At 37.3% G+C, this 72,089-nt stretch overlaps 4 protein-coding genes and 1 long non-coding RNA gene across 11 annotated transcripts in view; 2 read left to right on the top strand and 3 right to left on the bottom strand.

Annotated features, from left to right (window-relative positions):
• Positions 1 to 143, bottom strand: part of LOC126779545 (phenoloxidase-activating factor 2-like) — a 10,497-nt gene extending 10,354 nt beyond the window's left edge. For both annotated transcript variants that reach the window (XM_050503641.1, XM_050503642.1), the window contains exon 1: positions 38 to 143. In XM_050503641.1, the coding sequence (XP_050359598.1) occupies positions 38 to 48 (11 nt within the window). In that variant the 5' untranslated portion in view covers positions 49 to 143. The remainder of the gene's footprint in view (positions 1 to 37) is intronic.
• Positions 144 to 13,268: 13,125 nt separating this feature from the next.
• On the bottom strand, positions 13,269 to 35,262 carry LOC126779538 (serine protease persephone-like). Of its 6 annotated transcripts, none has more exons than XM_050503609.1 (12): positions 34,984 to 35,262; positions 28,183 to 28,284; positions 26,703 to 26,826; positions 25,987 to 26,093; positions 25,551 to 25,642; positions 25,194 to 25,339; positions 24,363 to 24,514; positions 23,751 to 23,860; positions 22,677 to 22,829; positions 19,052 to 19,184; positions 15,837 to 15,974; positions 13,269 to 14,531 (listed from the first exon to the last, which is right to left on the bottom strand). In XM_050503609.1, the coding sequence occupies exons 2-12, from the start codon at positions 28,240 to 28,242 to the stop codon at positions 14,361 to 14,363; spliced, it is 1,386 nt and encodes a 461-aa protein (XP_050359566.1). In that variant the 5' UTR covers positions 28,243 to 28,284; positions 34,984 to 35,262; the 3' UTR covers positions 13,269 to 14,360. The 6 variants fall into 6 exon arrangements, with proteins under 6 accessions (XP_050359566.1, XP_050359567.1, XP_050359565.1 ...); XM_050503610.1 differs by lacking the exon at positions 34,984 to 35,262 and adding an exon at positions 34,596 to 34,815 and having other exon boundaries at positions 15,842 to 15,974; XM_050503608.1 differs by lacking the exon at positions 34,984 to 35,262 and adding an exon at positions 34,596 to 34,814.
• A 9,985-nt stretch (positions 35,263 to 45,247) lies between these two features.
• Positions 45,248 to 54,163, top strand: LOC126779572 (phenoloxidase-activating factor 2-like). Its single transcript, XM_050503681.1, has 9 exons — positions 45,248 to 45,315; positions 48,606 to 48,751; positions 49,276 to 49,381; positions 49,753 to 49,950; positions 50,729 to 50,846; positions 51,983 to 52,088; positions 52,471 to 52,652; positions 53,610 to 53,774; positions 53,966 to 54,163. Exons 1-9 carry the CDS (start codon positions 45,311 to 45,313, stop codon positions 54,128 to 54,130), a joined length of 1,191 nt encoding a protein of 396 aa, XP_050359638.1. The 5' UTR covers positions 45,248 to 45,310; the 3' UTR covers positions 54,131 to 54,163.
• Positions 54,164 to 56,951: 2,788 nt separating this feature from the next.
• LOC126779575 (phenoloxidase-activating factor 2-like) lies at positions 56,952 to 65,683 on the bottom strand. Its single transcript, XM_050503688.1, has 9 exons — positions 65,536 to 65,683; positions 63,796 to 63,935; positions 63,486 to 63,591; positions 62,678 to 62,878; positions 61,555 to 61,669; positions 60,682 to 60,787; positions 59,420 to 59,601; positions 58,320 to 58,484; positions 56,952 to 57,745 (listed from the first exon to the last, which is right to left on the bottom strand). Exons 1-9 carry the CDS (start codon positions 65,538 to 65,540, stop codon positions 57,581 to 57,583), a joined length of 1,185 nt encoding a protein of 394 aa, XP_050359645.1. The 5' UTR covers positions 65,541 to 65,683; the 3' UTR covers positions 56,952 to 57,580.
• Positions 65,684 to 66,524: 841 nt separating this feature from the next.
• On the top strand, positions 66,525 to 68,038 carry LOC126779722 (uncharacterized). Its single transcript, XR_007670390.1, has 2 exons — positions 66,525 to 67,761; positions 67,854 to 68,038. It is a non-coding gene; the product is annotated as an uncharacterized LOC126779722 (long non-coding RNA).
• Positions 68,039 to 72,089: the final 4,051 nt, after the last annotated feature.

Here is a 72,089-nt window from a genome sequence, read left to right as displayed (position 1 = left end):
TCCTGTTACAAATAATCCACAACAATGTATTGCCTACCTCGAAAACATTGAAGCGCTTTAAGTGCTTAAAAATATTCAACACAGGTGCGCGTGCGCCGACGTCCGACACTAAACTGGCGAGACTTGTATTGCATAAGCATAATTATTCAGACATATAACATATCATGTAAGCTTAAAGGTTAACAAAATAGATGTACATTTTAATAAGGAAATAACTCGTATATATATATATATATATATATATATATATATATATATTTCTCTTCAAAACAATCGAACTACTGTGGGTATGTATGTCTGTCAATCTGTTCCCGTATAACTTTTAAACTGATTAGAATTTAACAAATTAGATATCGTTAGTAGTGTCGTGATCCACTGCTGGTGACGTCATATGACGTCACTCTAACGTCCCGTTTTTATATAAGTATAAAAACGGGACGTTAGTATTTTAAATATGCCGTGTTGGGCATCAAATGAACGGGTTTAAACGGCACATTTAAATTATAAACTATTTATAAGATGACGTCATACTTTTAAGAGCCATTTTTACGTTGTCGGGCTGTGGTGTTATGCTTTTACTTGTTTATATTTATTTATTTACAACAAATTTTTTTTCTCTTGCTTACATTCGTCTTTGAAGGTTAAATCTGTATATCTGTAATACGTCTAGCTTTAAATATACAATCTTGACATAGTTATTCAGATAACATACGTATTAATCATAATTATATATATATATATATATATATATATATATATATATAATATAAAATTCTCAGTAGCAGCCCGGAGTCTGGAAGTTGGAAGTGTATACTCCCGCGCCTCGGATAGCACTTAAAGCCGTTGGTATTACGCCTGAAGTTTTTCCGGTCATGTCGGATTGCCGTCCCATCGGATTATGAGGGTTAGGGAATAGAGAGTGCACCTGTGTTTGCGCACACTTGTGCACTATCATATGTCCTGCTTAGTTGACTTATCTCTCTTGCGATTGGCCGTCACCGTTCAGATGGACATAATCATCATTTTTATTTAACGACGAGGATATAGAACACGAGTAAGAGAGAGGAGAGTAGTTGAGGAGTTTCTATCGCCCTCACGACCGTATTATGAGACCACCTCCATCTTACCATACCATTACATTACCCTTGAAGTACAAATATCATGTCATCAGGTGAAAATGATATAAAACTGGTGGTAGGGCTTTGTGCAAGCTTGTCTGGGTAGGTACCACCCACTCATCAGATATTCTACCGCAAAACTATATTCCAAAGGGTATGTGAACTACGCTGGTGAAATCACAGGCAAAATGCTAGTAATATTATAATCGCGAAAGTGAGTTCGTTTATTACGCTTCTACTTCTAAACTACTCTAGCGATCATCATGAAATGTCGCGTACTCGTTGTTTGATGTACAGAAAAGGACATATGGTATCTAACACCAGCACCCCCCCCCCCCCCCCCCACACACACAAAAAGTAAACTAATATACAACTAATCTATTGGATCCTTACCAATTAAATAAACATACAAAAGTAGACTAATTTTATTATATATTTCTTATATATCTCATTATATATATTTCATTCAGTTGTTTTGTTCCCAGTATATGGATTAGAAGTTACGTCTGTACGTTCAATAATGACTTTAATGTTGTCCTGTAACTTCTCTTTATCTGCAAAGAGATTATTTTTTCTTATAAAGTACTAAGTAAGTAATTGTACTCTGTTACTCATAGTATTATGGCTATTCTACTACTATTTACTTGGTGGTAGGGCTATGTGCAAGCCCGTCTGGGTGGGTACCACCCACTCATTATATATTCAACCGCTAAACAGCAATATTTAGTATTGTTGTGTTCCGATTTGAAGGGTGAGTGAGATAACTACAGGCACAAGGGACATAACATCTTAGTTCCCAATGTTGGTGGCGCGTTGGCGTTGTAAGCGATGGTTAATATATTTCATCCGTGCAGTGACGGAGAAAGAATACATTTCACTGCCCCTCTCTTTCCCATGGGTGTCGTAAGAGGCGACTAAGGGATATCTGAGCGACCATCTGCTCATCTGGTGGTAGGATGCTAACATCCGCCTGGCTTGTTACCACCGTACGCATGGTGAAAAACTCGTGAAGTGGCTTGCAGCCGCGTTTCGAGGTCAGCCAGCGTACAGCCAGAGCCCGAGCGAGTATTGCCGCGATGGGTGTTGGTCCGGTTGGAGACGGCTGTTGAACCAATGCCGGGGGAAACTGTATTGACCTGCCGGTCAGGGAGACCCGAAGAAACGGCTGTTCCGCTGGCCGCCCGTGGCATAGTACAGGGGCCCGAGCGTGCCTAACCAGCTCGTGAGGCTGCCCCACCAGGCCACGCATAATCTCGGGGTGGACCGTCGTGCCAGTTGGTGACCGGTAGGTGGGGTCCAGGCGGCCACTTCCGGGGGGGTTCGGGGGCCCTTCCGTCCGGCGGGTCAGTGTATTTTTCCTTTTGGCAACCACTTGGGGAAACACGCCTCCACACTTTGCCCATCCCTATCGTGGCAATACATCGCTCGCTTCACGTCTCTTTTCCATTTAATTTCTCCCAAACGGCGCAACAAAAAAGAAATAACGGTCGTACAGCGGTGCTCACCCCCACCATACCCTCGCTGTTTGAGGTCGAGTTCTCTAACATCCGAGGACTCCACACTAACCTCAACGCTGTCCACCACCATCTCGAGACAGCACGGCCAGCAATGTTGTTTCTCACGGAGACACAAATACTCCGTCCTGCCGATACCAGCTACCTTAATTATCCCGGCTACACGCTTGAAGAATCCTTCAAAGCGAAAGCCGGAGTATGCTTGTTCGTCAGGACGGATGTTTGCTGTCACCGACTGCGCTGCTTGGAGGACCCCTCCTTCTCCATGTTGGTGGTACGTGTGGACCTGGTTCGTCAGAGCCGAGTCTACGTGTGCCTCTACAGATCCCACAATGGTGACTTGGAGACAAGCCGACTATTTGACCATCTTAGTCGGGTGGCAGATGCTGCGCAAGAGCAATTTCCTAACGCGGAATTGGTGTTTTTGGGGGACTTTAATGCTCACCACGAATCCTGGTTGAAATCCCTCAAAACTGACCATGCTGGAAGGACTGCTCATGCTTTTGCTCTCACACATGACTTGACCCAACTGGTTGATCAGCCCACCAGGATCCCAGACATTGATGGGCAAGCACCTTCTCTACTGGACCTTCTGCTGACTTCTCACCCGGTGGAATATCAGGTTGTGGTTCAGGCTCCTCTTGGCTCTTCGGATCACATCCTTATTTCTACCAGAGTGCCACAGGCCAAGCTGCCGCCACTAGCGGTATGCAAACGTCGCGTTTGGCACTATAAGTCGGCGGATTGGGACGGTATGCGCGATTACTATGCGTCGGTCCCTTGGAAGGAACGTTGCTTCAGTGGGAATGACCCGACAGCTAGTGCCGCTGCTGTTGCTGGCGAGATCATGCTGGGAATGGAATACTACATTCCTAGCTCAGATCTCGTCAGTGGGAGTACGCGTAACCGTTGGTTCACTCGTGAATGTGCCGATGCTGTATCAGCTAAGCAGGCGGCATATCGCAAGTGGATCAACGGCTGCATTAGCGGGGCATCTAACATTGACTCACTGAAAGCAAACTATAATAAAAATTCCAAGTCCTGTAGAAAGGCATACACGAGAGCGGATGCACAGCGCATTGTACAGATTGGTCATGACCTTGTTTCACATCCTAGGGGCTCCCGTAGCTTCTGGCGTCTGACCAAGTCTGTGAAAAACAATTTCTGCCAACCTTCGCTGCCACCGCTCAGAAATCCGGACGGATCGCTAGCTCACAGTCCGCAAGAGCAAGCTGATCTCCTGGCTAAACTCTTTGCCGACAATTCCGTCATCGATGATTGTAGTGCACTGCCACCTACAATACCTGCATGTGGCCATACGATGCCTGACATTGAAATCAGGCAACGTGATGTGCGTGCGGAGCTGCAATCACTTGATGTACGGAAAGCTAGCGGTCCCGATGGAATACCAGCCATAGTGCTGAAGAATTGCGCAGCGGAGCTGTCTCCTGTGTTAACGCGCCTGTTCCAACTTTCTCTCTCTTCGGGAAGTGTGCCGGAGGCTTGGAGAAGAGCTAATGTGCAAGCGGTTCCCAAAAAAGGGGATCGGTCTGACCCGGCAAATTATCGGCCAATAGCTATCACCTCAGTACTTTGTAAGGTGATGGAACGGATTTTAAACAACCAACTGATCCATTATCTAGAAGATCACTCTTTAATTAATGATCGTCAATACGGGTTTCGACCAAAGCGGTCCACAGGTGATCTTCTAGCGTATATAACGCACCTCTGGGGTGAAGCTATCGACAAGCATGGAGAATCGTTGGTTGTCAGCCTCGATATCTCCAAGGCTTTCGACAGGGTCTGGCACAGAAGTCTTCTCTCCAAGCTGCCGGCATATGGTCTGCCTGCTCAGCTATGCACCTGGATTGCCAGCTTCCTACACAAGCGTAGCCTTCGTGTTTTAGTTGATGGTTGCGCTTCACAATTCTATGTAGTGAATGCTGGGGTCCCCCAGGGATCTGTGCTATCACCCACACTCTTTCTTTTGCATATCAATGATATGCTCTCTCTTGGGAACATACATTGCTATGCAGACGATAGTACAGTGCATGGTGGATACCACGGACGCGCAGTGGCTGGGCGGGCGGAAACTGAGGAGAGGCGGGAGAATCTTGTCATTGAACTCGATAGGACGTTAGATCTCATCGCCAAATGGGACTCTGATAATCTTGTTGAGTTTAATGCCAAGAAAACACAGGTATGCGCTCTCACGGCGAAAAAGTCAACATTTTCCCCTCTTCCCTCCCTCTGTGGTACTCCGCTGGTGATGCAAAGCAAAATCGCCATGCTGGGGATTGACGTTCGCTGCGACCTTAGTCCAAGGGATTACATCGAGGCTGTTATAAAAACAGCTTCACGGAAACTCGGAGTTCTGAACAAGGTGCGGCGCTTTTTCACGCCACAACAACTGTGCCTGCTGTACAAAACACAGGTACGGTCTTGCGTGGAATATTGCTCGCACCTTTGGGATGGCTCCGCTAAGTACCTACTTGAGGCCTTGGACCGGTTGCAGCGACGTGCCGTACGCATTATTGGCGACGTAAAGGTCACAAACACCCTTGAACCTTTACAATTGCGTCGTGAGATAGCAGCACTGAGCGCTTTCTATCGACTGTATCACGGCGAGTGCTCTGAGGAATTATTCTCTCTAATTCCTGCTTCCCCCTTCCTTCTTAAGTCCAAGCGAGCTGGTTCTCGATGTCACCGCCTAACTGTGACATCAATTCCATCGCGAACAAAGACATTTGGCAACTCCTTTCTTTGTCGCACTTCCAAAAAATGGAATTCCTTACCAGCTCACGTATTCCCCTCCTCTTACAACCCGGGTTCCTTCAAACGAGGCGTGAAGAGGCATCTTGCGGGCCGGCAAGGCGAAGGCGGCTAGTGCAGAACGTTTTTCCCGTCTGTACTGGCCGTCGTCGCGTTTGGACTCTACTACCGCTTACCATCAGGTGGAGTGGAGTCATTTGCCCTCCCGGCGATATAAAAAAAAAAAAAAAAAAATTTTACAGCGTAAAGGTCGTAAAGAAGTTGATGCAAGAAGCCCTGATAAATACCTGGTAAGCAATTTGATGGGCAGGGGCAGATGGAGGAAATGTCGGGGCTCGTGATGCGGATGTTGGCATAGGAGTGCTTCAGAACGAACTTCTCACTATCACAGCCACATTTCCCACAGGATTTCTTTCGTTTCACCTCCTCTTTTGTACTACTGAATCCTAGCATATATATTATATTACTAGATTGAGCCTGCGGCTTCGCCAGCGGTCTAGAGGTGCTTGCTCCGTACAAAATGTCATCTAAATCGGTTCAGAGGTTTAGCCGTGAAAACGTATTAGATAGACATAATTACTTTCCCATTTATAAATAGGGTATGTTTATATGCATATATGTATGTATATAATGCCTCGTTGGTCTAGTGGCTTGATATAAGGCCGCAGACCCGAAGGTCCTGGGTTTAAATCCCAAGTCGGGCCAGTAAAAAGTTATTGGGTTTTTCTGTCAGAAAATTCTCAATAGCAGCCCGGAGTCTGGAAGGTGGATTTGTGTTCACACCCGTGCCTCGGAAAGCACGTAAAGCCGTTGGTCCCGCGCCTAAACTCTTTTCGGTCGTGTCGCATTGAGAGTGCACCTGTGTTTGCGCGCACACTTGTGCACTATAAAATCTCTTGCGTAGTTGGCTAATCTCTCTTGAGATTGGATGCTGTGGCCGAAATCGGTGTGGAGGACATTATTTTTATTATTATTATTATTATTATATACAGTTATGTATATCACATATGATAGCACCATCAGTAATACTTAGTATTGTTATGTGCCGATTTGAAGTGTGAGCGAATCATTGGAGACGAAAGGCACAAACGTCAAAACAACTTAGTTCCCAAGGTTGGTGGAGCAATGGGGATGTAATATTATTGTGCTATTTATTTGATACGCTTTTACATTCAGCCGATCATGAGTTGTTAAGAGTACAGAAAAAGATACACCCTCCCCCCCCTCAAACACGGGCGGATACTCATACCAAGTTTTGAGTTAGATATTAACATTCTTACCAGCCTTATCGAAACTTATTGGAACATTCTCGCTTTTATTTTTAACAATCTTATTTCCAATGGATTTGACGGCCTTCTTGAACGATTCTGCGAAACCTTTTTTATCTGGTGATGGGAATAGGGGCACAGGCACTGGTCCACTGGTCCCTTCCCTTCTTGTAACCGCCGTCGCGACGTCTCGTCGATTTTAATAAGCTTCCTTTCAAAGTCCGACATTTTAGCGCAAACACCGCTTAAGGATCAGGATATATGTATACAATATTATTATCATTATTTATATTATCTGTAATACAAATTGATTCTCGTCAGAATCTACATTTAGAACCGGTAAATTTTCATTTAATATTCTTTAATATGACAATTCTAAAGATTGATTTCTGTATTGAGTTTAATGATGTTTGTCTGTCTACAACATATAAGTAACTCGTGACTTGAGTTAAAATATAGACATATATTACGGAATCTTATGGAAAAATAAAATAAAAATAGGAGATAAATATATATATAAGATAAATATATATATATGGTTATAATTCATCTCGTGCTTGACGGTGAAGGAAAACATCGTGAGGAAACCTGCATGTGGCTAATTTCACTGAAACGCTATCCCATGTGTATTCCACCAATCCGTATTGGAACAGCGTGGTGGAATAAGCTCCAAACCTTCTCCTCAAAAGAAGAGAGGAGGCCTTAGCCCAGCAGTGGGACATTAACAGCCTGTTACTGTAGTACTGTATTTCAATAGCAGGAGTAAAGTACACAACTTGGTCGAGATATTCGAATAATATGTGATATTAGTTAAATTGATTTCTGAATTTGAGAAGTAAAATTAAAGTGTATATAAGTAGTTAAGTGTAACAGTGTTGTGTTACATATAGAGATATATTAATCGAGAACTGTTCTATAATACAGCATATATAATCAATCAACAGCCAATCGTTGTCCACTGCTGAACATAGGCTTCTCCCAAGGTGCGCCAAAGCTCCCTGTCCTCCGCCTTCCGCATCCAGTCGGTGCCCGCCACCTTCTTAAGGTCGTCGGTCCACCTGGCTGGAGGGCGCCCTACGCTGCGCTTGCCGATTCGCGGTCTCCACTCTAGGACACGTCTGCTCCAACGGCCATCGGTCCTACGACATACGTGACCAGCCCACTGCCACTTCAGCCTGCTAATTTTGCAAGCTATGTCGGGGACTCCGGTTCTTTTCCGGATAATCTCATTTCTGATCTTATCCTTCAAAGATACGCCGAGCATAGCTCGCTCCATAGCACGATATATAATATGCAAGTCTAATCCCTCCTGCTATTGAAATAGTCTATATGTCAAAATATATCTATAAACTACTGTAAAATGAGACATTGTTTTAAATTATTTTTACTTACAAACTTATTGCTTTTTTGTGTTGTTATTTTAGATATATAAGCCATGTTTCATATTTATTGTTTTATTTGCACATTTTATATTGTCCTATACATTGTAAATTTAAAAATTTCTGTTATTTCATTGTGTAATGTTTTTAAATATTAACGAACGGTCATTATCAGGTGTGACGGGTGATTTTTTTTTCTCTCTTTTCTGGCGTGCATGTACGCTATTTGAGCGCAAAATATTCTGCCAATGTCACGTATAAAATAGATGACACACTTGATATGAGATTATTCGGTAATTATATTATCTATAACCACTATAATGGTGAAATAATATCATTTGGCGTTTTATGTTTTTGACAATTTGGCTTTGACAGTATTTTTTTAATGATATCACACAAAGATTATACGTAAAAGTCCTAATATGGCGATAGCTTAATACAATTATAAAGATATGCCAGAAATTTTGGTTAATTTATATTTCTGTTCGGATTGTTAAGAACGAATTCGTGTATATAAAAACATTTACGAATTCGGTTTATCATAACGCTCTCTGCGTTATGCCGTTTGCCGTCCGTCACGGCACGGTAGGTCTTACCCCGAGGGGCGTCGTCATAGTAAGCCAGCTGATGTTTTTAACGAGTTTCTCGTACCAGACTTGGGCATTTCGATAACAATATGTAATCATTAATCAAGATTACAGTTTTACGAAAGGAATCTAAAAAGTAGTGAGCGATTGAATCAAGTGCACAATATCATCCCAACGCGCCCTATCAGAATCAAAATTAATCTGTAATCGCGATTGAGTGTAATGAACACTAACGGTAATCATTAATCTGATGACACAGTGCCCAAGTCTGTCGCTACTGTAGCGGTGGTAAGCTGTTGTGAAAGTGGTAAATAAATAGTAAAGTTAATAATATACCTACTATACACATATTGATTGTTTTATTTTTCTTTTTATTTTTCATTTCTTTTTTATAAATATTTTTCTTTTTTTTACTAAGCCTTTAAAAGTATCTAGGAATCTAATCTAGTGTGCAATGAATTAGGAAGATACGCTTATTTGTTTTCTATCTTAAAAAATCATATTTGAAATATAAAAAATACTGGCGAAAGAATTTTTACGATATCTGCAAAAATGCTTTTTTTACATTTTTTTAAAGTTACGAGTTCTTAAATTCTTTTCTGTACCGACCGATCGACGCGTGACTCCGCCAGTATTTTCGCATTATTTTTGATTTTATTTATATTTCGGGTAATATATAAAAAAAACTTTTATATATTTATTATGCAGTACCAAAGCATACTAATTCAATAAATAGAACTCAGAAAAAATACTTTTTTCATATATTTATATATTATCAAAAAAACAAGTAGATGTTTTCGTGATGAGCATTTTAATGTGAGTACCTTAGTAGTAAAATTTTTCGTATTTATAAGACTTTAGTTTAAGGATCAAACATTTAATTTTTACAGGCTAGTTATAGGTATTCGTTTAATATAAACATAATTCAGAATGTTCGTAATACGGCCTTGTTTCGTTGATTACCAATACTGCTGTCATAAGTTTGTATCGATAAAAATACATTTCAACATTAACCTTTAGTTTATTGTTAATCTTGAAGATTATTTGTGAACAACCCCCATCACCAATGGTGTAAGTTGAAAAAATCCTTAGTGACTGTGACCCATTGAAATTGATTTTTACCATATTATATTTTTTTGAAAGTCAAACACGTAGTCTAATATACTACATATACTATATTATACAAATAAAATCAAATAATTCTTCATTCAAATAGGCTTATAGGGGCACTTTTGAATCGCCATATTACAGTGTAGAATTAAACGTAAAGCTACCACCGGTAATCTTCTAGTTTACCTTACCGATGGGCTGAAGTAGTCGAGTCCAAGAGGCCACCTCTTGGTCTCAACTGCAACAAAATTAGCAGTTAGTCTGGACATAGAAATAGCCTTTGATTTGGTATGGCATAAAGTGCTTGTTTCGAAGCTTTCTTTCTATGGGCTTCCGAGGAAATAATGCAACTGGATCACCAGTTTTACCAGACCAGACATCAGGTCGTCGGTGCATGCTCTGACTTAAAATTCATCAATTCTAGTGTTCCGCAAGGATGCGTGTAATCAGCTATTGTGCTTCTTCTGCATTTTAATAACATGTGCAAATTAGCAACATTCAATGTTACCAGACGACAGTACACCGTAGACGCCTTATATACCGGCCGCGCTAATATTTGTCGCGAACAAGTCGATTAGTATAAGCTTGTGTCTCAAATAACAAGTGTTTTATAACTAAATCCTGAGATTGGGGCCAACCCAACTTGTTACAACTCAACCCTAACACAACGCAAGTTAGTGCAATGACTTCTAAAATGACACCTTTTGTTTTAACGAGGGGATAATTTTGTTAATCATTTAAAGGAATCATTTAAAGATTATTTTAGTACAAACATACATTTTACATACATTACATTACATATATTTTTACGATTATTTTTACGTACATTTTCTTTTAATTTACATCTGCCTGATTGTCGAGGAATCGCTGACTCTGATAGTACAATTTATATTAGTTTCCGAGTCAGAGGTCCACCACCAGTGTTGCCAATATAAAAATCCTAGATTTAGATAATACTGCAAACAAATTGTGTACATCATTCTTTTGGATGTAAATAAAAATTTATTATTATTTATTTATTATATATATTGGTTTAATTCTTCCAGGACTTATGGCCCGATTTCCACCAAAGCGCCGCCGCGCTCAATTGACACTCTGAGACAAAACCGCTCTGCTCTACGCAGCTGTTATCTAAGTTTGTGATGTGTATTTCTTATTGGTGCTCCTATAAAGTAAAATAAAGAACTCGATTCGATAGATCATTTTACTAGACGAATAAATTATAGTCATATATTTATTTGATAGAATTAACTTCATCGCTGTGTCACATTATTGTTAAAAAATAACCAAAATGTTATTTTAACATTATTTCCCTTCCACTAATAACATTTATAAATATAAATAAATAAATACGCAAATACATTCAGATATATAAGTGGAGTAATTAACTGAAATGAGTTAGAGCTTAGCAAGCGATATTGTTAACCGCAAAATTGTTTACGAAATGTTTCAAGTAGAAATCATTTATTTTACACATTGTTATTATATTATTATTTAATCCGTAATATTATGTTAATTTATTAATATAGTGTGGGTTTTTATAGACAAAACTCCGTAATCCGTGTTTTTTTTTATTTTTTCATGTTTAACCGCCACCGATGAACATCTGCAACATCGAAGGGCTTGCAGGGGTTTGCCGGTCTCTTTTCTTGAAGGTTTCTATGTTATAACGGTTCGGAGAAGTCACCAGCGAAAGCTGGTTCCACAGAGCAGGAATTGCCTTAAAAATCGCGCTGTCCTGGATCCAGACATCGAGGTGATAAGGAATTCAATTTACGACGTTAGGTGTGTTACAAGGGCATGTATGCAAATACATCTCTAAATACGACACCAGCGAACTGATCTACGTCTAGAATTTTCAAGAAGAATTTCAATTACCATAGAAGCTATCAAAGCAGGTGGGGAAGGACTATTAAGCCATTTTTTTTCATCCTTATGAAGCGATACAATAACGATTGTTTGAATAAATATTTTATGAGGACACTACGTTAGCTCGATTTAAAATACAACTAGCGCCATCTATTGACTATCGAATGGATTATCTAATCTACTATGAACTGTTGATAACTTTTTTTTTTCTTTTCTTGCGTGTTAATGTATTTGAACGCAAAATATGCTGCCAATGTCACTTATAAAACAGTTTAAAGTGACGCTAAAATTATAGTAATATATTGTGTATACGGTGTAATTTATAATATTTACGTCCTTGGTGGTAGGACTTTGTAATATAAATAAATGTATTCTATATCTGTATATCTAAAAACCAAAATGTTAATGGCAATTTGAATTTAACGAAAATACTTTTAATAAATGATTATTTATTTTTATACTTCAGCCTTGGACATTTAAGTGAAAACGATCGTTGAAAAATTTAGCATCAAAATGACATTGACAGTTGTCAATATTTTAATCTAAAATAATCAACTGTCCGTTCGACTTTCAACTTGAACATTAACCGTTCGGTGTTTGAATTACTTTATTTTGCGAAATAATTGTTTGCGATTTGTCAGTCGGTGTCGGCTTCTGGTGGTGACCGGACGTACGTTGGCAAGGATTGACTCGATTAGATCTCTGGCGCGATACGAGAAACAGACAACTTTGGCAAAGTATATCCAACAATGTAAAACACGCAGAAAATTCAGTGAATATTAGTAAAATATTTATTCTTCTCCTTCAAACGCCGTTACTCCAAATATAAGTATCAAAACGAAAAAAAAAACGTATCGTTCGTTCTTCGACCATACTTCGTAATCCAATGCTCAAATGCCATAATTTCTCAGTGATGTATCAAATAGTATATTGTGTGTAATTAAAAACTCTAATATTATAATATTGGTGATAGATAGTCTTCTTGAGTGTCTCCATGGAATAATGAAAAAAGCTCAAAAACAAACTCCAGACCTCGAGGTCAGCGCCTTTGAACAACGACGCACATTAAGGTGAGAAACCCTATCCTATGTGTCTGTGCTTTGCACGCGTATTATATTTTTAAATTAAAATAATTACTCACACAAAGGACATGCTCAACAATGCTTAGTAGTTAAAATAAATGTGCACGAATATTACGTAGATTATATTTATATAGAAGATTATGTCCTGACCAATTTCGGCCACGGCGGTCAGCCAACTGCTCAGGACATATTATAGTGCACAAGTGTGTGCGCAAACAGATGATTCTCTATACTCACTCTCATAATTCGATGGAAACAGTTCAGGCACAGGACCAACGGCTTTAAATTTATAGTGGCCCATCCCTGGGGCTTGAATCCATGACTAGATTATATAGCAGAATAGGCTAACGAGGCATTCATTTTTTATAATATAGGTAGGTGGAATGGCTGATAGGCACTTTAAGGTTATTGACTTTACCATCCTTTTTACCTATATAATAATACATTACCAATATTCCACCAACTTAAGAACTAGTATGTTACGTCCCTTATCTTTGTTTTTTGAGTGATTAAAAAAACATGCTTTAATAGACAACGGGATACTACAGGATAAAAATAAAAAACACACAAAAAATCAACTCATATCTATCACAGTCATTCGTTTTACAAAAACAATAAAATAAGTCCTATTTATAAAAACATCGTGGAATGTAAAATAACACGGCGAGCTTTCAACAATCCTTTGGACATTGACTAGATTTTTTCTGTCCGGTTTAGTCAAAAACGTCAAAAAATGCCACGCCCCCCCCCCACAGATAATTTCACAATAAACATTTCAACAAATCCTTAAACTTAACCGCGTATAAAAATATAATATTACGTATTTATTTAATTATTGTATGTGTGTATATGTAACGAAAATACTGTAACTGAGACGGAATATTGTATAATTCATAAGTACTTTTAGTAAGTAGTTGAGCACTCGGGAGATCCACATACCCTCTAAAGTTGGAGGGATGCATAAATGCCTCTCATTTCGTTGGGAGATCAAAACACAGGTACAAATTGGACTATAGTTACAGGATTCTCGCTGTCACTGTCTTTCCTATTTGTAATCAATGCATTAAAGACGAAATTAAAAATAAAGAGTAAATCTCATACTGGCAACTTGTAAAAATTCTATAACATAAAAAATAAAAAAAATAAAAAATAAAAATTATCACACATAAAAATCTTCCCACTATGATTAGTTCAAATACTCAACAGCCAATAATAATATTTGAGCTAGGAACAGAAGTTTAACGTTTCTTACTGCCCCCCCCCCCTTTCCAATCAAAGGAGTAAAGATAAACAGACCTTAGATTGACATATCGATATATATCTCTATTTGTAATACCATCCATGTTAATACCATCGATCACCTGGACCAATGACACCGCGTCAATTCACGGTCAAGGTTGTTTGTTTGTCTTTACTTTATGATTGGAATATGGCAAGTCATAAAGAGAGCAACCGAGAGAGACGAGCAATCTCGTCATCTCTATCGCACCGGTCCAATCACGAAATGGGAAGCACCGTACACTCGCATACCTAATTCTAAACGATCCAATGTACACGATTGAAGCGATCGGAAAGTCTGAAATCCATTATCCATAACGAAGCTCGAGGTGGTATCGCGGATGTATCGAATCGTACAAACGGTTGGATTTTTTTTTGAATACTCAGTTACTCAGCCAGACTATCGATTCGATCCAATCAAGATATGGAGCGACTCGCGTGTAGATACCAGGTAAACCGGCATGGCCGAACTTCTTGCCGTGGCTCACTATAGCGGTTACCAAATACATGCACTTCAAATGATGACTTATCTGAGCTGGACCGCCGCTGTCGCCCTGGGGATTGCGTTTGAGTACATTAAACACAAAGACACTTTATCGAAGCTTATACGAGTACAACTAAACTAAACATTGTGTGACGCGGTAACAGAATGTTATATATTATAAGCCCTCCCACACTGGTGCAACTCTATGGTATGTAACCATCAGTTTGGTTCTGCCTATATATATATATATATATAACTGCCTCGTTGGCTTGATGTAAGGCCGCAAACCCGGAGGTCCTGGGTTCAATTCCCAGGTCGGGCCATTAAAAAGTTGGAAGTGTGTACACACCCGTGCCTCGGAAAGCACGTAAAGCCGTTGGTCCTGCGCCTGAACTCTTTCCGGTCGTGTCGGATTGCCGTCCCATCGGATTATGATAGTTAGGGTATAGAGAGTGCACCTGTGTTTGCGCACACACTTGTGGACTATAATATCTCCTACGTAGTTGGCTAATCTCTCATGAGATTGGCCGCTGTGGCCGAAATCGGTCTGGAGAACATTATTTATTTTTATGTATATGATATAAGTTATAATTTATTGCATCATCATACTCAATAACTGGCATTTTATATGGTAAAAAATTTATGTTCAGATTTGTAGTCATACATTTATTTTTCCCGGTAACGGTTCGGAATGCAGATTCTAACGAAACGAACCGACATTTTTAATAGTGCCCGATTGTTAGCACAAAGATATACCCTCTCAATAGTCCCACATGACAAACCATCACGGCTGGAAAGGGGCGAAGAGCATAGCAATGACTTTAAATTCTCTCCGAAGCACTTCTCCCAGCTGCTATCGAGAATTCCTTTTATTTAGCTGACCGAGGACCGCATTATACCAGCACAAGGGATGTAACATCTTAGTTCTCAATGTTTGGAGTGCATTGGTGGTGATCAAATTTCATTAAGTAGCACTCCTGCTCCTAGCTAACCTAACCTAACTATACAGAAAATGATTACTACCTGACTGAAACTACCCAAAAACTTACCTAATAAAATCTTCCCATTGTTATTATCTACGACAGATATATCATATAAATCATAATAAAATGTGGAATTAGTACTCGTTAATTTCCCTGCAGGATAAATAATAATCTGACAGTATTTAATTATCTGTATAAATTGATTGTCAAAAAATAAGTCTTACCGTTTCTTATTTGTAGAATCTACATTACGAACCGGAGGTAGCTTTGAGCTTTTTTTGTAAATAAATAAAAAAAAAATGGTTTAATAGCAAGAGCGTACTTCAGTTATACATATTTTGAGTTGATTTGATTAAATTATGTTACTTAAAAGATTTTCATTGTTTTCTTACTTTACTTGAATCTTTGCTGGTCCGCCTGTCGCCGTAACATATCTGCTTGTTGCTGTCGTATCCCCGTGGCATGTGCCGCACCAAATTCGGTTTGTATAACCCAGCGCATTCTTCATCAGAGAATTTCTCGAGCTTTACCTGAAAAAAATAAATAAATCGACTTTATTTCACTGTTCACCAACCCGCACTGGAGCAGCGTGGTGGAACAAGATCCAAACCTTCTCCTCAAAAAATGGGAGAGGAAGCCTTAGCCCAGCAGAGGGAGATTCACATGCTGTTACTGTATGTCATTGATAGTATTTACCAAATTTTTGACATCCATAAGAAGCTTTTACTTCAATCTCAAAAGCCCGTATCCCATCATCCCAACGATGTTGTTCATGACACATTTGACTTTAAACCAAGTTAAGGCTCGGTCCCACCAAAGCGGAGATGGGCGGAGGGAGAAAAGACAAGAGAAAAAGAGTCCCAACAGAAGCTAAGCGGAAAGGAGATTTGGGAATAGCAACATTCAATTGTTGTCCGACCATCTGCCGCTTTTAAATCTCAAATTCCATTGGAGTGTGCTCAATTTGAACCTGCATACCAGTTTTAATATTATTGTAGCTTCCAATATGATGAATAACATAAATAAACAAAATATATACATAAATTATATAATTAGTTACTAGAATCAAATAGCTTGAAAAATATTCTAATGTTTTTTTTTTCTGACGTTACTATCATTTAATCTTTTCAAGTTATTTCGAAATCCATTGTGTGTGAACATATTCCCGTAGCTATAATGGTTAAGCAAGCCTTGCTGTTCCACCTCAAAGTGCAACCTGATTTAAATTTGCTGCAGATGAAAATTTTCAAGGGAATGAAAAAATTTTTTTAAAAAAATGCTCATAATATTCTACAAAACTACTCTGCAAATGTACATACATAAGTACCTCTACCTCTAGCACATGCCTCTTGTATTTCTTGTATCCGAAAAGCTAATTAAAGTCAAACTAACGTAACTTTAATCCGATGACGTAATAAGCGCCGGCCAATTGGCGTTCATTGGTCGGCTATCACGTCTTAACCTGTCACCGACCAATCAGATTGAAGCCCGAGTTACGTTATCTGACTTTAAAAAGCTTCGGAAACTAGAATTAAAAATATAAATAAAATTACAAATATATATAAAAAATTATCGAAGTGAATTTCAAATATATTATATATGTCATGCTTGGTGATTACTCTAAATAATGCTTCATCTATATATAACCAAATACCGGTAGGAGCTACAAATTTTACTTACAAAATCCTATATCAACCGAATGGTACACCGTATTTCGCCATATTCGCGTCTTGGTAGCGCAATAACTCTTGCGGATTTCTTATATCCTGGTACTTTACGGAAACATTTAAATTAGAAAAGGAATTTTCACAGATTACTTTTAAATGATAACAATCGGAGTTATGTTTTGTCTAACACTATATTCTCTCTTTCTTTCATTATTGATTTGACATACGCAAGAAGAAGATAGCATTGTTTAACTAATTTCCTCTTCAACAACATTTATTTACGGCTTACGATTAAACTGGACTTGGACTCGTCCAGTTTAGCATTCCAACAACATTTTCATTCAGCGCCGCCATCATCTTGGTTAAGCGATTCAGGATTCATGACGCACATAACTCATGCACAAAATCTAGTGTCCGTTCTGATAACGATATTAACTAGATAAACTGTCGGTTTCGTTTCGGACGACTGACCCAGTCGGTGGTCGAAGGATAACTGAACTCCACACAATCCCCACTCTCGAATACTCTGTCCACGTGCCGCCGTTAAACAACAACTGACGTCACGGTGTTTACCACTCTCTTAGTACTACAAAAGTCAACAGTACAAATCAGTAACTTATTACTAAAACAATGTCGTTTTCCATGATACATATATAAAAACTTGGGATAGACCACAGTCGCAATTCCTTCCACCTTCCACCCCCTATTACTATCAAACGAAAGCGCCATAGGTACACAGTGGAACTTCCCCGCCTACGTACGAAGCGCTTTGAATCCACATTTATTATTCGCACTGCGAAACTGTGGAATGCTTTGCCTGAGTCCATATTTCCCGATAGGTACAATGTTGGTGTCTTTAAATCCAGGGTAAACGTTCCTTCTGAGCAGGCGCACTACATCCTAGACCGTGACTTTGCTTATGATCAGGCAAGACAACGGTCAAGCGCTTGTCTATTACGTGTAAAAAAAGTCGTGACTACTTTCTTGTATGAAAATTTTATTATTTATTTAAATTCCAAAACTAAAAAAATACAAATCTCTGCTCCATATGAGAGGCAGTGTGAGACAGGCAGTATGATTAGAAAAATAATTGGCTGTGATCAAAATTAATAATATATTCGAAAATTATTATATATTTACTTGATTGGGTAAAATTATTCGTTTTTCAATAAATATCGTTTTAAAATTATATTTAGTTACACATTTTGTAATAACAAATCTACGTAATAAAATCAGTAGTATGGTTTGCAAAACAATTGCATCTAATTATTTTATAAATTGACTCATGAAATGATGATTTCAAACGGGTGCCAAAGTTGTTTTTAAAAGAGCGCAGGCGTTTTTTATTTGGCAAAAATGGCTAAAGCGGGATAATGTTTTTACTGGTGGTAGGGCTTTGTGCAAGCTCGTCTGGGTAGGTACCACCCACTCATCAGATATTCTACCGCAAAACAGCAATACTTGATATTGTTGTGTTCCGGTTTGAAGGGTGAGTGAGCCAGTGTAATTACAGGCACAAGGAACATAAAATCTTAGTTTCCAAGGTTGGTGGCGCATTGGCTATAATCGATGGTTGACATTTCTTACAATGACAATGTCTAAGGGCGTTTGGTGACCACTTACCATCAGGTGGCCCATATGCTCGTCCACCTTCCTATACTATAAAAAAAAAATGTTTTAGTTGCACACGGTGGGTTGCATAAGGGGGTCGTTTTCTCATCAGGCTAGCATGCGCAAGCGATCCCGTGGCGCTCCTCGGTAAGACGAAAAGGGTACCGTAAGGGAAACGCGTAACGCGTTTTTCCAGCGATAAATAAAAGGGGCAAAATTCTGCATCGTCATGAGTTGATCGGTTGAGTAAAAAAAGAAATAAATAAAGTCAATTTCGCATTTATATTATATTAATTAACAAATAGATCGAATATTATAATAACTCTTACCTTTCGCAAGATATCGGAATTCCGTTTATGGTGTGGGTCAAGAGTCCCCCAGCCGGTGACGGTCACCGTAGTATCATTAATTGGGCTGCCGTCGTGTAGACAAGCCGGTACCCTGTATCGGTTGAGCATCATTCTAGGAAAAGATGGTATCAGATATAGTAATCAGTAGAAATATATGTTGAGGCTTTGTACAAGCCCTGCTCCGTAGGTACCACCCACACACATTCCCCCAAAACATCGCCGTTGCTGAATATTCACTCAGTATTGTTGTGTGTTCTGGTTTAAACGGCGAGTGATCCAATGTAACTACAGGCACAAGGGACATAACATCTTAGTACCCAAGGTTGGAGGCGCAAGGTTGATGTAAGAGATATTCTAATATTTCTAACATTCCCCTGTGCCTTTTGTTACACTGACTCACTCACCCTTCAAACCGGAACACAAAAATACTAAATATTGCTGGTTGAATACAATATCTGATGACTGGGTGTGATCTTTGGGGGGGGGGGGTATTCACCATCAAAAGCATTACCCTTAGTGCACATAATGATCAAGTGACTAATTAAATAATGTCTTATGTAGTATATAATATAGAAAGACATAATCTTATAAGATATCCAGATGACAAAATGGAAGATTGTTAAGCACGAAATGTACGGTTTATATAACGATTATATGTCAGAAATATCTATTGAACTTTTACCCATCAATTATATTAAAAAATCCATTGTTATAAAGCATGAAAATATATAATAAGGATTATACCAAGCGTTAACTACAATAAAACTGGAAGCACTCTTGAACTCAACCGCCACGTCATCAGCTTCAACCAACCAATAATAGCTCACTTTGAAAATATAAAGAATTCCAAATTATGTGTATTTTTCGTTATTCGTTTAATGCCTCCACTGGTGACAGGAAAGCCGGTTCGTTTTGCGCACAGAGGATCGGAATTGCGATTCAAAGGGGAAATGCCGCCAGCATTCTTGCCAGCTGGAATGGTGGCGAGAATGCAGCCATGATTTGTATAGCAGCTATTGAAATTTTTTATCTGTATATATTTACGGTATTTATAGAACAATATTAGGTATTTATGTACAAATCGTGTTGAAATTAAACACGATTTGTACATAAGCTATTTTTACTTATTTAATTCATGTTAATAAAAAAAATAAGATTGTTTGTGATCCGCGACTTATTCGCTCGGTTTTTAATAAATTTCGAAGTCTTATTCCGTATTGTAATTAAAATGAAGTTAAATTGCTTAATGAAAATAAAAAATAAGGCCTGTCGATCCCATTTTGCTCTCAAAATTTCTCCCCAAATTCCTCATCATTTCAGGCATTTATAAAAAGTAATTATTGAAATCAATTCAATCATTCAATCGATAAAAAGAAAAAAACATTATCACACTAATATTATAAACGCGAAAGTGACTCTGATGATGTCTTTCACCAAACGGAACCACTCATGATATTTGACAGTGGTAGATCGGTACCAGGTTAAAATACATTGACATAAGACGCGGATAGAGCTTTCTATATATCCTTGAGACATGTCAGACATGATTAGAATCGAGTCCACCGATCTGCCGTAACGCAAGGTGCATGCATAGCATTTTTATTTATAACCCATACCCAAACCCATAACCCAACGAGCATCTACAAATATCATCATCGAAATACTCACATCTTGCCACGTATCTTCGACTCATATCCACCGAGTCGAGTTCCGAGAGACACTTTTTCAAGGTCATCATGACCTTCACGAACTTCACAACCCACAACGGCTCGTTTGTACAAAATATCTTGTTAACGTTTATCATAAGATGATCGTCATGATGAACGGAACCGACTGCTTTACGTGCTCTCCGAGGCACGGGCTTGGCGTGACGTTTTGGGAAGAGAATGGGACTTAAGATGCTATCTCTTGTGCGTTATATTAGTCTTTTCTATGTTAGAAGGAAGGCAGACGGGCTGTGGGCTATCAGATGGGAACTCGTAGCCTCTGACACTGTAAGAAGTCTATCGCCGCCACTATGATCTAAGATGTTATGTTCCTCGTGCTTGTAATTACACTGGACCACTACCTGTTACCCAATGTTTAAGGCCAGTCTTGCCTTTCAGAAACGTATTACTTCCATTTTTTTTTTTGCAGAACAAACGGAACAGCGAAACAGATACAAATATTGGTTCATCATCAATTATTTAAAATAAAATCGAATTTATTTGCCCTGTCGCGTTTCGCTAGTGGCGCCAACTGGTGTCACCAGAAACGATAGCTTCATTACAGCTCGACCTAACACACACACACACACAAAGCCGAGATGGCCCAGTGGTGAAGGAAAACATCGTAAGGCTGCATGTATCTAATTTCATTGAAAATCTGCCACATGTGTATTCCACCAACCCGCATTGGAGCAGCGTGGTGGAATAAGCTCCAAAACCTTCTCCTCGAAAAGGGAGAGGAGGCCTTAGCCCAGCAATGGGACATTCACAGGCTGTTACTGGTACAGCTCACTTACCATTTAATAGGGAAACAGCAACAAACATTTTTGAGGTTCTCATACCTACCTGTCTGTTCGTAGAATGTCTTATTCATTGAAATTTTGAAGATCAAGAAAAAAGGTACGTGGTATCAATTCATTCATCCTTGGTAACAGCACAGATAACTTATGTATTTTCAAATCCTAATCGAAGTTCTAGACCAGGCAAACGTTACAGAATTTTCACACGATTAACTTGTGTTTATAAATTAATGATGACGGCGAAAACGAAACACATCACGAGGAAACCTGAACGTATTGGATGAATGTGTCACATGAAGATGCGCCAACTTCCTCCAAACCATCTCATCAAGATGAAGAGCCTTTTGTCTAGTATTTACGTGTTGTTACTTCACTTTGAAACTTTCGCCTAAATATTTGAATCCAGTTTACTTGTGGTGGCTTTGTGCAAGCCCGCTTGGCTAAGTACCGCCCACTCATCATATATTCCACCGCCAAACAACAATATTTAGTATCGTTGTGTTATAGTTGTATATAAATATATAAATAAATAAACCAATGACGGTTCTGATGCTTAGAATGTCGTTTTAAAACGACACTTACCCTATTTAGATTGATGACCATAAGCATAACCAATTACAACCGTTTAACAACCCTTTTTTTATATATCGCTGGAAAACGCGTTACACGTTTCCCCCACGAGAACAGTGGGGGAGTATGAGGGGCTCGCCGGTGTTTAAGGCACTGAGTGCGCCCCGAACAACGGAATACCCACTAAAAAACCAGCGGTACCCTTTCCGTCTTAAAGAGGAGCGCCACGGGATCGCATTCGCATGCTACCGTGACGCTGACGATTATTATAACAAACCTTGTTAACCCCACAAATTAACCCTTTTTTACGAATAAATCGGCTTGGCTAGTAAACGTGACCGTTAACCGTAGCGGGTTCGAATTCCGGAAAGTACAATTGAGTTCAACTCGCCATAAAAAACATCGTTAGGAAATCGTGTAACCCGAATTGGAAAATCCGACACTTCTAACATCAGCGATCTTTGCGCAGCAGCAAAATAATGGTCACCCCCCTAGTTTACGCACATGGTCATCATGATCATCACTTACATCCTGTCCGTCTTCAAGAGTGCAATGTCATTGTATGCATACGGCGGCTTGTATTGCGGGTGTTTGTATATCTCCGATACGCTGTACAACTCGTCCGGCTGAATCTTCTGCGATTTCTTCCAGAAGCCGATACGTACCTTCGTTACTACACCACTGGAATATAAAAATGATAATTATGATCAGTATCAGCCTGTGAATGTCCCACAGCTGGGCTAAGGCCTCCTCTCCCTTTTTGAGGAGAAGGTTTTGGAGTTTCCACAACGCTGCTCCAATGCGGGTTGGTAGGATTCATATGTGGCAGAATTTGAGTGATATTAAACACATGCATGTTTCCTTCAACGTCAAGCACGAGATGAATTATAAACGCAAATTAAGCACATGAAAATTCAGTGGTGCTTGCCTGGGTTTGAACCCACGATCATCGCTTAAGATTCACGCGTTTTTACCACAAGGCCATCACGCTTTTCTAAGATGATCAAGATACATCATACTCAGAGTGCTAACTGCGCCGGTTATGTTACATAGTGCACAAGTGTGTGCGCAAACACAGGTGCACAGGTCCCTATTCCGTAACTATCATAATCCGATGGGACGGCAATATGACACGATCGGAAATAGTTCAAGCGCAGGACACACACACACACACACAAACACTTACAACTAAAAGCCTTCAAGCTGCGACTGAGAATCTTCGACAGCAAAACCCAATAACTTTTCATCGGCCCGACCCGGGGCTTGAACCCAGGCCCTCGTGATCTGCGGCCTTTAGACCAGCCATTAGACCAACGAGTCATAATTGTTTATGTTTCCTTGTTATAATAGACTAGTAGACGAACTTACTCATCTTTATACAAAATAGGCAGACTGAGAACCATCACCTGAAGGTAAGTGTTCGAAACCCATCGCCAAAGCACTACCAAAATTGGAAACTAATATGTAATATCCCTTGTTCCTGTAGTTCCACTGTCAGTGCCAATGCTATGGGCAGTGGTGACTCATCATCAGGTCCTTGACTCATCAGCCAGTCCACTTGCCTTTTTTAACAATAAAATTAAAATAATCATAATAACGTACGCGTCTTTGCTGTAAGTACAGTGTGCGGCTGTCAAGATGAATCTATTGCTGACGATGACGCCATCGCACAGCCAAGAGTCGTGGTCTGGCAAATCGTAACCAAGCAACGCCTGAAATTTCGTTTTAATTGTGAAACCGGATTTAATTATGTCAGTAGTTAGGTAGCCTTTGTGTTAAGTTAAAGTGTAAGCCAAATCCCATCGAAATCGGTCCAGCCGTAATGCATGATTGACTAACGAACATCAAAACATACAAACTTTTTATAGAATAGGTAGGCGGACGAGCATATGGGCCACCTGATGGTAATTGGTCACCACCGCTCATAGACATCGGCGATGTAAGAAATAATAACCATTCCATACATCGCCGATGTGCCGTCAACCTGGGGGACTGAGATGTTATGTCCCTTGTGCCTGTAGTTACACTGGCTCACTCACCCTTCAAACCAGTACACAACAATACTAAGCCCTCCCACCAGAAAATATAATATATTTTTGTAATTTAATTCAGTTCTTTATTTAATGTGGTGTTTGAGTTCTCGTAAGCGGTTAATAGGTAAACCGTCCATGTACAATGAGGTGTATCCAAAAAGTTTGTCATAAAATTCCATACCATATGAGGGAATTCCCCGTCAGAAGTTGCCGTCCCTTCAATGATCATCGTGTCTGGCTTCCAGTTGCAGTAGTTCATCCGTTCCATCTTAGTATTCGGCGTCAGACTGTCCAGGCACGGGAATACCAACTTATCTTGGTACTCCAAACATTCTAAATCACAACATAAAATTACTCGATTTTTGGAATAAATTGGGTTGAACTTTTAATAATTAACGTAATTAGTATGAAAAAGAGTAAATACTGGGTTCTAAGTAGAATCTACAGTTCGAACCGATGGTAGTTTCACACTATTGTAAATAATGACTGTTTTTCTTATCTTTTTAATTTAGATTCTGTGTGATTTTACGTCTAGCTCTTTCTTCTGTCTAAATGATCTTTCACCCTTGGGAAGGAAATCTCCTAAGAGATGAGCAATGCTTTGCAATTTAACCCTCATTTGTTGTATTTTTAATCTGTCTTATTTGAGATTGTAAAGCATAAAACATATTCAAATTTTATATCCACAGTCTATTGATGATGTGTTCGTTAGTGTCGCATGTTCCTCTTTGAAGGTACCTCCCACTCATCAGATATCCTACTGCCAAACCGCCACACTTAGTATTATTGTGTACCGGCTTGAAGGTAGAGTGATCCAGTGCAATTACAGACACAGGGGACGCAACACCTTAGTTCTCAAGGTTGGTAGCGTATGAACGATGTAATGGATGGTTAATATTTCTTAAAGCGCCAATGTCTATGGTATGTAATAATATGGTATGGTATAAAGTGACCCACTAGCCGCTCTGCTATTAATTAAAGAAATATATATAGATAGATAAAAAAAACTTACTCTGAAAGGATATCCGTCCAGTATTCGTGTAGCTTGTCAATGGTTTGCACTGACCATTATTAATGTCTGGTACCTTAGGGGTGGAAGGGTCTATGAAAACAATTGTGTAGTCATCAGTCCGTTCGTTTATGTTCGTCGTCGTTTCCCTGTTGTAAATAATAATAATAATAATTAAATTTGAAACTTTTTAAAGTGCGTTCAAATTAGAGCCGAAATAGAAACGCAAGTGCTTGAACGTCGTTTGATTCTTACTAAAGACCTCATACAAAAATGCATCCTTCCATTTCAGACATCTTAAATACTCGACAATACGTACACGCATACACACCTATCAACAATATATTTATGTATACTTACTCAGAAGTCGGTCTCAAATGCCTCGCCTCCATCATCGGCATATCGTTCTCCACGCAGCACACAGTTACCTTATCCTTATTAAGTTCACAAAACTAAAATATGAAATAATTTGATGTTTAGCATCTCGTAATTTAATTAGTGATAGGACTTTGAGTAAGCGCACCCGATGATAAGTGGTCACCATCGCCCATAGACATTGTCGCAATCAATGCGCCACCAACCTTCGGAACGATGTTATGTCCCTCGTGTAGTTACACTGGCTCACTCAGTCTTCAAACCGGAACACAACAATACTAAGCAATGGTATTCAGCGGTGGAATTTGTGTGGAGTGGCTGGTAGTTGGTACCCACCCAGTCGGGCTTGCACAAAGCCCTACCGCCATGTATGAATATTGTTTTTTTTCCAAAAACTTAAAAAAAAACTAAGATTTCTTACCACTGGCTTTTTCTCTTCTTTAATATCGTTGTTAATAAATGGACATTTGAATATGTCTATGCAGATACCCTGTTTCCCATCGCTGCCAATGCACAAAACGATTGGTCCTATCAATTGTACAAAATACTATTAAATGTTAAAAAAAATCATCACCTATTTTACCCTTAAATGGTATTTTTCCCTCAAAATAAAATGGAATCAAACAGGAAGTATACCTTTTAATATCCAAATAATGAAAGAATTTTCTTAATCGGTTAATAAATAACGGAATTAATAACGAAAAAACGAAGAAACGAAACGAAAATTATACAACTGATTTGAGAACCTCCTCCTCTTTTCCCACTGCCGAGCAAGAGCCTCCTCTACTATTAAGGGAGGGAGGGATGTGCAGAATAATCCACCACATTGATCCAATATGGGCTGGATACACTTCATGTTTTCCTCCACCGCTAACCACGAATTGAACATTAACATATGTCGGTATGGTATTGATCAAGCTATCTAGTGGATCATCTCGACTCACTATTTATAAATTCATATGATTTAAATAATATTTTAGGTAACAATCGATGTCATCGTGAGATAACCTGCATCATATCAGTTGTGGTTCCATAACTCCAAAAATTAAATCATCGCGCAGCAGAAAACGAGGGCAGAGGAACTATGCCCAGCATTTACAGGATAAAGCTAATAAAAAAAATGACAAATATACTCACGATAATAGAAGCACACATATGCCAGAAATGCCATAAATATTACGAAGAACACCTGTAAAGTCAAACTGCAGTATTTCTTCTTGAAGAATCTCTCTTTTCTTCTTTCTTCCCTTGTCAAGAGGTTCTGGAATATTTTTTTTATTTCATATCATAATTAGGCGGACGGCCCGATGCGCCACATGGTGTTAAATGGTCACCACCACACGTAGACATTGACGCCGTACGAAATACTAACCATCATTCACATCACCAATTACAGTTACACTAGATAACCCCTTCCAACCAAAACACAAATATAAGTGTTTAAATAAACAAAGTATAAGTGGTAGAATATGTGACGAGTAGGTGGCACCCAGACGGGTTTGAACATAGCACCAGCAAAGGGAGATGATGAACATTTTAAAGCAAAGCACATAACAATAATTCACTTTATTGATATAAAAAATATTACATTCCCTTAAACTTTTAATCTAGATGTCTACTCGCTCTAAGCCGGGTCGAGTAGCTAATAGTTATATAAATATAAACTGAATTTCTTTCGCCATTTTTTGTCATGGCTGGGTGTTTCTTTTCCGAACCGATGGTAGTTTCTAGTTTCACTATAAGTAAGTGAAATGCTTCAATGTTAACTATCTCCTAAATCGTCAATGCGCCATAATACTTGGGAAGCAAAGTCACTTGTGCCTGTAATAACCCTGACTGATTTACACTTCACAACACTAAGTAGCACTCTTAAGAGGTAAAATAAGTGATGAGGGGGTGGTATCTACCCAGACTGCCTCGTTGGTCTAGTGGCTTGATGTAAGGCCGCAGACCAGGTTTTTCTGTCAGAAAACTCTCAGTAGCAGCCTGGAGTCTGGAAGTTGGAAGTATGTACATTCCCGTGTCTCGGAAAGCACGTTGGTCTTGCGCCTGAACCCTTTCCGGTCGTGTCGGATTGACATCCCATCGGATAATGAGAGTTAGGGAATAGAGAGTGCACCTGTGTTTGCGCACACACTTGTGCACTATAATATCTCCTGCGTAGTTGGCTATTCTCCCTAGTGATTGGCCGCCGTGGCCGAAATCGGTCTGGAGGACGTTATTATTATTATTATTATCTACCCAGACAGATTAAGCCATCTCACCAAGTAAGCACAGTAAGGCCATTCTGTAAGAAAAAACTCGACTCACCGTTTTCAAAACGGTCTTGAAATAAAGTCATTTTTCAAAACGGTCATAAAGTGATATGCGACATTGACTATAATAATTATATCTGTTCCGCTCTCACGGCTAAACCACTGAACCGATTTTGATGAAACTTGTTATGAGGCAAGCTTGCACCCCATGGAACGACATAGCCCTTTTCATAGGCACATAAAAACAATCGGGCGAAGCCGTAGGCGAAGACTATTAATAAACTCTGAATGAATACTGATTTTCATATGGAAATCGATGGACAGTTATGGACCCTATAAAAAAAACTATTGCAGTCACTGACCTCTGAAGTCACATCCCTCCCTTGCTCGTTTCGCACCCCATTTTCACCGAAGAGACCCATCCTTGTTCAAATTCTCTTCCTTAATGTACCTATTTCAAAAATCTGCAACAACGATTAGTATTTAATGGATATTTTATGACGCATTTTTATATTTACTCACAAAATTATATTATTATCGACACGCGCCGCATCGCATCGAGCCGGTATGACACGTAAAGGAAATTAAACTTTCCTTGACAACGTTAAGGCCTATATTCGAGTAACGGAACACAGTCGGCTGCGATAATATGCGAGCATTTCTAGATATGAGCGTCCCGTGTAAATACCTTTTTTGGAAAACGCAAAGTATTTATAAGACATCGAGTTAAGTACGTAGCAGTTTATTGACTGACCAATAAAATTTTCACAAAAGTGCGAAAGTCTGTCTGTTACGCACGGCTAAAGCACTGAATCGATTTTGATGAAATTTGGTATGAAGCAAGTTTAGGGAACTTGGGAACTATTATGTTATGTCCCCTGTGCCTGTAATTACACTGGCTCACTCACCCTTCAAACGGAACACAAGTACTGCCGTTTTGCGGTAGAATATCTTAGAGTGGGTAATACCCACCCAGACGAGCTTGCACAAAGCCCTACCACATGCAAATATCCAGGAAATTGTTCTTTTATTTCGCTCAACTGTTGTTTGGATGATTTCTTTGCCATTTAGATAGTTTCGATTGAATCGCATTTATAAAAACTAAGTCACTTTACAAAAAAAAAAAAGTTAGCAGACGAGCAAACGCCGTGCGACAAGTCTGATTTCGTTTGATACCATCGCCAACCGCGCATTAACTCGCTTATTGACTGGGCCTGTGGTATGGCCATAACGCGAGGATAGGAGCGTTTGAAAACTACGCCCGCTAACTCGCTCGGGCCCGTCGCACTAGGCACGCGCCTCAGTCAATACGCTGTGGACGCAAACGGCGGTTTCATATGTTTGGTACATATGAAAGGTGTCCGCATTGTGCATTTGACTTCGCACAACCATTCAGTACCTATTTGGTTCCTAAATATACATTTTTCTTACATCAGTAACTTAAATTTGACTCTTATTTACATTCTGATACGCGCTTAAATACTCTGCGGCGCGTTTGATGTGAATCTTACTTTACTCAAGGCCTTGGGAAGTACATGAAGGTCAGGATGATTCCCTTCACCGCCAAGCACCAAATGAATTATTGTGAATATAAAATAAGCACGAGAAAACCCATTGGTTAAGCCGGGCTCGAACTTGCGACCTTCAGTTGAGATACATATACTCCACTGTAACTTTTCTTATATTTAAATTTTAATATTAGAGCAGCAATACTTGTGTATAATTTTTTTTTTCGCGTATGTCGATAACTATGTCATTAATTTGGCTCAAATTTAACACGGTTTTTTTTACAAAGAATACCTTTTTTTTAATCACCGACTAGTATTCAACCGCTTGTTACGGTGAGGGGTGGGTCTCATGAGATGCTAGATATAATGTTGCTTATATGCAATATAATATTTAATTTGGGTTTTTTTCATTTATTTACAAGCGGAAAATGAAATTATAATTGAACGTAGTTTTAAATACATATAACAGGTTTAATGAGATTTTTCCAATCGATTTTATATATTCGTAAATGTTTATTTATCAGTGATAACAATTCATTAAACAACTGGCGAAACCCGAACTGCGAGCGTGGTATTCGGTTTGCGGCGACAATTTATCAAAATCTGCCATTTTAACGCACAAAATACCTTCTTCTTCTTCTGCCTAGCGTTTGCCCGGATTAGTAACGCCAGTGTTCGCTTTCCTACATCTATTCCTCCACTTTGCCCGATCTAAAGCGTCCTCCTTAGTGAGATCGTTCTCTCTCACATCGTCTACCACTAGGCCATCTCGGCTTCCTCTATTGGATGGATCTTAAATATCGATTAAATATTATAAAGAGGTAAAGTTTGTGAGGTTGTAGGGGATCTCTGGATCTGCTGAACCGATATTGAAAATTCTTTCACCAATAGAAAGCCATATCATTTGTTAGGCTATATAGTAACCCGAAAAATGAAGACTCTTTGTAGTATTAGGATTTGCAAAGTAAATCGGAGAAAAAACGGACGAACGAAAACGTTTCGTACGAACACGGCCGAGAGAAAGATGAGAGATATATTATTGAGTTCTAAAGAAAAGTTGTAGAGCTTGATAATGCCTACAAAAAAGTCAACGAGAGCATATGTCTAACTTTTATATTTAAGTCAAAATAAGTGAACATCGTCTCGAGTGCTTAAAAGAAAAGACTTCCCTTTTACTGATCTTTCAAACTACTTAGAATTCCAAATTCAAATTACCTTTTACGCGACTACGGCGAAGATTTTGACCGACACGTTTGTATGTTCAGCTGTTCACACATAACTCCTAAACTACATATCATAACTTGCTAAATTACATATCATCGGTTATAGACTTGGTGACGTCACATTGAACTGATAAAGGATTCATTTCCTACTTGAAATAATAGATATCTCTGAGAAATGATAACAGCCGAAACCGATTATAAATTTTCCATCGCTCGGTGGAGAGTTCTTCGCGGAGGGCACACAGGTTCTGATAACTTTTAGGCTTTTAAGCAATCATATCGACTATCGATAAGTTGACCGGAAAGGCCGAGTGGTTAGAATGCCTGAATCTCAACCGATGATTGTCGATTCAAAACCGTAGGAAACCTACATGTGATAACCTTACTAAAACTGGTAAAAAAACTAGCCCGTGTAATTCCTTGGAATTCGAGCCTATTTCATCAAAATTCTTCCAGTGGTTTCCTCTTGTGGTTGGAATAGGCTATAGATATTCTTAGGCCCGCATAGGCGGGCCGGTTGCCAGGGTCGCTTGCGCATGCTACCGTGGCGCTCCTCGTTAAGACGGAAAGGGTACCGCTGGTTTTTTAGTGGGTATTCCGATGTTCGGGGGGCACTCGGCGCCGTGGACACCAGCGAACCCCACATACCCCCCTACTGTTCCCGTGGGAGAAACGCGTAACACGTTTTTCTCGCGATAAAAAAAGACTAGATATTCTGTATGCTTGTCCCTTATACAAAATTAGAATTATTATTAGCAATTAACGACCGAATCTCCACCACTGACCAATGGGCGACCATTAAACATATTTATCATATACTAATATCATTTGCCAGACAACATATTCATATATGATGCACATAATTCCTCGTTAATCACCAATCTATTTATCTATAAATATACAGATAACCTATATCAATCGTCCACTTCATTACTGTACGTCATGATTCACCTACTTCATCGACTTAAAGCACGAAACATTTTAAGGTAAATTAACTTTACCCATATGCATACATTTTTAATGTTAACCATCGCTTACATCACCAATGCGCCACCAACCTTGGGAACTAAGATGTTATGTCTCTTGTGCCTGTAATTACATTGGCTCACTCACCCTTCAATCCGGAACACAACAATACCAAGTACTGCTGTTTGACGGTGGAATATCTGATGAGTGGGTGGTACCTACCCAGACGAGCTCGCACAAAGCTCTACCACCAGTAAATATATACTTATGTATATACAAAAGAATAACTGACTGGCATATCAACGCACAGCCCGAACCATGCAAATTTCCATAGGGGTTCCTTTTGTACACCGTAGGTTAGCATTGAGGATGTTTGAAAATTTACCCCGTAAGGTAAGTAATAAAAGGGGAATAAAGAACTCCTATAATAATAATTCGAATTAAATATATAGTGTAAAGGGCTAATGGTACAAGTTCGAGAGGCACCACTACCGATGCTGTTTTTAGTGCTTAAATAATTAAAAAAAAAACTAATATTTCAAGCATTCGATTGTTACAAATAATAAAATAGAGTAAGCCTATATATATACATAAAAGTTCGCTCCCGATATCCGTGGTTCGCTCGCACCGCGGCATTTTTCTTACTTACATTTAAACGAAAGATCCGATTCGAATAATTCAAAAAGGAATTTACACGTTCATAAGCAACCTCGATTATGAAGCCATTTTAATATAATAATAAGATATATAAATAATAATTGCATAACGATTAATATCATGATACGAATTTCATCATCTTTCTATTCCACCCGTGTTTTTATTGACAAAATTGAATAAAAAGCAGACATTGTGACCTAACTACATTAATAGTAAGATAGAGCCTCGCTTTTTGTAGGTAGATAATGAATACAATGACTGCCCCGTTAGTCTAGTGGCTTGATGTAAGCCGCAGACCCAGAGGTCCTGGGTTCAATTCCCAGGCCGGGCCAATAAAAAAAGTTATTGGGTTTTTCTGTCAGAAAATTTTCAGTAGCAGCCTGGAGTCTGGAATTTGTAAGTGTGTACTCTCCCGTGTCTCGGAAAGCACGTAAAGCCGTTGGTCCTGCGCCTAAACTTATTCCGGTCGTGTCGGATTGCCGTCCCATCGGATTATGAGAGCTAGGGAATAGAGAGTGCACCTGTGCGCACACACTTGTGCACTATAATATCTCCTGCGCAGTTGGCTAATCTCTCTTGAGATTGGCCGCCGTGGCCGAAATCGGTCTGGAGGACCTTAATGAATACTACAAACATGTAATAACTTATTTTAGTTATCGCCGTGTAATGGCTTTTATAGAAAAAAATTTATACATTGGGAAACATTATTGCAATTTTCGTAGATGTCTCTAACTTTTTTTCAAAATAAAATATGTCCTATGTTAATAAAATAATTTTCAAAATCGCTTTATTAGTTCTTGTATTTTATCCATTACAAACAAACATACATAAATCAAATCTTACCTCATTATAATATTATTATAGAATTATAGATAATAAGTACATACGACGTTATATATCATTCATTAGAATACGCTAAATAAACAACAAAAGAAAAAGAGCATAAAGGATACAAAAAATCGTTAATAGCCTTCTAATATTGCTCATTTTGTTTGACCTCGGCAATTTCTTTATAAAACAACTCTGTAATTATTTTTTTATATTGCGTTTTAATTATTAATCCCTTCCCATGTCCTCCTGATAGATTTTGTCAACGGTACAGGATACTTTATAGTGCACAAGTGTGTAAGGTAACACTAATGCTCTATCTCTTCCCCCACTCTCATAATCAGGGGCCTAGCTAGGTGGACAAGGGCCCCGGTGCATGAGGAAAGAATCGGGCCCTCCTCGCCTCTTTCCACGTAGCTTGAAATTATATTGGGATTCAAAATTATGGATAGGAACAAGATTAGGAGACAGTGAGTTCAAGTTATCCCTAGTAGGCTAAATCCGTACGTCGTTTCTATGAGGGGTAGAACCTCTTTCTGAAAAAAATTGTTTTTTTTTTCTTTTATGCTCCTCTCTTTTCAAAGCTGAGGTTAGAGAGCCCCCTGAGCTCCGAGGCCCTGGTGCACTGCACCACCTGGCCCTACGATAGCTACGCCACTGTTCATAATCCAATCCGTCAGCATATCCGACATGACCGGAAATAGTTCAGACGCAAGACCAATAGCTTTACGTGCTTTTCGAAGCACAGGAGTGTAGTCGCTTTTTTTTTAAAGAATAGGAAGGCGGACGAGCATATGGACCACCTAATGGTATCATAATATCTGATGAGTGGGTGGTACCTACCCAGACGAGCTTGCACAAAGCCCTACCACCAGTCAAACCACCACCGCTTCCAATTTCAGCCAATTAACCAACGCGGCAGTCAAAGTGGCATTCCTATATGCATAGCATTTATTTATATTTATTTTGTTGAATATTAATTGCATATTAGTAAATCTAATAAAGTTTACCTAAAGCTGTTTATCCATGTTGACACCACTTGTATAAACAGTTCCTAGAACAGCGTTGCAGTTTATCACGTAAATCGAACGTGAACGATACTTCACGATTATAATCTTACTATTACTATTAACAAATAATGTTAAAGATATACCATATTTGCTTAAGATTTAAATAAAAATTACTATTTTTTTATAGATTTCATTCTAAAATCAATTAACACGGTAATTGTTAAAACCGAAAAAAAACTATATCCCTCGATTTAAATATACTTTATAATAACATTTTTATTTCAATTAAAATAAAATATTATTCCTACTTTGTATTTATGAAAGCGATTCAAATATTTAAAAAAAAAACGAAATAATCTTGACTTAGAATTCTCTACATTATATTCTTAAATAGTATACGTAGCTCAACATATATTATTAGTTAAATGTATGGCCTACGTGACTTATAAATTAAACCGATTTTTGACATAAATATATTAATTAAATATCAAATACATACGATAATCGCTTTCTTAATATCACATTATCATCTTATTATTGAAACAAGCATTGGTAATATATAATTCTACATTAATAACCTTACCTTTTTGAGCTCGTAAGTACATTTTATAACCTAATTAATTGAACACTATCACAGTTTGTTAATATCACAGCACTGTTTAAAATTAAAACTATAAAATAAGAAGGAAAAATCCCTAAACGAGCCGAGACAACACTTGCCGGCTATAAAATTAAAGGTTACACTCGCGGTTCGCCGCTCGGACGGTCCCGCAGTCCCGCTTCTACACGAAGTTCTCGAACACAATGACAGTTGCTTACAGAACTACAGATCATAAATAAAAAAATATTTACATCTTATCGTAAATCATAATATTAATAATTCGATATGATTATCAAAGAGTACTATTATATTTAAATAAATGTAAATTAGGTTATTGAAATGTATTATTAATAAAAATTATATTACTTACCATTAAACAGTGATCATTGAACTCCGTTAGCGCCAAAATATATTAAATTTTTTCAGTCCCCACAGCGTATAATATCAGAAATAAAATCAGAATAGTATAATTAACTTATAATATATTTTATTATTATAAATAAATTTATTTATTATGAATTAATTTTTAATACTGATCAATGCTAGTCGTGTGCGCTTTAAACGAAATTCCTTTTATAACTGTACATATTAAACGCACTCTGGAATATATATTGAACAATTATCGCTAGTTCTTTTAATTGTTTGTATCTATGTAGTCATGATTTTTTTTTGTAAAACGTAAATTGTAATAGCAACAATAACTTTAAACTTAATTTTCAGTATGTTTCAACATACGAGTTACTGATAATCCTTAGCACAGATAAGATAATATATCAATATTTAAAGTAAGTACTTTAAACGTCAACGGTATTTTATTCGCAATGTAATATATTTTATTTCCTTAATTGCTTATTGATACACGTTTTCATTTATAATTTTTAAAGTCTACATATTTTTTTTGAAGATCTCATGACAAAACCACACTCGGCTGTGACTCATTATAAACAAATACACCAACCATAAACATGTGTGCTAAAATATACACGTGTGGTATGAACTTATATATTATTTACGACACACGACGTTGTTCGTATCCAGATTATTTTTTATTTTAATTTAATATGACAGAAACGAAGTATGACTATGTTATAATAAAAAATACTAAAAGTTTTTAAATGTCCCACGAACGGGCGAAGGCTGTCTTCTTTGAGGATGCCAGCACGGTGCTCTAATGCGGGTTGATGGATACAAGTTTCCTCACAATGTTTTCCTTGCATTTAAACTTCAATCTTTGAACTGCTTAGCATATACAAAGCACAAGTGAGATCATGTATGGAGTACTGCTCTCACCTTTGGGACGGCTGTACTAAGCACCACCTTCAGGCTCTAGAGTAGTGCCAGGAGGCTGATAGGAGTCGGCACATTAGGACACATTGGTCGATTCTAGGCTCCAAGACTCGAACATCGACCTGTAGTTGGGTCACTTTCAGTTTTCTATCGAATTCATTTCAGAGAATGTGCTCAGGAATTACACCAATAATAGGTGCAACGTTGGTGTCTTCAAATCCAGAGTAAACAGTTTTCTTCTAGGCAGGCGTACTCCAGCCAAGACCGTGTCGATTAATCTAATTAAATTATCAACGGTCAAACGTTGTCCTATAAAGGATAAATATATATATAAAATTAATAAGACATATCAAATAGTTGCCGTATTTACAATACAGACATTACCCTCGCTCTCATAATCCGATGGGACAGCAAACTGACATCTGGAAAGAGTTCAGGCGCAGGATGGCTTAACGTGCGCACCGAGGCACGGGGGTACAAGCAACTTCCAGACTCCGGGCTGCCGCTGAGGATTTCTCGCTAGAAAAACTACAGGAAATCTAGATTAACGGCGTCATAAGGTAAGTTTGAATATATATAAGGTGAGTTTGAACTCGTGACCATCGGCTATGATTCCCGCATTCTAACCACTGGGCCATCTCGGCTCTGTAATATGAAAACAAAGGAATAAATCGTTTACCTGTTAGAAACATTTACGTAACCTAAATTAAGGGATATTATTACAGTAAATTTACCCTAACGTTACGTTGAAAGTTGACAAAAATGCAAACATCTGATATTTATAAAAAAAATCTTATATTTCTTAATTTGGACTTTTTACTACTCCATACCTATTCTAATTTCTTAAAAAATAACTCCTCAAGTAAATTGTCACATCTATAAATAAGACAATATGTTTAATCTCTATATTTTTTATTTAAATATTAACCTACGTCGTACCCATTTCAATTTAAAAAAAAACACTTTATTTATTTACAACCCAACACAATTAATAAAAACATTAAGCTCCAAATCGAATTGTCATATCTATAAATATAATAAAACAAAACTCTATGTATACTTTATATTTTAAGTTTTTGCTACGTTATTCAATTCAATTAAAAAAGAAAAAAAAATCATAACTTTTATATATTTATATTTAAAAATTTAATAAAAAGAATTAAAAACCTTCCTTTAATTAGTTGACAAATGAACCAAGACATTCAGCCAGTTCCACATGAAACAAATTCACAACAGCCTAAAAGCTCATCAACAGCAATATATTTCAAATAAATTAAATCAAATTTAATAATCCTGTATTCATATAGAATCTATCAATAAGTACACTTTCGAATCGTCACGTTAAAAATTGAATTGGATTTAAAGTTAAAACCGGTTCATAATGTAGATTCAAGGAAGAATAACCTGCAAGTCAGTTACTTCTACTCTTTTTGACTTTAAATTATAAAATAAAAAAATACTATGTATCTCCCCGCGCTTTTTATCACTTATATTGATTAATATGACTTAATTTTCAAAGTTGTTTTGACATGTAATTCGATGTTTTTAATAGAAAATGTTATAAAAACGAATACCTTGTCCCATGAAGGATTCATTGAGTTTGCGAAGTTAGAAGCTGAGTGTTTTTTACTCCTCGTGTTTATAGTGATGAGGTTATCTATTCATTTGTATAAACTTTTAATACATAATATAAAACGGTATACTTTTGTTTATCCTAAATATATTTACGCAGAACATTACTGACGCATATTTTTTTTACCATAATTTCTCTAATCATAATAGTGTTTAACCATAACATTCTAAAACATAAATTTATTTAGACATAATTATATTACAACGAATATATTTTACACATCGCAAATACGCTTAAAACAACAACATGAAATATTATCAAAACGCATGCAGAATCACAATCATGGACCAAATGCACTTCGAGGAAAGGTAAGTTACACGTATGTAAAGCATATTAACATATATATGTAAGTACACCTTAAACTATCCGTTATTCCAAAGTATATTAGGAAAAAAAAATGTCGGTCATAGGGACTGCCGATACAATAAGTGAAAACCTGAAACTGTTAAATATATTTTTCCAATTTCCACATCTATTGGCACTCCAAGTTTAATTCTATCCCTTTTTATTATATAGCTTTTTATTCATCAAAATACACAGTCGCAAACTCGGTACAAAATATTAATACAACTTAATTTAAATAAATAATAGTTAAAATACACTTATATAATTTGTACATACTGTTTGTATTTTTATAAAGTTCAGTCACTATTATCCTCATTAAAATCCACAATACTTAAATTACTTTACTATTTGTACTTTCAACAATTTCATTATATTAACATTAGCATGTCGGTGACGCGAAGCCACGAGTCTATCCCCTAAAAGCCGCGCAACGCGCCTAAAGAAGTTTTCACTTCAAAAACATTTTGCGAAAATATGGAATCCCAGATCGACAGTTTCTTTCAAAAAAAAAAGTGTCTGAAAAATATACATATTTTAATGCAACTTTAAGTAAGTAACAGCCTGTAAATGTCCCACTGCTGGGCTAAGGCCTCCTTCTCCCTTTTTGAGGAGAAGATTTGGAGCTTATTCCACCACGCTGCTCCAATGCGGGTTGGTGGAAATACTTTAAGTACACTCCCTTTATTAAAAACATCCTGAAAGCTGTTTTATAAATTAAGGCAATTTAAAATAAACTCACAACACCAAGCTTCCGACTTAACAAAGTTAAAACAATTAATTAATGAGCCTTATTATTCAGCGTATGTACAGGATTATATACCTAAATGAAAAAAAAAAAAGTGCTCGGAGTTAGTATTCGTTGATGTTCGTACAGGATATATAAATTTAATTGTATGTGATTATTACGTGAACATTTTTCAATTGTTAAAGAGAGAAACTACTGATTTTACATCAGATATTCTACCGCAAAACAGCAATACTTGATATTGTTGTGTTCCGGTTTGAAGGGTGAGTGAGCCAGTGTAATTACAGGCACAAGGGACATAAAATCTTAGTTCCCAAGGTTGGTGGCGCATTGGATATGTAAGCGATGGTTGACATTTCTTACAATGCCAATGTCTAAGAACGTTGGTGACCACTTACCATCAGGTGGCCCATATGCTCGTCCGCCTTCCTTTTCTATAAAAAAAAAAAAAAATTTCCTTGCCGGTTTTCGGAATCCACATTCCGAGCCGGTGTTAACTTTGTTTTAGATTCTGTATTCAAAAGTGCTTGTGACAGCATTGAATGAAGTATATTTTGTCGTTGACTTTATACGGTCGTACGAAACTAAAGTATTACGTGACTTATTTAGCTTTTTACTTAAGGATAAATTAATGAAAAATATTGGTTTTTACGTCGCAGGAGTTATCCCAGTGAAGCGTTGCACTTACGTTCAATGGTATGGATTTATTACACCGTGATATTGCTTACGTCATCGTTTATCATTTTACTAAATATACACAACAATGGTACATAAGAGTATCCACTTGTTATATCATTTATTTATGTAATTGAATTATAACAATGTTATCATTGTATATGTATTATATTATTTTTATGTAAATTGGTGGGGCTTTGTGCAAGCCGGTCTATGTGTCACCCACCCACAGTAGCGTAACTATAGGATGGCAGGACTGGCAAAGTGCCATGGGCTCCCGACCCGACAGGACCCCGGTCCGGCCACAAGCTCAGAAGTGTCCTACATTAAAAAAAATTCTTAAAAGTTACATACAAGTACTTACACAACTAAAAACTATTTACAAATTCAGATAAATTATTAAGATTTCCGACATTGACATTTTTTGTGACTCAATCTTTAGAAATAAGTTAATTAATTATTATAAAATGCATGATTACTTTTAATAAATACTTTTAATCATTTTTAATTACGATTTCGCCGATTGATATTTTATTATAACAATGACATTATTTATTATTTAATTTTGTCATTTTTAAAAATTACTGATGATTTTTTGTTACTTTTAATTTGAATTTGATTAGATTGAATCTGGAAGTGCTATGTACACTTGTAATTGACGTGCATATTAGATATACTATTATTGTTTTATAAATTAATCTTTTCAATGCTTTATATGTTTGTTGTAAGTGTGCTATTACAAATAAATAAATAAATATCGTTGCAATCTCTGAGCCGACCGATCTTCCATGCTGAAACATTCAAAAATTTATCTGGAAGAATTGCAAGATCGAAATGAATCTCATACGATTGTTTCATACTATAATTATTAAATACAAAGGAAAAATACCGAAATAATAATTGTATTACTACATACTATAAAACAGAGTCCCCCGCCGCGTGTGTCTATCTGTTTGAACGCGATAAACTCAAAAATTACCGAACGGACTCGGTCTGAATTTTAATACGGTTTTCACCAATGAATGGAGTGATTCTGAAAGATTTTGGTGTAAAATACATTAAGATTTTGTGTAAATTGGTTGAAATATGACGATTGTTAAAGATGTCTGAAAAAATCACACTCTGAGAGCTTTACTGGGCATTTATTTGAGCATTAATCTGCACGTGTGAAGCCGGGCCGGTTAGGTAGAATAGAATAGAATAGAATATGCTTTATTGTACACCAAAAGAGTTACAGAACCATTTTAAACAAAAACACGAAAAAAAAAAACGAAAACTATTTTGTACAAAAGGCGGTAAGGAGGTATATTAATCATCTCAATTTTTATTTTTTAAATAAATATAGATATATATAGTACTATAGCTAAATATACATTAATATACATATAAATAAATAATATGTACATAAACATACATAAAAGCCGAGATGGCCCTGTGGTAAGAACGCGTGAATTTTAACCGATGATCGTGGGTTCAAACCCGGGCAAGCACCACTGAATTTTCATGTGCTTAATTTGTGATTATAATTCATCTCGTGCTTTACGGTGAAGGAAAACATCGTGAGGAAACCTGCATGTGTCTAATTTCACTGAAATTCTGCCACATGTGAATTCTACCAACCCGCATTGGAGCAGCGTGGTGAAATAAGCTCCAAACCTTCTCCTCAAAAAGAGGACAGGAGGCCTTTAGCCCAGCAGTGGGACATTCACAGGCTGTTACGGAAACATACATATATAATATATATAAAACATGTAATTATGATAATTATAATAATAAATAGCAATAAAGTGCGGCAGATAATAAAACAACACTCCCTGATAATTATAAAGATAAATGATACGCCTTGAGTCGGATTTTAAATGTGTTAATAGCTTGAGATCGTCTTAAGTGGAGTGGTAAAGATTTCCATAGGCGAACTGCTTGGACAGTGAAAGAATTGATATAAAAAGAAGAAGAGTGAGAAGGAATTTGAAGAATTAGATTATCGTCAGAACGTAGGGTGCGGCCGTGCGAGTCCTTAAGGAATTCAAAACGGTGTTTAAGATAGTGCGGAGAATTTGGATGAAAAAATATACAGTAGAGAAGAAAAAGAATACTAGTATACCTGGGAAGACGGATTGGGAGCCACTCGAGTTTTTTGCGAAATTCAGAAATGTGGTCAAATTTGCGGAGTCCGAATATAAGCCGAACACAGAGATTTTAAATACGCTCGAGTTTATTTAATTGCTCATCTCTTAAGTCAAGATAGCAGGTGTCAGCGTAATGAACGATGGGCAAGAGGATGGCTTGAGCTAACGCAATTTTGGTAGGAATATGTAGAAAATTACCTAATTTAAAGTAAGTAGTTAAAAACAAACAAAAACATCAAAACACTTTACCTCTTAAACTGTTTTTATGTTGGAGTTTCCTACAATATCGTAGTATAGAATAGACTACTAGGGTCCGCCGCGGTGTCACTCGCTTGTTGGGCGGTGCTGTTCGTCTTGCGTTTAAGATGTCAAAGGTAGCCAACGTCCTTTGGGGTCTCAGCTTGCTTCATATCTCATCAAAATGGATTTAGACGTTTAGCCGTGAAAGCGCAACATACATACAAAGTATTTATAACATAAGTATAGATAGAGATGTTTTGTTTGACGTTGTTTACTTCTAATCCAATAAAACTCATATATATATATATATATAGCGTAAGTAATTACTTACGCAAATTATTTTATTAAAAATATAACATCTCGTCTTATTGCCTCCTCTGGTGACTGACTGTCTCATTTTTCCCACAGGAAATATAGATAGGCGACTGGCAACCACCAGTGACAAACATTGGTTCAATGTTAACAGTTCCTAACGCGCTAATGCGTCACCAACCTTGGAAACTAAGATGTTACGTCCCTTGTGCCTCTCGTTACTTGTATGTTAGTATTTATAGTATTATTTCCTTTACTATTTTTCATTGATGAACTCTAGTCCATAGAAACATTGATAAGTAAAACTTATTACTCATAAGACTATAATGACGTGACCGACCACGTTTCGACCACGGCGGTTTCATAACTACTCTAATCTAGTTGCTTGCCTTTCACGCCGAAGGTTGCGGATTCGATTCCCACCCAGGACAGACATTTGTGTGCATGTCCGTTTGTCCTGAGTCTGTGTGTATCTATATAAGTATGTATGTACAAAAGAAAAGTAGTATATATAATATATCTGTTGTCTGGTTTCCATAGTACAAGCTCTGTACAAGCTTAATTTGGAATCAGATGGCCGTGTTTGAATAATGTCCCAGGATATTATTATTATTATTATTATATATAATATGTCATGTTATATAAGTGTGGACGGAGGAATAAACTGCAAAGCTTCGCCTTAAAGGGAGATGATCCTTAGCCCAGCAGCATTCAAGTGTTGACTGATGTAGATACGGCTCGCCTGGTGTATTTTAGTTATTTCTACAGTACAATGTCTTATGGCATTCAACTCTGGGGTAATGCAGCCGATATTAATACGATTTTTGTACTGCAGAAGAGGGCTATTCGTGCAATTTATAACCTGGGCCCTAAAGATTCACTTAGATGTAGATTTAAAGAAATTAAAATAATGACTGTCGCTTCTCAATACATATTTGATAATGTTATGTATGTACGCAAAAACATAAAATATTTTCGCAGAAATTGTGACGTATATACTGTTAACACCAAGAACAAGTATAAAGTTACAACCACTATTATCAGATTATTTATTTATTTATTTAATAGGAACATTAACAATATACATATTAAATGGTGGCATACATAACATCCAAAGAGAAAAAATCAACTTCTGATATGTACATCGATTACAAGGATACACAACATTCACTAAGCATCGCGTCAACATAAAATACGTTAAAAAATTATTATTATTGACCTATGCTTTCTTCATTACACAATATGAAAAAAAAACATCCAAAATAAATAAATAAAAGATTTAAATAAAGATAAAAACACACAAAGTTACACAGGGTTAGTAGGTCTTTTATGGGACTATGTATACGCTTTTACAACAGGATCCCAGAAGACGTTCAAGAATATTCAATTATGAAATTTAAAAGAATCGTTAAGGAACGCTTGTGTGCTAAAGGATATTTCACAACCAATGACTTTTTAGATGATGATTATGAGTAATGTATTATTAAGACACAAATATGGAGATATTTATTTATTCCTCACAAGCCTCACACCAGGACAAACCCAATGCGTTAGTCTAGTCTAATAATAGCACATAGTATACATATAAAGTTGTTTTTCTAAATTCATCCTCATGCCTCGTTGGTCTAGTGGCTAGATATAAGGCCGCATCCCGAGGTCCTGGGTTCAAACCCCTTGTCGGGCAAGTAAAAAGATATTAAGTTTTTCTGTCGGATTCTCAGTAGCATCCCAGTCTGGAAGTTGGAAGTGTGTACACCACCATGCCTCGGAAAGCACGTAAAGCCATTGGTCCTGTGCCTGAACTCTTTCCGGTCGTGTTGCATTGCCATCCCATCAGATTATGTGAATAAGGGAATAGAGAGTACACATGTGCTTGCGCGCACAAGCTCGAGCACTATAATATCTCCTGCGCAGTTGACTAATCTCCCTTGAGATTGGCCGCCGTGGCCGAAATCGGTCCAGAGGACATCACGTTTATGATAATTTTATAATTATTATTATTCGACACTATACATAACCAGTAGAAATTATCTAGGCAGCTACTAATACTAGACGATTCAGGAACGTGAAATATTCAATCAGCGCCATCTGTCGCTACCGAGTAGCAATATACACTATTAAACAATACATTTTTAAACAATTCACGTAGTTTTTCCTATAAAATATCGGTCTAAGCGGTTATAAATTCGCCATTGTTTAAATCATTTTCTAGAATTTTATATTTATTATTGATTAGCTCACTTACAAATAATTCCTTATAATTAAACCAATTGTTTTCTTCGACGTATATTCATTGTAAATAATATAAATAAATTCTCGGAATGTATATAATGAATTTCTGGAGTGGCTGCGTCTTATTACATACATTTCTTTGCCGATCTGTCATATTTGGATGTCGTGTAGGTGAGGCAAAATATAATCAGATTAACGATTACAATGTGTAATCATCAATCACGGGCGGATAGACTGATTAAAAACGTCCTACAACTTCAATGTGTGCTCGCTAACATATCTGCAATTTTTACACGTGTAATACAATCGTTTATTGGCTATTGATAAACTTTAGAGTAATCATTGATTTGGGGGATTTTTTTATATATTTAATTTGTAACTATATTTTATTTTGAAACAGGACAATACCTCCTACCTAAATCTAAGTTAAATAAAATAGAGCTTAAATTAGAATTTAAAAAAAAATACCAAAAAAAACAAAGTATTAATAATAAAATCATTTATTTCGACCAAACAGGGATCATAAACACAAAACAGTAAATAGTAAAAAGACAAAAATTACGATAATAATATTTTACAGATTTTACATATTATAAAAATAAAATAAGTCTGAATTGGTAAAAAGTAAAAAAATCACAAAATATAACTTTCTGTTATAAATAGAGATATATATATTAGATGGGCCGGTTGGCGTGGTTGGTAGATACTTGCCTTTCACACCGAAGGTTGTGCGTTTGATTCCCACCCAAGACAGACATTTGTGTCTGTTTGTCCTGAGTCTGGGTGTAATTATCAATATAAATATGTATTTACAAAAGAAAATAGTTCCATAATACAAATTCTGCTTAGTTTGGAATCAGATGGCCGTGAATAATGTCCCAGTATATTATTATTATTACCTTTTAAATAAGTATAAACATCATGGACAATTAAACGAATCGCAAATCTGTAATTTTTATAAATCATCGATATATTAACGATATAGTAACATCACTAGTTATGTGATAAATATTATTGTATTACCTGTCCAGCCAGTAGTACATACGTCTCGCTCTCGAGACGACCCCGACATTCGTTTGTGTTTATCAACTTTATAAATATGTGGTGAGCCATTTATATATAAATATATAGATATCATTATGTTTTTATGTAATTATCATTAGTATATATGTGTTATCATTTAATTAGTTTTTATTTAGATTTACGTGATCTCTCGTTTTATTTTAAACGTATATTGATATGAGTGAACAGTGTTATGAGGTCATTGTAAAGGCTAGCGGTCTTGGAATATATGAATAAAATTGTAACATTATAATTCAAATGTCCGATCACATATCGTAAGGAAACATTCTTGTAGTTCTATCTGAGGACCATAGTTGAAAACATTTTTTCGTTTTAAAAAGGCCGACATTGTTATTTATTATGTACAACAGATTATTATTTCGATGCCAATTACTTAATTAATAAAATATTATATAATAAATAAACATTAACATAGTGAGTTTTAAGATTATACATAGATATATGAAATTATTTACTTCTAGGATTCTATTATAATTTAATGGTAAGTTAATTAAGGTAATTAAACAGAGTCATCAACATGGTAATATGGATTCTATTTATAAAAACATAAATATTTACCTTTATCAACCAATCAATTAAGAAGCCTTTTATCCTGAACTTTTAGTGTTTTTACAATTATGTTTTTACAAAATGTCACTCAGGTCAGTATGCCTCATAGCATAAGCCTCTAACATTTTCCATTGTTGTCTCCAGCAACCCTCAAAATTGGACCGGCTGTTAGTTAGATACCATCCCTACCTTTTCCTACTTTTATCGTCTCTAGGGTACCATTCAGGAATAATTTTGCTCGAATTTTCTTGCAGTTTATAAATTTGCAGTATATGAATTTTCGCAGTATATAACATATATACTTACATTATATATCAAAAGTATACAACACGCGCTGCATTCTTAGTAGTTTTTTCATTACAAAAATAAACATCCCATTTATGCGTATAGATGAAAATTTATAGGTGACAACTTACCATCAGGCATATTTGCCAGTCTGTCTGTTTATAATAATAATAATAATATCCTGGGACATTATTCACACACGGCCATCTGATCCCTAACTAAGCAGAGCTCGTACTATGGAAACCAGACGACTAATATACTACATATACTACTTTTCTTTTGTAAATACATACTTATATAAATAATTACACCCAGACTCAGGGCAAACAGACATGTTAATACACACAAATGTCTGTCCTGGGTGGGAATCGAACCCACAACCTTCGGCGTGAAAGGCATCTACCAACCACGCCAACCGGCCCGTCGTTATCTATGTATATAGTTCTATATTTTCCTTTGTCCGTCTTTGAATCTATTTATGTCTGCTTCGATACCGGTTTACAAAGCATTAACATTTCGCATAAGTTTTTCCTCCTAATGTTTGAAATTATTTAATTATAATTTTGGCGTGTTTTGTTTAATTGATTAAAATGCCAGTTAACTAGTTTATTTGTAAACATACACTTATTGAGGATTTTAAGAAAATTCTATACAAAATAAAATTTATATTATATTAAACAATTAATAGTTTATTCCACCAACCCGCATTGGAGCCGCGTGGTGGAATAAGCTCCAAAACTTCTCCTCAAAAAGGGAGAGGAGGCCTTAGCCCAGCAGTGGGACATTTACAGGCTGTTACTTACTTACTTAATTAATAGTTATTAATTAAAAATAAAGTTTAATTAAATTTTACTTAATACATATAATAGGATATTTATTATTGTTTATTATATAATAATTTTTCTGTTTAAATGTAATCCATACAAGAACATATTAGATTTGAACCTTAGGCGGCATTACAATTGGAATCCAAAATTGAAAAAAAAAATTTGACGTATACGAAGCCAGCTAGTGTATAAATGGACTGCCTCGTTGGTTTAGTGGCTGGAAATAAGGCCATAGATTCCGAGTTTCTGGATTCAAGCCCCAAGTCGGGCCAATAAAAAAAGTTATTGGGTTTTGTAGTTTACACACATCTAAAATAATGTATTTTACATTATGAATAGAGCCGAGATGACCCAATGGTAAGAACGCGTGAATCTTAACCGATAATCGTGGGTTCAAACCCGAGCAAGCACCACGGAACTTTCATGTGCTTAATTTGTGATTATAATTCATCTCGTGCTTTACGGTGAAGGAAAACACTTGACGAAACCTGCATGCGTCTAATTTCACTGAAATGTTGCCTCATATGTATTCCACCAACCCGCATTGGAGCAGCGTGGTGGAATAAGTTTCGAACCTTCTCCTCAAAAAAGAGGAGAGGAGGCCTTCAGCCCAGCAGTGGGACATTCATAGGCTGTTACGGTTACGGTTATATTATGAATATATATTATCTGTGTATATATGCATCTGTCATTTTGATTGACACATATCGCGGAGCGCGGGAAAATATATTGGTATTGGCGCGAAGTGAAGGCGGTGTGTGTGCATAGCGAGCTGATATATAAAATGTAATAAGCATTTTTTAACTTGTAATATCGATATTACGACTTGAGTTAAAACACTTTAAAAGGGTGAACATTACAGGTTTTTCTGTCGAAGTTGTTTTTGCCCAGTGTTCTACCGTTGAACAGCAATACTTTATTATGTTCTGGTTTTAAGGATGAGTGAGCCACTACAGGCACCAGGGACATAAGGTCTCAGTTACCAGGGTTAGTGGCGTATTGGAGATGTAAGAAGTGGCTTAATATTTCTTACAACGCCAATCCCCATTTTTTTTTTTTTTTGTTTTTTTTTTTTTTTTTTATAGAATAGGAAGGCGGACGAGCATATGGGCCAACTGATGGTAAGTGGTCACCAACGCTCTTAGACATTAGCGTAAGAAATGTCAACCATCGCTTACATATCCAATGCGCCACCAACCTTGGGAACTAAGATTTTATGTCCCTTGTGCCTGTAATTACACTGGCTCACTCACCCTTCAAACCGGAACACAACAATATCAAGTATTGCTGTTTTGCGGTAGAATATCTGATGAGTGGATGGTACCTACCCAGACGAGCTTGCACAAAGCCCTACCACCAGTACAATGCCTATGGAGAATAGTAACTTACCAACAGAATGCGCAACTACCCATGCTACTTTTATTATAAAAAAAAAGTTTTTGCCAGATTTCTCCTAACATAGTCACCTAGCATAGATCTGGCTCAAGGCAGGGCGGCTAGTGCAGAACATTCTTCCCGACTGTACTGGCCGTCGTCGCGTTTGGACTCTACTACCACTACCATCAGGTGGAGTAGTACCACTTTGTGGTAGTAATTTGCTCTCCCGGCAAATAAATATAAAAAAATAATTAAATCGCTTTTCTTTTACAGGATTCATCTGGTCCACGTCATCGGCTGGTTGATGCTGTGCAATGCGGCGAATGACGTAGATGTTACAAAAATAGAAACATTCCTATTAGAGGCTGCTGATGAAAAAGAAAAAAATGAAAGCGTTAAATCAACAATTCAAGAGAATTGTATGTTTTGTCATTTGTCTTCATATTGCGATTATTAAAAAATATATATATATATAATAATAATAATGTCCTCCGAACCGATTTCAGCCACGGCGGCCAGTCTCAAAAGAGATTAGCCAACTGCGCAGGACATTATAGTGGACAAGTGTGTACGCAAACACAGATTCACTTTCTATTCTCTAACTCTCATAATCCGATGGGACGGCAATCCGACACGACCGGAAAAAGTGGGTCATGTCAAGGGTAGATGGTCTCCACCGCTGAAAATAGACGTGATACTGTAAGAAATATTAATGATTCCTTCTTCAATCACCAATGCGCCACCAATCTTGGGAACTAAGAAGTTTTCAGGCACTGGTTCAACCTTCAAACAGTAAAACTAAGCAGTGCTGCTTAGCGGTAGAACAATTGAAGCGTGGGTACCACGTGAACTCCATGCTCACAAAAATCATATAACATGACGATTCGAAAATGCCAAATACTTAAATATATACTATTTTCTTACTTCAAATATGTATTTTCAGATAAAATATGTTATCTAGAAAAAGGTGCACCTGCAAGGTGTGTTAAGAAGTCTATCTGTGGAGTGAAATCCCCCCCCGTAGATCCGGCCACGACTTTTACCTTCAGGTAAGAAAGAGTCAGAGAATATGACCCAATGTATCTATATATAATCGACATAGTTAAAATACATATGATAAAAAAGCCGAGATGACCCAGTGGTTAGAACGCCTGACTCTTAGCCGCTGAATATTGGTTCAAACCCGGGCAAGCACCACCGAATTTTCATGTGCTTAATTTGTGTTTATTCTGCTGCATGTGTTTAATTTCACTGATATTCTGCCACATGTGTATTTAACCAACCAGCATTGGAGCAGCGTGGTGTAATAAGCTCCAAACCTTGTACTCAAAGAAAGAGAGGAGGCTTTAGTCCAGCAGTGAACATTCAGGCTGTTACTAACTATGATATAACACTAGTCAATATTGGTAATTTCTTTCAGAGAAATGGGTGAAGGTTGCACATACCTACAGACTTGCTGCCCTGAAGATAAAATAAGGAGTGAGCCGAAGAAACCTAAAGTGGAGAAAAAACACGGTTGTGGATACAGCAACCCTGGGGCGAATGTCCTGCGAGAACTGGCTGATAAATATGGATACGCGGATTATGGGGACTTCCCATGGATGATTGTCGTGATGAAGTAAGCTTTATTTTGATTATATTAAAGGGTTTTGTGCAATTTAATCTACGCATCAGCACTATTTCATAATCTGGTTTAAAGGTTAAGTCAGTGTAATGGCAGGATCACGGTAGCATGCGTAAGCGATCCCGTGGCGCTCCTCGTTAAGACAGAAAGGGTAACGCTGGTTTTTTAATGGGTATTTCGATGTTCGGGGCGCACTTGGCGCCTAGGACATCGGCAAGGCTCACATACCCCCTACTGTTCCCATGGAGGAAACGCGTAATATGTTTTTCCAACGTTATTTCTTAATATATATAACTCTATTGGTTTACGCGGCACCAGTGAAGCTCCCAGTCGGCATGATCTTTTTTTATAATATAGGCACACGAGCATATGGGCCACCTGATGGTAAGTGATCACCAACGCCCATAGACATTGGCATTGTAAGAAATGCGCCATCGCTTACATCGCCAACGTGCCACCAACCTTGGGAACTAAGATGTTATGTCCCTTGTGCCTGTAATTATACTGGCTCACTCACCCTTCAAACCGGAACACAACAATACCAAGTACTGCTGTTTTGCAGTAGAATATCTGATGAGTGGGTGGTACCTACCCAGACGAGCTTCCACAAAGCCCTACCATCAGTCTTCAACAATCGTCGTCGTCATATTCATACATCTTTCACGAATCAATCTATTCATTGGTGAAATATATGAAAATCGGTTGGGTAGTTTTTAAGCGGTTGCGGACTTTATAATATGTATTGATAATTATAATATAATTGTGTTCACAGAAAAGGCATACCCAAGGCAAACTTCGATAAGGCATACATCGCTGGCGGAACTCTCATCGATCCATCCGTCGTTATAACCGTAGCTCATAAAGTGGACGACATAGTGAATAATTCGGAGGTATATATACACATTATATATTTTAACTACACATGTAGATCAAGTATGTATTACTGGTGGTTTGTCTTTGTGCAAGCTCGTCTGGGTAGGTACCACCCACTCATCAGATATTCTACCGTAAAACAGCAGTACTTGGTACGGTCGTTTTGCGGTAGAATATTGGTACAGGCACAAGGGATATAACATCTTAGTTCCCAAGGTTGGTGGCGCATTGGTGATGTAAGCGATGGTTAGTATTTCTTACAATGCCAATGTCTATGGGCGTTGATTACTATACTTACGATCATTTGGCTCATATACTCGTCCGCCTTCCTGTTCTATTAAAAAAAATAATTATTCTTGATGTTCAGCCTCTTCCAACTACAAGAGGAGTAAAGACAAATAAACAACTTCGACCTTGAATTGACACGATATCATTGGTCGGTAATTTGTATAATCTGTGATATTCATTATGGATTCAGGAATAGATGGAGTCTTGAACATCGGTGAGGTTATTGTCGAAACTTTAGAAGTAAAATTAAAGTGTTTATAAGTAGTTAACTGTAATGGTGTTGTATTACATATGGAGATATATTAATCGAGAAATGTCCGTAGTGTATAATACAGCAGAGCTATTAGCGAGTCGTATGGAATATGTAAATATAAGGTTGTTAATATTTACTTTCTTCGATTCGTATAAACTATAGATGTTTGTATATCATAAGGTCTCGGCTTCTCTCGCGTGAAGCGAATAAATGGTATTGATTTTATTTGTTAAGAATCAACAACCATGACAGTTCAGTCTCTTCCAGTGGGCACACTTGTCTGTCCAACAACAGAATGGCCATTGTGGAAAACGGTCAGGAGGGCATCATTAAGAAATTCCTAATTTTTTATTCCCAATCAATACGCATATCAAAATAAAGAGCTGTTAATTTGATATGGATGAAGTTTTCTTTGTACTCATTTCACACAAACCATTAATTAATATTGTTTAGTCAGAAGCGCACGATTGAATTATGATCTCCGTATCTTGGAAAATAGATCACGATGGTCACCACTATATATTGACATCGTAAGAAATATAAGCCAAAATTTCTTGGCAGGTATCTTTAAAATGGAAGATATAAAAATTATCCAATCGTTTTTTATTCTAGATCATGTGTCGCGCTGGGGAGTGGGATACAAAAACGGAGGATGAATTCTACAAGCATCAAGACAGAGATGTCAAAAGCATCATAATACATAATGAATACATGAGACGTACGTATTAAATATTCACAAAGAACTATTATTTTCATCTTCGAACACATCGACATTTCTTATCAGCTGTGCTGTGCTGTGAGAACCCTCTTCATCATATATATGTATAGTGATATACTATTTTGCTATAATTATTATGGTCAATGTCGCATCTGACATTTCTCGACCGATTTATGCGAGATTGCAGTGTTTTCATGTGAGATGCGGAGTTTCCAGTTTGGTCTTTCAAACCCTACTGGTCGGAAAAACTCTCATTTCCATTTAGCGGTAGAATATGTGATGAGTAGGTGGTACCGGAGACGACGTGCACAAAACCCTACCACCAAATAATCTACTAACAATTACATAAAAATTTGGATTTAAAGTTTCTTTTCATAAACAGAAAATGCCCATAATGATGTGGCACTGATCATCCTGAAGGAGCCGTTTAATTTGGACGACGCTCCTCACATAGGGGTGGCGTGTTTGGAGAAGAAGCTACCTGCCCCTGGAACGGAGTGTTACAGCATGGGCTGGGGCAAAGACTTCATTAATGATCAAATGTATGCCTCCATTCTAAAAAAGGTGAGGCGTTACGGATCTTAGATTCTACTTAGTTACTAAGTAACTTTCTAACGCTTATAAAGGAATGTATTAACTGCCTCGCTGGTCTAATGACTTCATGTAAGGCCGTAGACCCGGAGGCATTGGGTTCAAATCCCAAGTCGGGCCAATAAAAACTTATTGAGTTGTTCTGTCAAAAAATGTGTATACACTCCCGTACCTCGGAAAGCACGTAAAGTCAGTCCCGTGCCTGAACTCTTTCCAGTCGTGTCATATTACCGTCTCATTTGATTTTCGGATTTTGAGAGTTCGGAAAAAGAGAGTGCACCTGTGTTTGCGCACACACTTGTGCACTATAATATGTCCTGCGCAGTTGGCTAATCTCTCTTGAGATTGGCAGCCGTGGCCGAAATCGATCTGAAGGACATTAATTAATTAAAGGAATATAAAATAACAGTGTATGTCTGTCTATAAAAGCCGAGATGTCCCAGTGGTAAGAACGCATGAATCTTAACTGATGATCGTGGGTTCAAACCCGGGCAAGCACCACTGAATTTTCATGTACTTAATTTGTGATTATAATTCATCTCGTGCTATACGGTGTAGGAAAACATCGTGAGGAAACCTGCATGTGTCTAATTTCACTGAAATTCTGCCACATGTGTATTCCACCAACCCGCATTGGAGCAGCGTGGTGGTATAAGCTCCATACCTTCTCCTCAAAAAGGGAGAGGAGGCCTTCAGCCCAGCAGTGGAACATTCACAGGCTGTTACGAATACGAGTCTATAAATGGTTCACTACTGGGATAAGAAATGTTATAACACTGGGCCCTTGACGATGAGAGCTGATCCATTTCGCACCCAAAAAACTCATTATGTGATTTAACGAGCAAATACGACTAGCATTCTTATCTGGTGTCATTTTTACATTTAAGCTATCTACCTAAACTTAATCAGTTAATTGTGTATTTCTTTCAGTTGAAACTGCCACTTGTTGCGGCTGAGAGGTGTCAGAATCTATATCGGAACAGTCAGTTGGGTCAATCCTACAGCTTGCATAAGTCTCTCACGTGCGCTGGAGGAGAGGCTGGTGTTGATACTTGCACTGGGGATGGCGGGTCTCCACTTGTATGTCCCATCGCTGTAAGTCCATGTTCATTGAAAGGGAGACGTACGACAGGCACTAGCTTCTTGACATCATAGTGTCCAAGATTAGTGGTGCATTTCGATGTAAGAAATGTACAGCGCCAATGTCTGTAGGCTGTGATGAGCACCGTCAGGCGGCCTATTTGCCAATCCGCCTACTTATTCTATATTAAAAAAAAATGTTCCAGGATAAATCTGGCTTACGCTATTCCGTCGTTGGCATGGTGGCTTATGGACTTGGCTGCGGAACGGAAAATCTGCCAGGAGTTTATGTGAAGATACCGGAAGTGTACGATTGGGTGTTTAAGGAAATGGCTATACAAGGGTACACCGGGAAATTATTTGTCAGTTAGAAAGCACCCAATAAACGTATTTTTTTTACTTTATTTGTTTTTTTAATTTTAATGTCCCAGAATTATTTACAGACAAATCAACATAGATATGTTTTAAGTAAGCGGTCAGCGGTTAAGTTTATTAGCAAATACTTTTAATATTGTGTATGTCGCAGCGTCGCTACTATGACGCCATCTATCGGAAACATCAAGCAGTTCATAGCTGCCTGGGTGCGGTCGTTGCCATGGTGATGTTGTATAGTTGAAGTGACAGTTATAAAACAGAAAATAAGATCGTTGGAGAATTCCAACTGGAGCATCAACTGGGGTCAGGATAGTGAAGGCGAGCGGTTGGTAGAAAAACACCACGTGGCATCGAACTCGACGCGTTTTCGATCCGATTAATCGATTAAACGGACTATTATATCAAGTGCGAAGAGTGTTATTTTGTATTTTCACTATGTAAGACCAATCAAATAACAAGTATCCAAATAAATTCCGCTAATTATTATATATATTGAAACGGGAAGGTAATAATTATAACAACAATCGTATGTATATTTATATCTTAATACTTTTTCCAATTTACAATTGTTATTTTCCGTTGTCATGGCCACATCATCTCCTTCGTTATTTTTGGTTGTCATAGCAACATTTTTGTACAAAAACGAATAACGTTCCGAAATGAGCCGATTGGGTATTAGGTTCTGTTGTCACTCGAATGTGACGCCAGTAATGGTTACAGACGGGCTTGGTGGACAGTCCTGGCTTTAACTGTCGTGGCATGGCACAGCATGGCTTGGCCTGGCTTGGCTTGGCTTGGCTTGGCTTAGCTTGACTCGCATGTGGCATGTGGCGTGGCGATATGTAGCTTGACATTAGCGTGGCGTTACAATATTTATACAAATTTCATTGAAATTCTGCCACATGTGTATTCTACCAACCCGTATTGGAGAAGCGTTGTGGAATAAGCTCCAAAACCTTCTCCTAAAAAAAAGCAGAGGAGGCCTTAGCCCAACAGTAGCACATTCACAGGCTGTTACTTACAATGTAAAATTAATATTGAAAATTATTTTATCTATCAAAAAAGTACATAGATAGTTTTTCGAATAATTTTATACTTAACATAAGCGCCCGAGGCATATTTTCGCTTGAGCTGTTGAACAGTACATACCACTCTAGGAAGTAACGCTCTCAGATAAATAAACGAAGCTTTGGAAATATTTGTAAAGCTTTCTTTTGAAAATCAAAGATGAGTAATCATGTCAGTGACGTCAGCCATAGCGTCACGCTTTTTTAAAATGCTACGGAAGAATTCAACCCGTCAAACACATGAATACAAAAATTTTAATCATGTACTACGTACGTCTGATAAATCATTTACGTGAACTGATATGCATTAATATATATCCCCAACTTTAGTATATTTGCGAAGAAGTTAAAAAATTACTTTGCGACATAGTGCATCAAACGAAATCGTTTGATATTGTCTCGATCCTCAACGGCAATCGGTATGTAATTAGTAAAATTAGTTATTTGTGCATTACAATACTTTACCTTACCAATAGAACTAATTAATGAAAAATCTTTTGTAAAATTTAAGACTGAACAAAGAAAACACTGTCGAAGCTTTATTTGAGAACATATATATTTATTTGTATTCGCTTTTGTTTTATATAAATACTTTATAATATAGATATTATATATAGATTTTAAAAATATTTTTGTCTCAAATGCCTTATCACCAATAATTTCTTTTTTTTTAGTATTTTTTGTATTACTAATTTTTTTTCTTTTTTCTTTCTTGTTATATTTGAGGACTTATCGTTTTATTCGTTGTTGCTGTATATAGTATGTACTTATATCATATACTTGTAATTTTGTATGTATTGATAATATAATTTATTTATTGATATATAATGTGTTTTATATTTACATTTATTTATTTTGTTTTGTTTTAATTAAATATTAATATTATTTTATTCATACCACCACCTACCTCATATCCTATCTGTAATAACTCACACCGTTGGTTGCCTGGAAGAGATCGCTATGTAGCGATAAGTTCGCCATAATTGTACTTTTATTTAGGCTGTATACATGTTTTGTATGTTTGTCTTTGTGGTGTGGTGTACAATAAAGTATAAAGTAAATTATAGATAATAAATAAAATAAGAAAAATTATGTAATTAGTTTCTCGTGTAAATCTTATATTAGTAAACATTTGCATCCACACCGGAGAAGTATGACATTACGTTACCGGCTACTTCTTTTTGCATCGACTGTCGGAAAATGCAAGAATTTTTGTGGAACAAATCGTTCAACACTCGTAATTTATCAGACACGTTCGATTAACACGCGATTGGGCTGATACCAGCGCCAAGACCATAATTTTCCTTTTCGTCATAACGTAAGTAGATCCCTGAAGAGTCGCCATACTGTTACAAATGAATGATTTTGTGTCACCATCTACTGTGTCTACTGGTGGTAGAGCTTTGTGCAAGCTCGTCTGGGTAGGTACCACCCACTCATCAGATATTCTACCGCAAAACAGCAGTACTCGGTATTGTTGTGTTCCGGTTTGAAGGGTGAGTGAGCCAGTGTAATTACAGGCACAAGGGACATAACATCTTGTTCCCACGGTTGATGGCGCATTGGTGATGTAAGCGATGGTTAACATTTCTTACAATGCCAATGTCTAAGGGCGTTGGTGACCACTTATCATCAGGTGGCCCATATGCTCGTCCGCCTTCCTATTGAAAAACGATTTATTAACTAGAAATTGTTTTGAACTTGTTTTTCAAGACTTTATTCCAACAGGATTAATCAATGAAATATCAAATAGATTAAAGTTATTTATTAAATAAAAGATGACATGATCATTCCAATTCCACTAAACTATAACATTCAAACAATCACGAAGATCAAAGTTGATAGTGATAACTGACTGGCAGGACTGACGTAGACTTGCTCCCTGGGAGTGGAGTTTCCTCTTGTGACAGGAAACCCCCACAAGGTATTCTGTCATATTTTAATCCAAGCCTCGACTTGTTTAACTCATCATGCTGTATTTCGCAAAACGGCAGCGTAATACATACAAACTGTATTAATTAAGTTAGTAAACGCTTTAGGTTAAGCCTGTAATGTTTATTTCTATTTTGTAAATAAAGAAATAAATATAGAATTGATATTAGCGCTCGGTACATGGTAGGGGCTTACTGAGTGTTCTAGCGTCAGATGACGTCAGCGTAAGATTCGTTATTGTAAGTACGTTATGTTTTCATCAATTCTCGTGACGTGACTTAGGATTTTACACATTTTTTTCAATTATATAATCTATGGTTATCAGACAACATATGATATGTAAAAACTTTTTATACAACTACACAAATCTAATTCATGATATAAGCATATAAAAATGACATTTATCAGTACTTCTTACGGTTCAAATGACAATATTTCCTGACATTTCTAGCTGACAAATAACTTCCCGTTGTATCCTTGCAATACCATTTCCCTAAACACCCAACCGTACACTTCCGGTATCTTCACATAAACTCCTGGTAGATTTTCTACTCCGCAGCCACGTCCGTAAGCCACCATGCCAACGACGGAATATCGTAAGCCAGATTCGTCCTGAAACAAATTCCAAAATTATAGCACTGGCTTGAAGATGATGTTTTCCTGCATTCACAGACTAGCCAAATATTTTTATTTATTTATTTAATATAGAACTACCAACAATTACAGTTACAATATTAATACATCATCAGATATTCTACCGTAAAACAGCAGTACTTGGTATTGTTGTGTTCCGGTTTGAAGGGTGAGTGAACCAGTGCAATTACAGGCACAAGGGACATAAAATCTTAGTTCCCAAGGTTGGTGGCGCATTGGCTATAAGCGATGGTTGACATTTCTTACAATGCCAATGTCTAAGGGCGTTTGGTGACCACTTACCATCAGGTGGCCCATATGCTCGTCCACCTTCCTATTCTATAAAAAAAAAAGCGTGCTTATTATTTATTTTCTATCAACTGAGTGACCAAAATATAAGATGTGATAACAATAAATAAATCCATTCTTATAGACCAAAAAAAATCAAGTGAAGAATAAAATTACAATATGATTATTAAATCAAATTGAAATTCACTATAAATAGTATTGATAATAATACTTTTCTTCTCTCAACCATAAATAAAATTCTTACAGCGATAGGACACACGAGGGAGGACCCGCCGTCACCCATACAAGTATCAACACCAGCCTCTCCCCCAGCGCACGTGAGAGACTTATGCAAGCTGTAGAATTGACCCAATGGACTGTTCCGATAGAAATTTTGACACTTGTCAGCCGCAACCAATGGCAGTTTCAACTGAAATTAATAAAATATTGTACATTATCATCTTAAGCAGTTCACTTTAGGTGACAATTGTTTCTTGCAATAAAATATTGAATAATTAAACACTTCTAATCAAAGATTATTTAAATCAGTCTTTTTTTTATAGAATAGGAAGGCGGACGAGCATATGGGCTACCTGATGGTAAGTAGTCACCAACGCTCTTAGACATTGGCATTGTACTAAATGTTACCCATCGCTTACATCACTAATGCGCTACCAACCTTGGGAACTAAGATGATATGTACATTGTGCCTCTAATTACACTGGCTTACTCGCCCTTCAAACCGGAACACAACGATACCAAGTACTGCTGTATTAGATTCTACTTATTTTAAAGTCAGCGTTTATTGTTATATTACAATATATTTATGGAGACGTATGATAGATTTATTCACAATATTCTTCTTCATGACAATTCGCTTTGATAAACGTCGTCCTCGAAAGGTCCGTGCAGCTAGACTGATTTATTGGTGGTAGGGCTTTGTACAAGCTCGTCTGGGTAGGTACCACCCACTCATCAGATGAATATCTGATGATTTGCGGTAGAATTACCGCAAAACAGCAGTTGTGTTCCGGTTCGAAGGGTGAGTAAGCCAGTGTAATTACAGGCACAAGGGACATAAAATCTTAGTTCCAAAGGTTGGTGGCGAATTGGCGATGAAGCGATGGTTAACATTCTTCTTTTTCAATGCCAATATCTATGAATGGTGGTTACCACTTACCATCAGGTGGCCCATATACTCGTCCGCCTATCTATACTATAAATATATATATATATATATATATAGTATAAATATATATATATATATATATATATATATATATATATATATATATATATATATATATATATAGTATAGATAGGTATATATATATATATCGGTATAACCTGAAAAAAATAATTTACCTTTTTAAGAATTGAGGCATATTTCTCGCCATTTATGAAGTCTATGCCCCAGCCCATACTGAAACATTCCGTTCCAGGGCTAGGTAGTTTCTGCTCCAAGCACGCCACCCCTATGTGAGGAGCTCCGTCCAAATCAAACGGCTCTTTCAAAATGATCAACGCTACATCGTTATGAGCGTGTGCTGTTTAAGATAGAAAAAAAAATCAATAAAAATTTATTTATCATTAAGGTATTATAAAATGTTAGATTTTGTCACAAAATAATATATTATTGCATTATATATATATATATGTAGCTATGTAATACTTCGTCCAATTTAAGCTGTAAATACCCGTTTAAGTTACAGTGGATTCAAAACTTTTTTTTTGTTTTTTTTTTTTATAGAGTAGGAAGGCGGACAAGCATATGGGCCACCTAACGGTAAGTGGTCACCAACGCCCATAGACATTGGCATGCAAGAAATGTTAACCATCGCGTACATCGCCAATGCGCCACCAACCTTGGGAACTAAGATGTAATGTCCCTTGTGCCTGATATTACACTGGCTTACTCGACCTTCAAACCGGAACACAACAATACCAAGTACTGCTATTTTGCGGTAGCATATATGATGAGTGGGTGGTACCTACCCAGACGAGCTTGCACAAAGCTCTACCACCAGTAAAAAACTGTCCTCAATATCATCAGTAGTCCACGGAATAGAGCATCTTTAACTGGTATTTACTTTTTAAGTACATAGTGTAAGTCTATAACATTATTTAACTTAACGGATTTGTAAATAATTATAAAGAATCATTATAGGTTGTACAAAATGCTCCCAATGCTGGTAGCGCATTAGTTATGTAAGCGATGGTTAACATTTCTTACAATGCCAATGTCTATGGGCGTTGGTGACTACATACCATCAAGTGGCCCATATGCACGTCCGCCTTCCTATTCTATAAAAAAAAAACAAATAGTTCACAGTTATGTTCACCTTATAATATCCGTATGTCTTTAAGCTTAAGGTTCAATTTTGACTCCTTACCATGTAGTGTAGCATGCACGTGGTAACTGTTTTTTTTTTATATTTTTATGCTGGCAACATGTTCTTAAAAAAGGCGGTAAAAAGAGTTGTAAACATAAAGGAATATAATACATCGCTGCCAAGTTGGATATTTGTTTTTTATTTACAATCAGTATCGTTCACGCGCCACCTCTGCTACCATAATACGAGAAATCATTTTGGCTGAAGTAAATCCAATAATCGCAGTCTACTCACCCCTTACAAAATCACTATGTATAACGATGCTCTTCACCTCTCTGTCTTGATGCTTATAGGATTCATCCTCTGATTTTGTATCCCACTCACCAGCGCGGCAAATCAACTATTAAGAAATTATTGGCTTAAAATAGAACGCCAGATGAATGAGCTACTGTCAAAATATAATAATAATAATGTCCTCCAGACCGATTTCGGCTACGGCGGCCAATCTCATGAGAGATTAGCCTACTGTGCGGGACATATTATAGTGCACAAATGTGTGCGCAAACACAGGTGCACTCTCTATTCCCTAGCTCTCATAATCCGATGGGACGGCAATCCGACACGACCGGAATAAGTTTAGGCGCAGGACCAACGGCTTTACGTGTTTTCCGAGGCACGGGAGTGTACACAGTTCCAATTTCCAGACCCGGGCTGGTACTGAGGATTTTCTGACGGAAAAACCCAATAACTTTTTACTGGCCCGACCCGGGAATTGAACCCAGGACCTCCGGGTCTGCGGGTTTTTATCTAGCCACTAGACCAACGATGCAGTCAAATATAATAATATTGATATAGAAGACATATCATTTATTAGGAGGAAAAATGTAACTTTTGAGTTTCTCGAGAAGAACTTAATATTGCGAACCTGGTGCTTTTCAATTTATTTTAATCATGTAAAATGATTATTAAAAAGCGATATAATCAAAATTAAATCATTCATTTCAATATTAAACGGCTTTGTATATTTTGCGTAAGCATATCAATTACGTAATCACTTCTTAATATCGAATTTTGCACCTCATAATCCACAACTATACTTGCTACCTACTAAACCTAACCTAAGCTATGGAGAATCGGGACAGAAACAATTTTAATAAGCACACTTACGTCATTGTGACTAATTTCGTCCACTTTATGAGCTACAGTTATCACGACGGATGGATCAATGAGGGTTCCACCGCCGATGTATGCTTTATCAAATTTCTCCTTGGGTATGCCTTTTCTGTAACAATTTGCATATTAAAATTACACTATTTCATTAATTCTTTCCAAAGTCTGACCCAAAACCTTATTCTGGTATAAATCACCTGTTACTGCTTTAATTAATCGAATCTGATATATCTCCCTTAAAAGAGGGCTCGTTTAAGAAGCCCCACAATTAAAATGTGGATATGATTACTGTACAACTCATAAAATGTGCGACGTAACAGCCTGTGAATGTCCCACAGCTGGGCTAAGGCCTCCTCTCCCTTTTTTAGGAGATGGTTTGAAGTTTATTCCACTACGCTGCTACAATGCGAGTTGAATGAATACATATGAGGCAGAATTTCAGTGAAATTAGACACATGCAGGTTTTCTCAAGATGTTCTCCTTCACCGTAAAGCACGAGATGAATTATAATCACAAATTAACGAAAAGCCTATAATTACAACACAGTTTTAGAATCCAATGCAATTTTAATAAAAGGTCTTCATATACTTGTTACAGATCCAGGCATCCAGACCAGCCTAGGAATCCAGAAACCCACTAAGATCATTTGACAATAATACAAGAAAGGCCAAATAATTGATAATACATAACAAAGAATGTAATCCTAAAATTTTAATCGTAATGCTGCCTGATAAAAATACGCAGCCACATCAAATTTTACGTAATAGTCAGATACACCAAATGAGCAGAAAACAAGTCTTTATCTATATAAAAATCTATATTAAAAATGCGATGTTTCTTTTAGTATAAGCTGGTAATTTGTTTAAAATTTTTATTAATACTACCTTATGTTTCTGTTTTCGTTTTTGTTCTTTATTTAAAAAAAATCTATTTTCTGTTTTTATTTTATTTTTGATTTGTATATTTTGTAATTGTGTTCGTAAATGGTTTGTTCTCCTGTAATCGGTTGTGCATAGTTAGTTTTAAGTTTATGTAATAAGTGTTTTGAATGTGTATTTTGTACAGCTGTTGGAGATCCAAATAAATAAATAGATAAATGAGAAAAAAAACTACAGCTTACTTCATCAGGACAATCATCCATGGGAAGTCCCCATAATCCGCGTATCCATATTTATCACTCAGTTCTCGAAGGATGTTCGCCCCAGGGTTGCTGTATCCACACCCACGTTTCTTCTCCACTTTCGGTTTCCTTGGTTCGGTCCTTATTTTATTTTCAGGGCAGCAAGTCTGCAGGTATGTGCAACCACCTTCGACCAATTCTCTGTAGAAAAGGGTGTTACCAATTGGTTTTCGAGTTATTTCTTCTTTGATTAATCGTCATAATTTCTGATTAGTCATCATGTATTTTATTACGTCTTTAATATTATGTTATATTTTTGTTTCGATTTTAAATATGAAATATGCAAGTGTACATATTATCTCATTCGTAATTCAATGGGACGGAGTATACAGTTGTTCGGATTTTGATAAATCCTTTCCTACCTGTAATAATAATAATGTCCTCCAGACCGATTTCGGCCACGGCGGCTAATCTCAAGAGAGATTAGCCAACTACGCAGTAGATATTATAGTGCACGAATGTGTGCGCAAACACAGGTGCACTCTCTATTCCATAACTCTCATAATCCGATGGGACGGAAATCCGACACGACCGCAAAGAGTTCAGGCGCAGGACCAACGGCTTTACGTGCTTTCCGAGGTACGGGAGTGTATACACTTCCAACTTCCAGACTCCGGGCTGCTACTGAGAATTTTCTGACAGAAAAACCCAATAACTTTATTGGCCCGACCTGGGAATTGAACCCAGGACCACCGGGTCTGCGGCCTTACATCAAGCCACTAGACCAACGAGGCAGGCAAACCTGTACCTGTATTTAAATGTCGTCGCGGGATCCAGTGGGGGAGCTTCCTCTTCGCAGCGTGATTTCTTCACACACCTTGCATCATCGCCGTTTTCGTGATCACATAATTGAACTGAAATTATTATTATTACTTTAATATAAATTTATTAAGCTAGTAACAATATCGATATTTCACGTCGACCCGTAACGACCATATTTTTTATTTAAGCATCAGAATTTTTTCCACGATAGAAATTTCCTTTCTCATTCGTGGGACATAGATAGGCTGTTAACATACGTATTTTACTTTTGAACAATATCCTAATCCTAAACTTACAATTTTCTAGAACGATCGATCTAGTGGTACTTCCTGCGCTTGCATCAATATAGTCTAATAATATTTTTTCTGTTTCTGAAATGTTCAAGTCAGCAGTTGTGCTCAGAATCAACCAGCCGCATACGGGAACCAAATGAATCCTGCAATACAAAAGTGACATAAAAATTTCGCAGAATTTATAAAATACTTTGTTATCTGTACTATAATATATTATAATATTTAAAAAAAAGGTTAAGTTTGTGACTTTGTGAGGTTGTAGGGGGTAATCTCCAGATCTACTTAACCGATTTTGAAAATTCCTTTACCCATAGAAAGCCACATTATTTGTGAGTGTTATAAGCTATACATTAATCCGATCGGTCGAACGAAGCGAAAACTTTTCTTACGAACGCTGCCTTAACGATGAGAAATATATGATTGAGTTCTAAAAAGAAATTGAAGAGCTTGATAATGCCTACAAAAAAGTGAGCGACAGTATGTATCTAACTTTTATATTTAAGACGCAAATAGTAGTTTTTTATGTTAAAAAATATTTAAATCTTTAGGTTATGTTTATTGGTCATATTATCAACAATTATAAATTCTTATCAAAATAAGTAAACTTAAAACTGTTTACCGGCCAACGAAATAGTAACGGGTCAGCTAGTACTATATGTATATTCATGTACATATATCCCGATGTTTTGATTTGAAGTTAGAAAGAAAAATTCTCAGTAGCAGCCCGGAGTCTGGATGTTGGAACTGTGTGCGCCCCGTGCCTCGGAAAACATGTGTCGCATTGCCGTCCCATCAGATTATGAGAGCGAGGGGATAGAGAGTGCACTTGTGTTTTGCGCACACACATGTGCACTATAACATGCCTTGCACAGTTAGTTAATCTCTATGGATTGTTCCTACTGAGAGATTAGCTCTATGGTGACAGGAGGGCTGGTTTATTTTACGCCCAGAGGATCGGAATTGCTGCAGCGGAGAAATACTGCTAGCATTATCGCCATTCCACGCGGTCACGATTTATACAGTGGCTATTTTTATTTGTATATATTTTAGGCTTTAATGTAAGTCTATGTTCAGATGACATTGTATTATATATGACTCCTCCCAGTATTTACTTAAAAAACCGATCACACGAGCCGTTAACGTCAACGCAGCGCTCACAGAAATTGTCTCTAGACGCAGGCGATCGCACGCGCGTTTTGATATTAATGTAACATTTTTTTTAAGTTCCTCCAAACTAGACTGACGAGTAGTGACAAGTAGTGAGTAAGCACTTGTCATGTGAACTCTCTTTAAATTATATCGTGCGTTGACGCGCGTTAACGAGCGTTACATATAAACTTAGCCTAAATAATGTCCAGACTGATTTCGGCTACGGCGGCCAATCTCAAGATTGTGTATATTTCTTATGTACAAAAGAAATATATAATATTATATCTGAGATCAGTAACAGTAACAGTAACAGCCTGTTAATGTCCCACTGCTGGGCTAAGGCCTCCTCTCCCGTTTGAGGAGGAGATCAGTTTTAACCAAATGTGATATCAAATCCGGGCAAGAAACATTATTTATATTTAATCTATGTTATGTATTCAAACAAAGATAAACATTACACGAAAAATCTCATCATAAAATGAAGCAAATCTGGTCAACTTAACTCCAAAAAACCATGAAATTATAACACGAATAATTTAAGAAGTTAAAAACATTATAATATCTTAATTAAATCTAAATACTTTTTAAACTTACCACATATTTAATATTACTAATTACATAAACAAAAAACGGGTCGTCCCGTTAACGAACCGGATCGGTGACTGCTTGTTCAGGAAAAAATCTTTACATTTATCACAGCACTAGCACAGCACAGTGATGTAGCGCTATTGCTATCGATATCGATGCTGTTGCCAAAAATATGCAAACTATCGCTTTATATCATTTTATTTCATGTATAGTTTTTATGTTAAATTAAGAGCTTTCTGGGAGCTTGAATAGATACCCACTCATCAAATATTTGTACTTATATATATTATATTGAGTACAACTTTGTTAACGCAAATAGACATTTTCAAGGACACTCAGATATGCATTTGTTCCTCACGATTCTTCCTTCCACCAATGGAGAGGTATGACACAACAACATGCAGATTGGGAATTTTAGCGTACACCGCATAAACCAATAGAATAATATATATAAACGTACTATGTAGAGCCTTATTGTACTTGTGCGAAGTTGAGATGTGTATTTAGTATATAAAAAAACTTAAAGCTACACAAGCCCTACTGGTGGTAGGGCTTTGTGCAAGCCCGTCTGGGTAGGTACAACCCACTCATCAGATATTCTACAGCAAAACAGCAGTACTTGTTATTGTTTTGTTCCGGTTTGAGCACAAGGGACATAATATCTTCGTTCCCAAGGTTGGTGGCGCATTTGTGATGTAAGCGATGGTTAACATTTCTTACAACCTCCGCCAACCTATACTACAAAAAAAAAGAACTTTTGTCACTAAAAGAATTTATTGTATCGCACTCAAAGACAGATAACATCCGTGTTTTCATCGATATATGGTTTATGGATATAATCTCATATTTCACCCCCTCACTATTTCATAAAATACACTGAGGTCAAAATAATATGATAAAATGAGACAAGGAAAACAAAGTTTATATACGCGTTCGTAATCTAAGTAAATAATTAGTCATTACTGTATATAACCTTTATATACAACGGATAAGGGTTTTGTGCTTTTACATAACGTATGACATTTTTAACTTTATAATTTCGAAGGGAGCCGTGGTATACATATATAAGTATATAAGAAACGCGAAATTACCAAGACGGCAGAGCTAACAGACGTTGCGTTCCGGTTTGAAGGGTGAGTGAGCCAGTGTAACTACAGACTCAAGAACATAACATAATAGTTCCCAAGTTTGGGTGCAATGTCTATGGGCAGTGGTGACCACTTAACATCAGGCCTATTTGCCCTTTTTTTCGAACTGTCTAGTAGCTGTTGGCCCTAATGGCCTCTACAGCGTCACCGGGTGGGTTGGGCGAGATGAACTCCATTATATATTATTATTATAAATGCGACTCTGCAACTCTCTGTCGGTGACGCTTTCACGGCTAAACCATTGAACAGGATTTAAGGCAATTTGCTATGTAGCGAGCTTGAACACCCTAAGGACATTCCTAACACCAGTTCCTTCCCCCCTAAAACGCGGGCGTAAACTAATTCTATAAAATTTCAATTAGTAACTAGCCCTCTAGTATTATACTTATGATATCTGTGGCACGCATTGTGAAATATTGTGGTTTTATTTTTGTATATGTACTGCTTTTACTGACTGTATTAGTTATATGAGCCAAATAAATAAATCCATAAAATGTTCAACGTTCAGCAAATCACAAGTCGCGCCAATAATTAATTAATTACTTTATCTTTCAGCGCATTAACAAAATGTCGGTTTTAAATTAGAGCGCGTCTCTTTTTGACAACGGTTTTGTATTTTTTCCTTTAATAGGTAGGCGGACGAGAAAATGGGCCACCTGATGGTAAGTGGTAACCACCGTTCGTAGACATTGGCATTGAAAGGAATGTTAACCATCGCTTACATCGCCAATGCACCACTAACCTTGGGAACTAAGATGTTATGTCCCTTGTGCCTGTAATTACCCCGGCTCACTCACCCTTGTGTTGTTTTGCTTAGAATATCTGATGAGTGGGTGGTACCTACCCAGACGAGCTTGCACATAATGCTACCACCAGTAAATCTAGGAATCTCTGTAAATAATTCAAGATTTTGAACCTTCGAGATTCACGACCAAAGATATCTCCTGTTTAGCAACAGCCTAAGGACATTGCTTCGTTAAGGAAATATTTAGGAATAATAATTATTAGTCACTATTTTGTTTAAACCACGTTGTTTTTAAGTGATCGTATTCTATGGAAACTCCAAGTACGATATCCCAAAAAGGTGGGTATAATCAATGAGCTGAAGGCCAGACTCTATTATATAGAAACGGATTTTACGTTATTTATATATAATAATAATAATATCCTGGGCAGTGGCGTAGCTATCGTACGGCCAAGTGGTGCAGAGCACCGGGGCTCCAGAGCTCAGGAGGGCCTCTAACCTCAGCTTTGAAAAGAAAACAATATAAAAGAAAAAAATAATTCTTGTGTGAACGGGGAATTCTGTTAAAAATCGTTTTTATTGATCTCATCTGTATAATAAATATTCTGTATTGTCATGTGCGTCGTTGTTTATTTGTTCCCATTTTTTTGAATTATATTATTAATTAATATTAAACACTAAGTAAGTAAAAAGTAAGTAACAGCCTGTAAATGTCCCACTGCTGGGCTAAGGCCTCCTCTCCCTTTTTTGAGGAGAAGGTTTGGAGCTTATTCCACCACGCTGCTCCAATGCGGGTTGGTGGAATACACATGTGGCAGAATTTCGATGAAATTAGACACATGCAGGTTTCCTTACGATGTTTTCCTTCACCGAAAAGCACGAGATGATTATAAACAGAAATTAAGCACATGAAAATTCAGAGGTGCTTGCCCGGGTTTGAACCCACGTTCATCGCTTAAGATTCACGCGTTCTTACTACTGGGCCATCTCGACTTATTATTAACCACTAAACCCATAGAAATTCTAACCCTCATAGAGGCGTCGTATGGATTTAGCTTACTAGGGATAAGTTGAACTGACTGCTTCCTATTCTTGTTCCTATCTGTAATTTTAAAGGCCAATAATCAAGCTAAATCAAGCTAAACGGAAAGAGGGGATGAGAGCAGATTCTTTCCTTAAGCACCGGGGCCCTAGTGCACCTAGCTACGCCACTGATCCTGGGACATTATTCACACACGATCATCTGATCTCAAGCTAAGCAGAGCTTGTACTATGGAAACCAGACAACTGATATACTACATATACTACTATTCTTTTGTAAATACATACTTATATAGATAATTACACCCAGACTCAGAACAAACTGACATTTTCATGCACACAAATGTGGGTGGGAATCGAACCCACAACCTTCGGCTTGAACGCCAACCGTTCCGTTAATATTCACAATCGATTAAGTTAGCTTTGCCGCTGAATGAATTCAGTAATAAAAAAGCATCAAAATCACTTAAACCAAATGTAGACGAATGTAGGTATTGAAATAAATGTAAACAATAAAACACATTTTTTAATTAATTTTTTTTTATTTAATTTATTATCCGTTGACTGTCAGCCTGACAGTTAATAAAAAAAAACCGTTATATTGTTACTATATAAAAATGCACCTTTTAAATGACAACACAATATAACAACATTTATAGGTAAAGCCATAAAATATTTATAATATAACACAATTTAATTCTTTGCAACATTCAAAAATTTCCGATAAATTTCTAAAGAAATAATTCTCAATTTAAAAGTACATAACAAATTTGCCTTAAAAAAATAAACACCGCAATTTGACAAGGTATTATTTATTATCTGCCCTTACATACAGCATATTCAAAACAAACCATAGATTTACATATTCCACGCGATTCGCTAATACCTCTGCTGTATTGTACACTACGAACAGTTCTCGATTAATACATCTCTATGTATAACACGACACTGTTACATTTAACAACTTATACTTAAATTTTACTTCCAAAGTTCCGATAACAACTTAGTCGCCATTAAAAACGCCATTTTTCCGCGAATCCATTTAATACCACAGACTATATCGCGTCAATTAAATGTCAGTTGTTATTTGTCATTAAGTTGTTGAATAGTCTAGAAATAATTGTTGTTTTTATCACATATTCAATACTTTAAATTATAGTTCGTTCTTGTATTATTTTTCTTATTAGCGAATTTAATTACTAAATAAGTACTCAATAATATATTCAGTTTTTTAGTAACGAATAAGGCCGTGGACACATGTCTACGTAGCGGCATCGGCCACCGTGTAACGTCACGCGCCGCTAACGCGAGTGCCGCGGCGTCGTGCACGGTGCCATGTACAGTGCATAGCACCGGCGCACAGCAGCTCAATTAAATTCTCAAGTTGGGCATAGATCAGTGTTTCCCAACGTGGGCCCACGCCCTACTGGGGGCAATTTGATAGTTAAGGGGGGCAATTAAAAAATAGACTCGACACGACTTTAACCCCTTCGCTTTGGGTTATTTAAATGCAATGCTTATCGGTGACAAATTTAACAAAAAAGGCAAATCCTTAAAAAATGCTGTAAATTATTATCAGGTATAATTTCGTTTGACGTTACCAAAATATCAACTGGATAATTAGAGTCGTCAAGTAAACTTCGTCGGGGATTCACCACAATTTCATAGTGATTTCTTCCTAAAACTTATCATTTATATTTCTTAAGGGAACAAAGCAATTTTTATGTATGGGAGGCATAACAATTTTAGAAATGTTAAGGTGGGGCATGGCCTAAAAAAGGCCACTAGTATAGACCACAGCATTTTCGCGAGCATTTCCATGTAAAGTGTATTATTGCTGTATATTTTTTGTCTCTGTTTATTAAACTATACATTACTAAGTATTAATTGTCATTAATTTGACTGACGTAGACCTTCCAAGTAGCCTTGTGTCAGACTGTCAAATACGTTATGAAATATATTGGTATGAGACCATACACAATTTTAAGCTGTTTAAATATTTGACACATTCCTAACATAAAGAAACTATCTGCGAATGCTCGCGTTACACGTAATACTCATGCCAAGTGAGCGTTTATCTACATATAACCTTTCTTTCTATCTTGCATTTACTCTACGATTAAATGTCGGTCTTGTAATTCGCGTGTTCCGCGTTTGTCTTGAGACAAGCTTTAGACTTTAAACGCTAAACCAAATATGCGTTAATTTTTTAAATCAGGTTCAAACAAAACTTTGAGGTCGGTTCTCGAAGTTCGGTTCGTGATACGGTGCCACATTAAAGTGGCTCGTTGTTCTGTTACCAATAAATGCTTTAATCTGTACTCAGCTTTACGCATCACTCAATTTTCCGCGATTTACAGAAGTAGGGAAGCATCAAATTTCCCCCTACTAATTCAATAAAACGTCCAATTAAAGTACTAAAATCTACTAAATCCATTTTAGTCAAAATGAGGGGCTTCGCGCACAAGAGGGCCAATTGATTTCTCCACAGCTTTTTTGTTCTGATTTCTTTATTTACGACAACCACAGGCCGGAGTCGTGGCCATCAAGTGCGAGAATTACCTTACTAACTAATGTACTTATATATTACGCTAAATAAAATATTATATTGAAAACTAAATTAAAACACTATCTCAATATATATGTTATCAATTCCTCGTTACGATTTATAATCGGTTGCTAATTTCAAACTAAGCATACATCACAACAAGTGAGTGACGACATCTCTTATTGTAAATCTCAATGACAGGAGTAATTGTAAACAAACCTTAGATGTAAACATTTTTTTATATATATATATTCGCCGGGAGGGCAAATGACTCTACTCCACCTGATGGTAAGTGGTAGTAGAGTCCAAACGCGACGACGGCCAGTACAGACGGGAAAAACGTTCTGCACTAGCCGCCTTCGCCTTGCCGGCCCGCAAGATGCCTCTTCACGCCTCGTTTGAAGGAACCCGTGTTGTAAGAGGAGGGGAACACGTGAGCTGGTATATATACCATGCAAAACGCTAATAGCTCAGCTATATTATAAACAAAAAGTTGCTTAATATTTGTACACATTCCACGCGTATTGCTTATAGCTCTGCTATATTACAATCGCACAGTTTCTTAACATATCTTTTTTTTTATATGGAATAGGTAGGCGAGCATATGGGCCACCTGGTGGCAAGTGGTCACCAACGCCCATAGACATTGGCGATGTAACCATCGCTTATATCGCCAATGCGCCACCATCCTTGGTAACTAGGATATTATGTCTCTAGTGCCTTACACTGGCACACTCACCCTTCAAACCGGAATACAACAATACCAAGTACTGCCGTTTCGCGGTAGAATACCTGATGAGTGGGTATTACCTACTCAGATGAGCTTGCACAAAGCCCTACAACTAGTAATTTATAATACAACACTATTCCACTTAACCGATAACAACTTCGCCGACATTTAAAAACGTTTCATGAACACCACAGATTTAGATCTCGAAACAGCCTGTAAATGTCCCACTGCTGGGCTAAGGCCTCCTCTCTCTTTTTAAGGAGAAGGTATGGAGCTTATTCCACCACGCTGCTCCAATGCCGGTTGGTGAAATACACATGTGGCAGAATTTCACTAAAATTACACACA

Source organism: Nymphalis io, chromosome 29 (genome assembly GCF_905147045.1).
Source record: "Nymphalis io chromosome 29, ilAglIoxx1.1, whole genome shotgun sequence".
Classification (NCBI taxonomy): domain Eukaryota; kingdom Metazoa; phylum Arthropoda; class Insecta; order Lepidoptera; family Nymphalidae; genus Nymphalis; species Nymphalis io.
This window is presented reverse-complemented; position numbering and strand designations above follow the sequence as displayed.

What these genes read in the sequence shown, in the direction of transcription:
- LOC126779538 (XM_050503609.1), bottom strand. Translation starts at nt 28,242, where the DNA reads ATGGGTCTCTTCGGTGAAAATGGGGTGCGAAACGAGCAAGGGAGGGAT. An exon ending in AAGAAGAGAAAAAGCCAGTG is followed by an intron (nt 25,643 to 25,986) that starts GTAAGAAATCTT and finishes TTCATATTTTAG; the next exon opens with TTTTGTGAACTTAATAAGGA. An exon ending in TGGACGGATATCCTTTCAGA is followed by an intron (nt 24,515 to 25,193) that starts GTAAGTTTTTTT and finishes GTTGTGATTTAG; the next exon opens with AATGTTTGGAGTACCAAGAT.
- LOC126779575 (XM_050503688.1), bottom strand. An exon ending in GCGACGACATTTAAATACAG is followed by an intron (nt 62,879 to 63,485) that starts GTACAGGTTTGC and finishes CCTTTTCTACAG; the next exon opens with AGAATTGGTCGAAGGTGGTT. An exon ending in CCCTCGTGTGTCCTATCGCT is followed by an intron (nt 57,746 to 58,319) that starts GTAAGAATTTTA and finishes AATTTGTTTCAG; the next exon opens with GACGAATCTGGCTTACGATA.
- LOC126779572 (XM_050503681.1), top strand. An exon ending in ACATAGTGAATAATTCGGAG is followed by an intron (nt 50,847 to 51,982) that starts GTATATATACAC and finishes TTTTTATTCTAG; the next exon opens with ATCATGTGTCGCGCTGGGGA. An exon ending in ACATAATGAATACATGAGAC is followed by an intron (nt 52,089 to 52,470) that starts GTACGTATTAAA and finishes TTTCATAAACAG; the next exon opens with AAAATGCCCATAATGATGTG.